The following is a 70,573-nucleotide window of genomic DNA, read 5'->3' on the forward strand; positions in this document are numbered from 1 at the left end:
CTGAAGAGACATCAGCTCACACACAGGACTTATCCCACCCCAAAGCAGATGTGCACAGCAAATGGAACGACTCCTCTTTCTGGAAACACTGATCCTGCCCTTGACCCATGGTGGCCTCTGAACTCCCCAGCTACCATAAGCTCACAGCAGGACCAGCCCTACCTGGTCACATCTGAATGGCTTGCTTCATCATGCGATCGGGTGTGAACCCACAGGATGCCCTGCCAGCACCTACAAGCACCTCCATCCTATGCCTAAAGCCCACATCCATGTCCACAGTATTCAGGGACAGACAGAGAGCAGGGAAAGGGCTTTTGTGGGGTGAATGGGCTCAAGCTGGGCATGTTGCTCTCATCAGTTGCATCTCCCGCTCTCACCAAGCACAGATCAGTCTTCCCTCAGCCACACGGAACCCTTGAAAACAGGGCTTGCAGAAGACAAATCTGTGCATTCCAACACCTGTGTGGACAGTGTATATGTCTCTCTTTGGTTGTCTTGAGTCTTCTGAACTAACTCTGAATGACTAGAGGTCTAGATTTCAGTGTGTGCACGTGAGTATGTTTGTGTGTCTGTGTGTGTTGTCTAAGCCAGCTGTTTAGTATACCTTGAGGGTCCTTCATTGGACTCCTCCAGGATGTGAGGTGAGTCTCATGCTGACGTGTTTTGCTCCAGAAATGTTTGGACCTCTCATCCTGTCATGCAAAAGATGCCTTCACTGGAGAATGTACTTCAAGCAGGAAATGAAAAGACAGCGATTCCGGAAACCAAAACGCATCCCATAGCATTAGGCAGGATGTTTTGCATTCAGGATGAGCTTGTCAGAAAATCACCACCTCTACAAGGGATGCCTCTGTCAGCCTGGGGCAGTAAAGGTCCAGGATAAAAGCCAGCCCAGCTCCTCACTCTCTCATCCACTTCTCTTGCCTCCTTCTCCTTGAGAACCAGGTGAGTCTGAGGCCCCTTCTCCTTCTCTGCTTTCTCACAGAAGAGGTCTCACTTCAGTGAACCTGTCAGCTGAGACTGGCTTTGTTCTATACTGGATCTTGGGGCTGCTCTACATGGGAGAGGGGAGTGGGGAGAGATTAAGCTTGGAGGGAGTCTAGGACAGTACTGAGGTGACTTCTGTACTCAGGTGTAGACAGCAGCCACATAGGAGCTGCTGGCTCTTTCTGGACTCTGGCAGGACGAATCCAAGAATCCCTCATACGTCTCTGCACAGCCTCATACTGCAGTGACAAGCTTTTCCTCATGCATCCCCATATTTTTCTTCCTTCCTGACTTCACTCCCAGGTACAACTCAAGACATGTCCTGCTGTGACCAGTGCCAGCCCTGCGAGCCCTGCTGCCGGCCCTGTGGCCCCACCCCGCTGGCCAACAGCTGCAATGAGCCCTGTGTCAGGCAGTGCCAGAACTCCACCATCGTCATCCAGCCCTCCCCCGTGGTGGTGACCCTGCCTGGCCCCATCCTCAGCTCCTTCCCACAGAACACCGTTGTGGGATCTTCCACCTCCGCTGCCGTTGGCAGCATCCTCAGCTGTGACGGAGTGCCCATCAACTCTGGGGGCTTTGACCTCTCCTGCATTACCAGCCGCTACTGCGGCAGAAGATGCCCCCCCTGCTAAACCCACTGATGACAGCCCAGACAACGACCCCAGGAACCCAGAAGCTCATGTTGGACTGAGGACAGAGCTCCTGGCCAGTGATTTCAGAGAGGCTGAGCGTCCTTCCAAGGGAGGGCAGCAGGGTCTCTCTGAAAACATGGCCAAAGTCTAACTCCTCTGCCTTCTACCCCCTCGCATCTCTTTCTTGTCTTCTGTTCTTTTGGCCTGTAAGACCCCCAGAGCCAAGCTGGGGGATCTGTCGGCCCCTCTCCCTCCGTGTTGATGGATCCCTTGTGGGATATCCACCGTGGCCGACGGGCACAGACATTTGGCAGCTGCTGGTGCTCTCCCTGCTCTGGCTGCCTCCTCTCAAAGTGAACTCATTTCCCTCTTCAGAGTCATTAAAGCTTTCTGCATCCCAGCCTCTGCCTCCACATAATCCTTTTACTGGTGGGCATTGCATCCAGTTGCTGAGGAAGAAAGGCATTGCCTTGACTAGTGGGCGATCGTGTGGGGGACCAGGCAGATATTTCATCATTCGGAGAGGAAGGGGAGGATGGGACACATGGCAGTGGGGCACTCTCAGGCACTTTTTCTTCGAGCTGAGGAAGACATCTCTGGCTCCTCCACAGCCAGTGGCCATAGGGCTCTGCCTTCTGGCATCTCTGCTCTGACACAAGCCCTTGGCCTCAGAGCATGACCTGCAGAAAAGAAACCTGACCACTGTTATCCCCTAGAGACGAGCCAAATGTTGCTGGAGGCTCTGAGAGGTCAGTAGCTCACAAGTTTGTGCAGAAGGGAGTTTTTCTTGCTTTAGTGCTGGGAAAAGAAGCTCAGTCAAAAGATGTCTGCAAAGGATGCAGGAGAAGGGGTGATGTGAGAAAAATCCTTTAAAACAGCCCCAGAAGTTCTCCTCCTCATCTTCCAACCTGTCCCCAGAATGAGGGGGTATGACCTGCACTCAAGTGCAAGGATAGCAATGACAGGTCACCTCTACATCCTCCATCCCCCAAAGAGTTCACTGCACAACCCAGCAGTTACACAGTTCAAAGGGCTAAGATGACCCTAAGGTAGATGAAATCAGCCTGTCCAGCCCTCACACCAGAGCCCTCCTGTCAATCACACACCCCCAGCTCCCACCAGACAGGGCACCCCAAGGACAGCAGCCAGTGCCCAAGCCCCCATGGTCCATCTGTGATGCCTGGCCATCCCCCAGGCATGAGGCAGCTGTCCCCAAGGCCGGGTCTTCTCCCGGCAGGCCCATGAGGTAGGGCACGAGAAGGGCTCCAAGGACCAGCAGAGTGCACTGGGGAGAGCAGGTCCTCTGGATCCCAGCACATGGCGACGCAGCAACAGGAGAGTCTACAAAGTGGTTCAGACTATTATCCACTATTCTAATAATCATGCAGTTCCAGGAAGGAGTGTCGCCCCATGACATGTTATTTATGTTTTCCATCGTACTTTGAACTCTGACCTCGGAGGGACAGGTAGGTATTCTAAGAGACAGGCCAGCAGGAAAACCTGAAGAAGCAATGTGCAGAAGGGAATAACAGAAACCAAAGAGCAGCAGCAAGGAAACATTGAAGAAACAGCCACAAGCTCCTGCGCTACCTGTCCCCTCACCAGACCCATTGGGCAGATGAGCCATGTGACCCATGGTGAGAACAAAAGGACCTGAGACTCTGTCACCACCTTCTCCTTCGTCTCAAACCACTGACACTCTCCCCTCCTGGAAGAAAATTTTGACCTGCAAATCCCTGGGTGCCCGGGGGAAGCAGAGCTGCCAGGGGAGAGCTGAGGGCCCCTTCCCCAAATTCAGCCTTGCACAGACACATCCCCTCCCTCCCCTGGCTTCTTGCCCAGCCAAGGAAGCTCCCTGCACCAGGGTGTCTTGCACAGCACAGAGGTACAAGGCACTGTCAGAGAGACCTCGACTTCCTCCAGCTACAGGACGCTGTATTTCCCTGTGGTGTTCAGCAACGTCATGAGACAGCCGCTCTGCTTGGGGCCAGCTGTTGCTTGATACGAGAGCAGCTGGGGAGCTTGACCTTTGCTCTGCTGGTACCAAAGCAAACCTCCAAAGTCAGAGATCTGTATGTGCAGTTGGTTTGGAATGTGTCTCTATGCCTCAATGTGCCTTGTCCTTCCTGCTGGGTGACTGTGGTCTGCCCCATGGTGCTTGGAAGAAAGGGAAGGTCAGCAGCACTGCAGGGAAGGGCTCTAGGAGGTAGACCAGGAATGGATGAAAAACCCTGAAAGATAAGGCTCCCTTGCCCTTGCCCTGCAGGAATATCATGAGGCCTGGGTACAGCATGGATAAGACTAGTTTTGGGCAGTGTGGACCTGGAGGAGAGCTGTGCTGTGTCCCTGCTCCTTCTGCCTGGTGTCTGACTTCTGAGAGGAGCACAGAACAGCCTGTTGTCCCTCATCTTTTTGTTCTCTGACCAGCATCCCTCCAGCAGGTTGAGGGGTCTGGGGACATATTGAAAAAGATTCATCCTACTTCCCCATCCCTGTCATTGCAGAGGTCTCCTAGCTCCCTGAGAACATGCAATGCTGAGCCCAATGTGGGAAAGAGGGAACCCTGGCTGTGATGTCAACCAGCAGGAAACTGGAGGCCATGGCAGGTATGTGCAAGCCAAGAGGCAGAATGGGACACCCTATTGATATCAGTGGGCTGAGGGCTTTAAAGTCCTGGTAGCAGCATTGACAGTTTCTGCTAATTAGTGGTGGAAGGGCAAAAATTTGGAGTTCATAGAGAGCTGAGAATGACAGCAGGTGGATCATAAGAGAGACACAGAGAGAGAAATATGGATTGAAGGAGAGACAAAAACAGAATAAGGGGTCTCATCTATCTCTTCTCTCTATTTTCTTCTTGTTTCAAAGAGTAAGAGCATCTGGAGCCAGCATTTCCTAATGTTTTCCTATTATGCCCACATTGTCCTGATAAGGCTGGTGATAGTTTCCACAGGGGAAGAAGAAGTATTTGTTGATAGAAAGCCAGGACTTACCCAGCACTTGCCCCAGGAAGGCCGTGAGGATGAGATATCTGAGGTGCATGTCGAGACCAACCCACCTGTTTGCTGAGTGAGAGAGAGTCAGAAAAGCACCTCCCAGCCCCAACATAACAAAGGTGTCAGAAACGACTCTGTTGAGGGAGCAAGGGAAGAAGTGGGGGAGAGAAACGATCTGTTCTTCCTGTGTCTGAAATGCTCCTTCTGGGTTTCTCCCTCCTCCAGCAGGAACACCTGTGGCTCCCTCAGCCAAGGGCATTCTCAGCATCTCCACAGTGAGGGGCCCTGGGGGATCTGGGTCCCCAATTATGGAAAGGTGCTACACCCAGTCAGTTGGCAGTGGAGTCCTCACCTCCCCAGCTAGATTCACCTGCTCTTCTGCACAGCCACTGCTGGGCCATCTGGGATGTCAGGGGTTTCTTCCCTACTGAGGTTTCACAACTTCCCCTGGGGTCCTCAGCTCTCCGGGGATGTTGCTATTTCTTCTGAGAACAGAACCCTCCTCCATTTCTGTCACTTCTCCTCTGTCCTACATCAGCTTCCTGGGAACATCTCTGCCTCAAATCCACAGAAATAGGAGATGAACCCTGCTGTGCAGCACCCAGGGGCTCTGCCTGTGTGTTGTTCTGGTGGAGCAAGCCATGGGGAGAGAGAGGAATCTGGCTCCAGAGAGGCTGGAGAATAGTTTCTCTGTAGGGGAAGGGATGAGGGGTCAGCAGGAAACAGGATGAGGGATCAATGTGTCACCCAGACACATACCCAGGGAGCACATGGGGCACCCACTGGAGCGCTGCAATGTGAGGGGTGGTGATGGGGCAGCCCTGCACCCCAGAGCTGAAAGGGCACGCAAAATGGTGGGGGATGGGCAGTGGAGACCCCTACTGCCACCCCCTTTCCAGATCAACTCCAGAGTGCTCACATGCACCAATCACAGCAGAGATAAAAAAGCCTGTTCATTTTGATTATGTCTTATATAGGCTTTGCTCCAAAAATCTCCACAGTGTGGTGGGTAAGGATCCAGGTAACGAAAATGGTAATAGTAGGAATAATCTCATGGAAGTTTTGCACCTCCTTCTGGTGTAAAAGGAGGATTCTAGAATTGTGGAGGGTTCCATGGCTGACAAAGCCTTTCCCAGGTGGAAGAGCAGGCTAAAGCTTAGCCTCCAAGGGGGTACAGAGATGGATCTGCCTTACCTAAGAGTCACAGCAGACATCTACACCAACATTAGGACTTCAGCATTTCAAATGAGAGCAGAAATTGAGCCATAGTCCTCAACCTGCAACCATTCTCACTGACCTCAGAGCCACATCCATGGAATTCTCTCCTTCCATCATGCCTGTTTCTTTTCTCTCACCGTCCCTTACACATTGTCTGGCTTGGCTGCACCTGGGTCCATCAGTGTCTGCCCTGAGGCTTCTCCCAGCACCATTCTAGGATGCAGGTCTCAGACACCTGAAGAATAACACTCTCAACATGGCAGACCCCGACTGTCCCTCTCAAAACCTCCATTTAGTGGGAAATTTCTCCCTCTGTTCAGAAAATACCCCATGAACCAGGGAATCCATTTCCATGTAACCAGTAGCCCATAGTAACCACAAGACAATTGTTCATGGAGACGTCAGGCACCTGCATTTCCAAATTTCTAGTAGGCATTTCCCCTGTTCCAGACTGTTTTCCCTGCTCCTTGCATTATCGATGTCCTCAAGTAGGGTTTGACTCCATCTGGCCTTGCATCCCCCAGTCAGGTGTTAGAAGCACCAAAAAACTCTATCTCAATCTTCTCTTTGGAAGGCTGAAGAAGGCCAGTTCTCTCAGCATCCCCTCATGTCTCATGTTACCAAAACACAGAATTGGTACATTTGGAAGGGACCTCTGGAGGTCAGCAGGTCCAAACCCCGCTTCAGGAAGAGTCACCTAGAGCTGGTTGCAAAGGTCCGTGTCCAGAGGGATTTGGAGGACCTCCAAGGATGGAGACTCCTCAACCTCTCTGGGCATCCTGTGCCAGTGCTCCCTCACCATCACAGTGAAAAAGGGTTTCCTGGTGTTCAGACAGAGCCTCCTGTGTTTCACTTTGTGCCCAATGTCCCTTGTCCTGTCACAGGGCACCACGCAGAAGAGCCTGGCTCTGCCTTCTTCACACCCTCCCTCCTGATATTTGTACACAGTGATGAGAGCTCCCCGGAGACTTCTCTCCTTTGTGCTGAACAGTCCCAGCTCTCTCAGCTGGGATCTCCACACGAGACATTCTCCAGGCTCTTCATCACGGAAGTAGCCCCTTGTTTGACTGTCTCCAGTATGACTGAGACACACAGTTCCCAGTGAAAATACACTCACTTACACCCTCTGGGGTCACAAGCACACTGCTTATACATCAGTCCCTCCAGGTGCTGACCCTTCTCCAGTGGCTGGCACCAAGGTCTAAAATCCCTGTAGACACTTGCTCTTCATCCAGTTCCTGGCACCCAGCTCTCCCTTTCACTCCAGTCTCTCCAGCTACTGGCGCTCAGACCTTGCAGCACTCACACATTGGAAAGGGAGTGAAGCTACAGAGAAGGGTGTTAAGAAAGGATTTAATAAGGAGGCAGGTGTGACTGTGGTGATCAGGCACAGGGCTCATGCTTAGGGGCAGACCTGCTTTTATCCTTCCTCCTCTCTACTGCCTTGTCACCAAACGGGATAAAAAGACTTATCGACACCGATGTGATGTAAATAAGCAGACACTCCTTTATTAATGGTCGGGTGCGTAGGGGAGTCTTCTCACAAACAACGCACACCTAACTCTTGTAGCATGCTCGTTATATAGGATACAGTAATACATAACAAACAAGTTCTCATACATACACATGAATATTCCCATAACTCATTTTCATATTCCCACGTCTTTCCGGTCATGCACACTTGAGTCCTGAAAGGAGACAGGGGGCTGCTTTTACAACCACCAGGGACTAATTACTCAAAAGAAAGACCCTCCAATGTCCTTGGCTCAAGGAAATTGGCTCACATTACAATTTTAACATACTTCAAGGCCCTTTCACAATGTATCTTTTAGAACACCTGGTGTATCCTCTTAGAACACCTGGTGTACAGGGCAATAAATCGTTCTTACTGAACAGCCTAACAATAGTACTTGGTCATGGATCTTATTCTTTAAGAGAAATCTGGTTAATGATTATTACTGGCCTAAGTGGCCTTAGTGTGGGACTTTACAAAGGACATTGTAGCAGCATAACTGGTTCTATGATTACTCTACATCATTCCTTATTTAAATCAAAATCACCAAAAATCACTAAAATCAGCTCAAATTAATATCAAATCAGTAACAGCCTCCCCTTACTCCTCCCCAGTCCCCTCTTCCCCACCACCTTTGACCCTTCCCTTAAGAATTCCTTCAGAACTGTTGCCTGGTCCTGCAGGGCCCCCTCAAACATCCCAAATCCTCAGGTTCCTCTTGTCACTTCTTGTCACTTACAAAGCTCAGCCTCAAACACTTCAAAGCTGCACCTGCAGTTCCCTGATGGCCCATCAGTTAGAGGCTGAAGAGCTCTGGTCTCCCTCCTTGTCTCCCTCATCACTTCCTGAGAGACTGCTGTCATTGTGTGCCTTGATTATCCCTTTCCCTTTTAGTTGTTCTTCCCTTTGAAAGGGAAGGGCACTTGCTCAGACAGCCTTAGCGAACCGGATGCTCTCACTTTCCACAGGCCTTTACAGGTGACCTCTAGTGAAGTTCCGCGGGGGAGTGAGTTCCTCAAGAAGCTGGAAGGCTCCTGTCCCCAGAGAAAACTGGGTCACTTGAGTCATGGCTCTGTGGGGAAACCCCAAGGTGAGCTCACTCTTTGAAGTGTGTCCCTGCAGCACCTGCAGCAGCACTAAGCCATGGCATTCACTTTCCAGGACACCCGAGATGTGGCAAACATGAAGGAAAAGGGAAAGACTGGCCAAATCATCCATCAGTCTCAGAGGTAAAGTGGTGTAAAAAAGTACTTAGGTCATGTGAAATGTCATTCTGGAATGACATTGTACCCCCATATTCCAACGTATTTATTGTTTGCTCTCCCAGATGTCTGTGTTTCCTACAAGAACATGAACCCTCTCTCACAGCTCTTTGGGAACATCCCAGCATGAGGACAGGCCTGAATTCAACCTCCAGGTGTGATCCAAATCTTATCCTTCTCAGCCCATCCAGGTGGAAAGGGGACTTCTCATATCTCTTGCAGGACCTCACAGAGACACTTTTCTCCAGGTGCCTCACTCGCTTTGCCTCCTTCTCTTTCCCTGTGGCCCATCTCTCCCTCAGACACATCAGACACCCACTGAAGAGCAGGTCTTTATCTTAAGGCAACTTCATCAGGCCACCTTCCTCTCTGGTGTCCCAGCCTCAGCATTTGCAGCTGCAGGGCATCTGGCTCACCCCAGACACAGCCCTTTGCTGCCATGGGAGCATGTCAGGGCAACACCTCTCCCTGTGCTCAACTGGAACTGGTCCCAGACCTCCACAGCCACCCCACGGCGATCACCAGGGATGGGCTGGATCTTGTCCGAGTCTGGGATTGTTTTGACTTGTAAAGCGGGGAAGCCCTGCAGCTGCAGCAATAGGGATGGTCTCTAGCACTTTTGAGAGTGAGTGTGTGCCAGTGTGTGTGTGAACAAGTGCCTGTCTGTGTGTGTCTGCGCATGGGTTTGTGTACCCGTGCGTTTTTGCAAGTGAGCAAGTAGGTGTGTGTGGTGTCAGTGTGCGTGTGTGTGTATGTGTGTGGGCATCTGTGTGTGCAGACGAGCACATATCTATCTCTGTACACGAGCTTGCACGTCTATCTACACACAAGTGTGAGTGTGCAAGGGCGTATGAGCACCTCTGAACACTGATGTGACGACAAGTCTCGGGGCTGAATCTTTGTGTGTGTGTGTGTGTGTGCATGTGCAGGGGTTCCTGTGCAACTGGCTGTGCATGCACATGTGTTTTCATGTGTGCTGGTACATCATGGCATCATGCAATGATAGAATATCTCGAGTTGGTAGGGGCCCATAAGGATCATCGAGCGCAACTCCCTGCTCCTTGCAGGACTGCCTAAAACTAAACCATATGGCTGAGAACATCGTCCAGATGCTCCTTGAGCTCTGACACATTTGGTGCTGTGACCACTTGCGTGGGGAGCCTGTTCCAGTGTCCAACCACCCTCTCAGTGAAGAACCTTTTCCTAATGTTCAGGCTGAACTTCCCTGATGCAGCTTCACTCCATTTCCTTGACCTTTTCCTTTCCATTCCATTTCCTATCACTGGTCACCAGAAAGAGATCAGCACCTCCCCTGCTGCTGCCCCCCTTGAGGAAGGTGTGGACTGTGATGAGGTCTCCCCTCAGCCTTCTCTTCTCCAAGCTGAGCAATCCAAGTGACCTCAGCCACTCCTCATAACTCTTGCCCTCAAGACCTTTCACCATCTTGGTCACCCTCCTCTAGACACGCTAATAGTTTGATGTCTGTCTTATTTCAAGGTGCCCAAACCTGCACACAGTACTTGAGGTGGGGCCGCACCACTGCAGAGGGGGACAATCACCTCCCTTGACCGGCTAGCTGTGCTCTGCTTGATGCACCCCAGGTCACTGTTGGCCCTTTAGGCTGCCAGGACACACTGTTGACTTACAGTCAACTTGCCATCAACCCAAAGCCCCACATGCCTTTCTGTGGGGCTGCTCTCCAGCCTCTCGTCCCCCAGTTTGTACATATAACCAGGATTACCTCACCCCAGGTGGAGAATCCGGCACTTGCTCTTTTTACATTTCATGAGGCTGGAGATTGCCCGGCTCTCTAGTCTATCCAGCTCTCTCTGCAAGGCCTCTCTACCCTCCAGGCAGTCCACAGCTCCTCCTAGTTCAGTATCATCATCAAACTTACTTAAAGTACATTTGATTCCTGCATCCAGATCATTTATAAAATCTTTGCAGAGAATTGGCCGTAAAAAGGAGCCCGGGGGAACCCTGGAACATGGACTGAATATTGCTGCAGAGCGACGAGTGGCATAATGGTGGGGAATTTCTGGTGTTATATTTGTGGTGAAGGGACAAGAGATGAAGTGTCTGTAAATTGTCTGCCTTTGATGGTGCTGTGAATGTGTTATTTTAATTTTGGTGTGAGGAATTCTTTTTGTTGATGTAAGTGAAGTTTGTGAATGCTGTAGATTGTGTGATGAATGTATATATTAATGATAATTCTAAAATATGTGACTCACAGAGCAGAGGGGTGGAATATATTGGGTATCTGGGGCAAAGTTTTGGTTGCAGGGGTGGCTTCTCTGAGCAGATGCCAGAAGCTGTCACCCCATGTCAGACAGAGCCATTCCCAGCTGTTTCTAGGACTGACCGGCCACTGACTAAAGCTGAGCCAATCAGTGATGCTAGTAGCACCTCTATGATATTGAAGGAAAGAAGGGAAAATACTGTTGTACAACAGATTCTGGAAGAGAGGAATGAGAAAATGAGAGAGAAACAACTCTGCAGACACCAAGGTCAGTGAAGAAGGAGGGGGAGGAAATTCTCCAGGTGCCAGAGCAGAGATTCCCCTTTGTGGTGAAGACCGTGGTGACACAGGTTGTCCCCGTGCAGCCCATGCAGGTCCATGGTGGAGCAGATATCCACCCTGCAGCCTGCGGAGACCCCACACCACAGCAGGTGGATGTGCCCTGAAGGAAGCTGTGACCACGTGAAAGGCCAAATTGGAGTAGGCTCCTGGCAGGGCCTGTAGCCCTGTGGAGAGGAGCCCACGCTGGAGCAGGTTTTCTGGCAGAACCTGTGGCTCTGCAGGGGACCCTCACTGGAGCAGTCTGTTCCTGAAGGACTGCACCCTGTGGAAAGGACCCGCGCTGGAGCATTTCATGAAGAACTGCAGCCCATGGGAGGACCTGTGTTGGAGAGGTCCCTGAAGGACTGTCTGCCATGGGGGTACCCCACGCTGGAGCAGGGGAAGAGTGTGAGGAGGAAGGAGCAGAAGCGAATGTGTGATGAACTTATGACAACTCACATTCCCTGTGCGTTTTTCACTGAGCACTTTGCATATGGAGACATAATGTTCGAAGCACGTGGCTGAGGGGATCAGGAATGTACCCAGGAAGAAGTGGGAAAATGAAAGCAGGAAACACAAATGGTAGTTCTGCTGACAAGGAATGTCTCCAGCTTCTAGGGGATAATGGTGGTGGCACAACAGATCTCCAGGTAGGAAAGCCTGCCAAGGGGGAAACACATCAGCAGACTCGGGGGCTGCTCACTCCCCACGGTGACAAGGATGACGCTATTCCCACTAAGATGAGCAGAAAAATGGAGAAGACAAAGACAAGCAGGGCCAGGTGCCCCCTGGGGAGGTCACCCCGCTTGACTGAGTTGGTGTTTCCTTTGGGGCAACATACTGCCCTGTTTGGAAGAGCTACCCAGGCAAGAGGGAGGAACCAAAGGTGTGTTCAGGTCAATCGCCTGTCTCTGTTGGTGTGAGAGGAATAAAATCAAGCACTGCTGCAAGGCAAGGTAAGCAGCTTACCCCAGATGAAGGTCTGGCCCTGCCAGGGTGGAGGAGCAGGTGGTAGACCACAGTAATTAAAAATTAGCAGAGCTCCGACAAACGTTTCTGATCTGTTGGAATGAGCCTTTGCCATGTAAGGGCTGACAGCAGTAGCAACATATTCTACAATTCGTACATCCTGGGTGCGTTGGTTGCTTAATTGCCCCGTTGCTAATTGGCTCTGTCGAACGTGCAGGGAGGCTGTTGGCGGTACTAACAGCCTTGGGGGAGCCCTTGGTGCATGTGCCCGGGAAGGGCAAAAGCTCTGGGACTCTGTCCCCTGGGCGAGGCATTTCTGAGGCAGAGCTGGCCGGCCGTTACAGACAGGCCCGAGGATGCCCCGTTAGGCAGCAGAGTCTGAGCCCGTCGGGAGGCAGCAAGAGAGCCTGGGGGAAAGCCCGCCCTGCCCTGCCTGCCTTGCCCAGCCCGTCTGCCTGTCCCTGGGCAGCGCTGCCCAAGCGCGGCTCTTTGGTGGCCTCGGGAGCACAGACCCGCAGCGGCCGTCAATGAGAAGAGGTGCTGAGGCCAGGCCTTGACTGCTGGGGGGGCCTGGTGGTGCCGGTGTTGGTGGCGGGGCCGGGTGGGCGGGGGAAGCGGCCCGGGGCCCGGGGCCGGGCGGGGCCGGGCGGGGCGAGGTGGCCCCGGCGGGCGGAGCGGCAGCGCCCCCTGGCGGGCCCGCCCGGGACTGTCCCCCCGCCCCCACCGGCCCCGCCCGGCCCCGCCCGCTGCGGTTCGTGCCCGGCCGCAGCCCCGGCTCCTCTCCCCGTGTCTCCCAGCGCGCAGTAATACACCGCCGCGTCCCCGCGCCGGGGCCGGGCGAGCCACAGGGCGCTGGACCGGCGGTCTGCCGCCACCGACAGCCGCCCCGGCGGGGCCTGCAGCTCTCTGGAGCCCTGAAAAGAGCTCACGAGGAATGCGGGGCCTCGGCCCGGGAGCTGACGGTACCACTGGATGAGGTTCCCGGTCTGAATGTTGGGGTGGGAGCAGTTGATGGTGACGCCGGTGCCCTCGTTGGTCTCTGCCGACGGCTCCTGCTGCACCTGGGCTCTGCCCGCAGCCACTGCCGAGGAGAAAAGAAGAATCCCTTTGCTTCAGCTGAACATGTCGTGCAGCGGGAGAGGGGAGACGGGGACACTTCACAGATGATGGGGGTGTGATCTGAGAACACAGGATGGACAGACAGTTCCTCTGAGAGTGGTTCTTTGGGGACAGGAATGTTTGGAAGGACAGTCCGAGTCAGGAAGAGGAGAAGGGACTGAGGAAAAGAGATTGGCTGGGATGGATGGATGGATGGATGCGGAAGTGGAGTAAGAGAATAGAGAAGAAAGCTTAGAGGGAAGAGCTCGTTGGGGACAGAAGGGAGGACAGAGAAGAGAATAAGGTTCAAGAGGAGCAGGAGGGTCACAGGCGAGCCCCGGCCCAGCCCCGGCCCCCGCAGCCCCTGTCCCAGCCGCCGCCGGCAGCCCCGCGCACCCAGGAGCACCGCGGCCAGCCCCGCCAGCCCTGCGCCCCGGCCCTGCCGCATCCCGCCGCTCCGCCGCCCGCGCCTCGCTGCCCCCCGCCAGCCCCGGCTCTCTGCTCTGGCCGCGGCGCCTCCTCTCCGCCGCCTCCGCTCCTCTCGGCCGCCGCCAGCTCCGCCCCGGGGCTGAGCCCTGCCCCCGGGGCGAGGAACGCGGCGCTGCCGAGCCCGGGTCCCCCCGCAGTGGCCGGCGCAGACGGGGACGGGACGAGCCTCCGCGGGGGCACCCGGCGCTGCCGCAGCTCCTGAAACCCGGTGCAGGGCGCTGCTGCTGCGCGGGGACAAGGCACCCCAGAAGCACTCCGAGCCCGCCCCGGGGGCCCCTCGGGCTGCTGCTGCCCTCGGAGCCGCTGTCGTCGGCCGAGGGGCCCGTGAAAGGCCGGCAGCGGCCCCGGGAACAGCGGCTGGGAGCGCGCAGCGAGCAGGAGGCGGCGCCGCGGCAGAGACCGGCCGGAGCGGAGCTGCCCGCAGCGGCACGGGCTGTGCGGGAGTGCGGGCAGAGGCGGCACCGGCACCGCCACCTCGGCCGCGGGGACGCCGCTTCCCTGGGAGGAGCCCAAGGGGACGGGGAACGGCACGGCAACAGGGCGTGGCGGGAAGCTTTGGGTGTTCGAATTGGAAAACCGGGCACTTAAGAGTAGATGTGGGAGGAAAGGGCACGCGGTTCTGCTGCTGGATGCTCTCCTCCATCAGGACAAAAGGCAAAGGCAGATTTCAGGTGAAGTCTCCAGGCCGCGCCACGCACGTGTCGACTGCCAGGCAAAATGCAGGAAGAACCAAGTGCTGACGGGCACTTCTCGGGGCAAGGAGGGCAGGCAGGGGGAGGTTGTGCAAGCGGGGGAGGTGGAACAAGTACAGGGGGAGAAGCTGAACGCATAAGAGGAGAAATCAGTGCTGCTGGCAGGGATGTGGTCTGGGAGAGAAACAGCACCTTTCTGGAGCCAGATGGATTCTTCCTCCCTGCAAACACAAGGACAAACCCAGCCCTCCTCTCCAGCACTTCTCAGGCAGCTTCTCTCCCCAGCTGACACCGTGACTCACAAGCCCTTGATCCTCCCTCCTCTTCCTCAGTCCAAAGGTGTCTCACATGGAGGGAAAATACCTACGGACTGTGGCCCAGCCCCCTCCCACCACACAACCTGGTGAAGTCAGCTTTCATGTCCTGATTGCTCAGGGTGAGCATCAGAGGATTCAGCAGGGACATCTCTGTGGTACAGAAGTCAGCAGCCACGCTGTGCGCAGGGTTCTGGGATTCCGTCCTCAGGTGCTTGAGACCGCGGGCACTTAAGAGCTGCCACTGCACTGAGGCAGGTGGTCATAAAGGAAGTGCAGGGTTGTGTCGAAGGTCTTGCTGACTTCTAGGTACTCCCTCCCCCTGCCCTCCCCTTGTTCCACAGTGCCTGTTAGCTCCTCAGAAAGCAATGAGGGTGGCCCTCAGCTACACTAGAGCCTCAGCTCAAAAGTGGCTCCACGGAGAGGGGAATCAGCCCTGGCTGAGCTCTCCCAGCAGAGCTCCCTGGCACTGATCTCCCCGAGGTCACTCAAGGGAAGGGGGGAAGCCTTGGCTGCACTGTGTCCAAGCTGGGCCTGAGCACAGGCAGACAAATATTCAGGAGGGGAGATGGGCTTAGAACATTTACCCACTGTACACAGCCGTTGTTGGAAAGAGAGTCTCTTCTGGACAGCCCTGTGGGGCAGCAGCAGGCTTTGGGGGATGTGGTGTTGAACTTAATGCCCCTTCCCTGCCCGGGGCAGTTGCTGGGCACTCAGAATAAGATTCCAATGTGGGACAGGAAGGTCCCTGTGGGCTGAAGTCAAAAGCCGTCATCATTTCTTTGGCTTTCCTTGTGATACCCACAGGGTCTGTCCTTCCCCTCACAGCACAGCGATATCAGGCTTCATGCTCCTTTCATTCAGTACCTGTTTCATCCAAGATCTCAATCCCTCCCTGATACAGCACCAGGTTGATGGGATGCACAAATATATTTATCATGTGCAGGGACCTGAGAGAGGGCCATGTCTCAGCCCAGACACCACTGACACTGCACGGGAAGCAGATGCACTCAGGGATGGCCAGCACATGGTCAGCAGGATTCCTCAGCCTTTCTCCTTGCCCAGAAAGCAATCCCTGTCCTTCTGAACTCTCTAGAGCTGGGGAGAGCAGCCGTGTCCTGGCCTGGAGAGGCAGGGAGGGGGCACTGCCAGCCGTGCTGAGGCACTTCCAATATTCTTACGCTGAATTAAACTAAGGAGCCAAACTGGAGTGAAACCATCCTTGTAGTTGCAGTGGAGCGTGAGCTTTGGAGGGGCAGGAAAAGGAGGTCTCAGGAGCCAGGGGCTGCACTTCAGAGCGTCTTCCCTGGACACATCTCTAGCAGGCTGGTGCCATCACTGTTCAGCTGCACTCAGGCTCCTTCTGACCCTGGGAACCTGCTGCTCTGTGGTGCTCATGGACAGAGCAGAGGGGAATGTCCCTGCCATGAGCAGCACATTCCCTTGAGATGAAGGACACACAAGAATACACAAACAGATGCTCCTGCACACTACTATGGAAGTATAGACAAATTTGAACTTGCACATGCATTCAAAAATACCCATCTGCTTACAAGGAAACACAAGAAAGAACACACATGGGAACACAATGGTCCATGGACTCTGCTGAGGATCCCGGGTGACTGGACAGTGTTAAGCAGGATGGGGTCAAACCCCAACAGCACAACACCTACACCTGGGGAGGCAACAACAACTGACCACTAAGGTGAGCTGAAGAAGGAAGCAGGAAAAGACAAGGGCATAGCACAAACTCATACATGGAATCCCACTGCATCCAGCTGTGAACGGCTGGAGTTTCCTCCTGGAACAACACTTCAAAGATCCCCACCAGAGTGATTGAGACTGACATCATTTCCCTGCTCTGGAAACATCCAACAGTTGAGCTGAGTCTTCTGCCAGCACTGCTGCATTCCTGCCCTAGAAATCCTGGGGCCTTTCATCCCAGTGCTCAGAACAAGCCTTCACTGGGGAATGGGCATGGCACAAACCTGGAAATGAAAAGGAGCAGTGCAGGAAATGAAAGCACAGCCCATATCATTAGCTGTGATGGTTTGCATTCAAGATGAGCTTGTCAGAAAATTGTTACCTCTGCAAAGGTGCCTCTGGTCCTGCGGCAGTGAAGGCAGGTATAAAAGGCAGCCCAAGTCCCTGCTCTCTCATGCACTTCTCTTGGCTCCTTCTGCTTGGGAACCAGGTGAGTCTGAAGCCCCTTCCCCTCCACCTGAGAGACATCCCAGCTGATATTGCTCTGTCCTGTCCTGGGGTGTGGATCTTCTTATCATGACATAGGGAAGCGGAGACCAAGTGTGCTTAGCGAGAGAAGCTGGCATGTGGCTGAGGGGGCTTTTGGTTTAGAAATTCAGAGACATCCTCCCTGGGTCAGGCTTCTGTTTGTGGGGGAATGAATACCATGTGGCTCTTGGCAGAGCTTCCAGCTCCCCACTCAGTATTGGCTTTGGATTCTTGGTGACAGGATAACCAGGCAGCTCCTCACCCACCCTTGGGCTCTGCTTCCTCCCTGACCTCTCTCCCAGGTGCACCTTCACCCTCAGAGACATGTCCTGCTATGACCAGTGCCTGCCATGCCGGCCCTGCGGCCCGACCCCGCTGGCCAACAGCTGCAATGAGCCCTGTGTCAGGCAGTGCCAGGACTCCACTGTTGTCATCCAGCCCTCCCCCGTGGTGGTGACCCTGCCCGGACCCATCCTCAGCTCCTTCCCACAGAACACTGTTGTGGGCTCCTCCACCTCCGCTGCCGTTGGCAGCATCCTCAGCTGTGACGGAGTGCCCATCAACTCTGGGGGCTTTGACCTCTCCTGCATTACCAGCCGCTACTGTGGCAGAAGATGTCCCCCCTGCTAAACCCACTGGTGACAGCCCAGACAAGGACCCAAGAACTCAGAAGCTCATGCTGGACTGAGGACAGAGCTCCTGGCCAGTGACTTCAGAGAGGCTGAGCATCCTTCCAAGGGAGGGCTGCAGGGTCTCTCTGAAAACATGGCCAAAGTCTAACTTCCTCTGCCTTCTACCCCCTCGCATCTCTTTCTTGTCTTCTGTTTTTCTGGCCTGTAAGACCCACAAAGCCAAGCTGGGGGATCTGCTGGCCCCTCTCCCTCCATGTTGATCCATCCCTTGTGGGATCTCCACCGTGGCCGATGGGCACAGACATTTAGCAGCTGCTGGTGCTCTCCCTGCTCTGGCCGTCTCCTCCTAAATTGGACTAATTTCCATCTTCAGGGTCATTAAAGCTTTCTGCATCCCAGCCTCTGCCTCCACATAATTCTTTTGTTGGTGGACATTGTATCGAGTTGCTGAGGAAGAAAGGCATTGTCTTGACTGGTGGGGGATTGGGTGGAGACTTTTCATCATTCGGAGAGGAAGGGGAGGATGGGACACATGGCAGTGGGGCACCTTCTGACATTGTCACTTGGAGATGAAGGAGACATCCCTGGCCACTGACACTTGGGGCCTCCTGTTGAAGCATCTTGACCTGCAAATCCCTGGGTGCATGGGGGAAAGAGAGCTGCCAGGGGAGAGCTGATGGCAATTGTCCCAGGAAGGCCATGAGCTTGAGATATCTGAGGTGCATGTCGAGACCAACCGACCTGTTTGCTGAGTGAGAGAGAGTCAGAAAAGCACCTCCCAGCCCCAACATAACAAAGGTGTCAGAAATGACTCTGTTGAGGGAGCAAGGGAAGAAGTGGGGGAGAGAAACGATCTGTTCTTCCTGTGTCTGAAATGCTCCTTCTGGGTTTCTCCCTCCTCCAGCAGCAACACCTGTGGCTCCCTCAGCCAAGGGCATTCTCAGCATCTCCACAGTGAGAGGCCCTGGGGGGTCTGGGTCCCCAATTATGGAAAGGTGCTACACCCAGTCAGCTGGCAGTGGAGTCCTCACCTCCCCAGCTAGATTCACCTGCTCTTCTGCACAGCCACTGCTGGGCCATGTGGGAGGTCAGGGGTTTCTTCCCTGCTGAGGTTTTGCATCTTCCCCTGGTCCTCAGCTCTCTGGGGACACTGCTATTTGTTCTAGGAAGAGAAGTCTCTTCTGTTTCTCTCACGTCTCCCCTTTCTTTCCTCAACAAAGCTTCTCCCCCACGTCCCCAGAAATAGGAGATGAGCCCTGCTGTGCAGCAGCCCAGGGGCTTTGCCTGTGTCCTGCTCTGGTGGTATAAACTACAGACTGAGAGGAACTTGCCTTCAGCGAGGCAGCTGAATGCCACAAAACCAGAGGCAATAAAGAGAACAAATTCCATAGGGAAAGGGGTGATGGGTCAACAGGGAACAGGATGAGGGATCAGTGGGTCACCCCCCTACACACACAGGGAGCCCATGGGGCACCCACTGGAGCACTGCACTGTGAGGGGTGGGGTATAGGGCAGCGCTGCACCCCAGAGCTGAAAGGGCATGCAAAGGGATGGGGGGTGGGCAGGTGGAGACCCCTACTGCCACCCCCTTTCCAGATCAACTCCAGAGTGATCCCATCCACCAGTCACAACAAAGATAACTTCCTGTTCATTTTGGTTTTGTCATATGGGTTTTGCTCCAGAAAACCTCCACAATGAGGTGAATAACGATCTAGGTAATAATAATGGCAACAATAAGCACATTCTCATGGAAGTGCTGCACCTCTTCATGCTGTAAAAGAAGATTTCTAGAGAAGTGGAGGGTCGTAAGTTCAACACAGTCTTTCCCAGGTGGAAAAGCAGGCTGAAGCTTACGCTCCAACGGGCTGCTGAGATGGATCTGCCTTCTTAGGCTTTGCAGCAGATGTAAGACCTGTACAGGAAGAAGAGGATTTCTGCATTTTTACTGAGAGGAGAAAAAGAGTCATAATCCTCAACCTGCAACTATCCTTGCTGACCCCAGGGCCACATCACTGGGATCTCTCCATTCTTGATGCTTGTGACTCCTCTTTCAACATCCTTTATACTTTGTCCAGTTTTCTGCACCTGGCTCCATCATAGTGTCTGCCCCACATCTCCTTCAGCACACCTCTAGGATGTAGCTCTCCGACACCTGAAGAATGACACTCCAAGCCCTGCAGACCCTGACTGTCCCTTTTAAATCCTCCAGGCAGTATCAGCTTTCTCCTCTATCCAAACTAAAGTACCTCAGGAACCAGTGTATCTCCCTGCCTGCCTGTAGTGGCCCACAGTAACCAGAAGATGATTGTTCCTGGAGGAGTTAGGGATCCGCATGGCAGCTGACCTGAGTAGGCATGGACACGTGCTGTGCTGTGCTCTATATATCACTTGGCACTCGGCAATGATGCCACAAACACATCCTTGTCTTTAGGAGTGAATGAAACACCGTGTTTTCATAATAACGTTATTTTGCTCAGCAGTAGAAATGACGAACAGACTTGCCTATTTGTAAGAAAATCCCATGAAAACTCCAAAGATGAGATTGTCAGTGAATCTCAGAATGGGCACGATTTGCAGCACGTGACAAACCCCAACTCAAGGTCCTTTTCATGATCCATAATTGGGATTTGCCAGAATCTGAAGGGACATAACATTACCTGTGCCATCCCCCTTTTCCTTCTTGTCTCATCTCAGTTAATGGTATTTTAATCAACACCTTATGGAGCTGCAGTGCCATTCTTACTGGGATCCATCTACACCCATGCTCCAACCACGTGGGTAAAACCAAAACACATTCCTAATTTCCGCTATAAATTTCCCCTGTTCCAGACTGTGTCCATTGCCTTTCTTTCCATCACTATGCTCAAGGAGAGTTTTGCTCCCTCTGGCTTCCTCCAATCATCCTCCAGGTTTGGCTCCTCTCTCCATCCTCCAGTCAAGTGTTAGAAGATTAAAAACCTCTCCCTTCAGCGTCTCATTTGAAGGCTGAAACACGTCATTTCTCTCAGCCTCTCCTCATGTCTCACATTATGGAATCACAGAATTGTTAAATTTCAAACGGACATGTGAAGGTCACCTGCTCCAATCCCCTGCTGAGGAAGGTTCACCTAGAGCTGGTTGTCAGGACCATGTTCAAGATGTTTTTTGAATGCCACCAAGGATGGAGACTCCACAACCTCTCTGGGCATCCTCCGCCAGTGCTTCCTCATCCTGACAGTCAAACATTGTTTCCTGATGTTCAGACGGAGCCTCCTGTGTTTCACTTTGTGCCCAATGCCTCTTGTCCTGTCACAGCGCACCATGGAGAAGAGCCTTCTTCACAGACTCGCTTCTGATATTTGTACATGTTGATGAGATCTTCCCTGAGACTTCTCTGTGCTGAACAGTCCCAGCTCTCTTAGCTGGGATCTCCATACGAGACATGCCCCAGGCTCTTCATCCCCTAAATAGCCTGTGGCTTGACTGTCTCCAGTACGGTTGTGACATACAGTTCTCAGTGAAAACACACATGCCTACTGTACTGGGTCTGGCTGAGCCGGAACTGGTTTTCCCCTATAGCAGCCCTCATGGTGCTGTGTTTTATGTTGGGAACTGGAAGGGTTTTGATAACACATTGGTGTTGTGGCTGCTGCTGAGTAGTGCTTACACAGCACCAAGGCTCTTTCCGACATTCCCCCACCCCACCCCCACCCCCACCAAGTGGGACGGGGTGGGCAAGATCTTGGGAGGGGACACAACCAGGACAGCTGACCCGAACTGACCAAAGGGATATTCCAGACCATATGACATCTGCTCGAGTATAAAGCTGGGAAAAAGGAGGAGGGGGGGGGGGGGGGGGGGGGGGGGTGTACGTGTGTGTGTCACCCTTGCTCGTCTGAGGCAATAACTATGTGTATCGGAGCCCTGCTTCCTGAGAAGGCCCGACATCACCTGTTAATGGGAAGTAGAGGATAAATCTGTTTTCTTTTTGCTTCCACACCCAGACCTTTGCTTTGCTTTGCTTACATTAAAACTGCTTTTGTTTTACCCACAAGGGTTGGTTTTTTTCCTATCTTATTTTCTTTCCCCTTTTTGATCTGTTGGGAAAAAATGGGGAGGAGACGGAAGTGATTGCAAAAGGAACAAGCTTTAGAAAACTCTTTTCTCTTAGGATATTATTAATAACAGGAATAATTAATAAATAGATATTGGTTTATAGGCTTAATTAATAGAGCACAGGTGCTCTAGGAACAATACTGACAGTTTAAGCAACTTAGAAAGGCTAGGTAATGAAAAGCTAGACATAGATTAAGTATATATTAAATAGAACATTTTGAGTCTTTTCTCAGAAGTCTAAAAGTGAATTATGATGAAGATTGTTCAGAAGATAAGTAACCATGATGACCAAAGTCAATGGTCATCAATGAGCAGTGGTATCCGAAGAGGAATTGGAACAGAATGATAAGAACCAGTCGAAACTGTGGAATATGATGGACTTTTGAAATTGATGATGAATTGAGAGCTGAAAGTTCCTGGAAAATCACCAAAGACTCTTTTTGTTGTATGTTATATCATATATATAGGGGGTGATTTTTGTGAGCTGTTGCCACTCACTGAGGTGCTGGCCCATCTCTGAATTGTTAATAAAGCAACCCTAGAGATACCCACAGTCTGGTGAAATCCCTTAGAGGTGATAGAGCAACTTAGTGGGTACCTGGCTAAATGCCAAGGTCAAACCACCACACCTACACCCTCTGATTTCACTCAACACTCACATTTGTTCATCCCCCAAATACCATCATGGGCCCTCAGCCCGTCTAATAGCCGTGCCTGGAGCCTGGGCCCTCTCACCCAGCACCTGGGGTTCCTCCTTCTCTCTGGCTAGACCAGCCTGATGTTCACTGGCAAAAAGATTTGTGAAATCTCCCATTCCTCTCACCATCATCCCCACACTCTTGGATCCCCCAAACATTACCATGGCTTGGTAATATCAGCCTGTCTAGCAGCCATGAGTGGGCCCTGGGCTCCCTTACCCACCTCTGTCTCAGACTTCAGATACAGCTTCTCTGCCCACTCCCTGAAATATGCTGCCAATTCCACGTACACACCCATGACCATCGGGTTCATTTCACAAAGAAAAATGAGAAACACACTGAGGTCCCTCCAGTCACTGGTTCTTAGACCTGTCACAGATACACGTGCAATGTGGTCCCTGCAGTTGCTGACAGCAAGATGTATGACCCTTCTGTCATGTCCTTCCTTCTCCAGTTGATGGCACCCAGACCTTGCTTACACTCCAGTCCCTCCAGCTGCTGGTGCAGAGGGGAATAGGCTCTTTGACGAGTGACCCTTCTCCAGTTGCTGGCACTTAGATCTTACAGCGCACAGCCTGGTAATTCAGCTACTGGCCCCAAGGCCTACAATCCCTATGGGCATTGAATGGTTGTCCAGTTCCTGGCACCCAGCTCTCTCTTTCACACCAGTCTCTCCAGTTACTGGCACACAGACCTTGCAGCACTCACACACGGGAAAGGGAGTGAAGTTACTCAGTAGGATGGTTAGAAAAGCATTTCACAAGACAAGGGGGACAGTAGTGATCAGGCACAGGCATCATCCTGACATGTGCCCTGACTGAACCCTGCTTCTGTGCCACTGGCTCCTTTTTTCCTTCCTCCTCTCTAGCGCCTCCCCTTGCTCCTCCCCAGTCCCCTCTTCCCCACCACCTTTGACCCTTCCCTTAAGAATTCCTTCATAACTGTTGCCTGGTCCTGCAGGACCCCCTCAAACATCCCAAATCCTCAGGTTCCTCTTGTCACTTCTTGTCACTTACAAAGCTCAGCCTCAAACACTTCAAAGCTGCACCTGCAGTTCCCTGATGGCCCATCAGTTAGAGGCTGAAGAGCTCTGGTCTCCCTCCTTGTCTCCCTCATCACTTCCTGAGAGACTGCTGTCATTGTGTGCCTTGTTTATCACTTTCCCTTTGACTTGTTCTTCCCTTTGAAAGGGAAGGGGAACTTGATCAGACAGCCTCAGTAAACTGGGTGCTCTCAGCTTTCAAATGGCCTAACAGGATCCTCGGGTGAAGTTCCTCAGGTGTGCAACTTCCTCAAGAAGCTGAAAGGCTCCTGTCCCCTGAAACAATTGGGTCTCTTGAGTCAAGGCTTTGGGGTGAAACCTCATGGCAATTCTGGGGAGTCCCTAGAGCTGAAAGAGACCTGAAAAGCAGGGGGACAGCTCAAGGGGTTGAACAGAAAATCTTGTCCAGTACCTGGTTGATGGGCCTTTGACACATGTTGAGGCTTTCACTGATCCCCAGATGTAGAGCTAGAAGAACATCTTCCCTCTTTTGTTTTTTTTTTTTCCCAGGAGATTAAATCACAGGAGCAGACATGTGTTTTGCCACGAGCCTCCTCCTCCAACAGTGGTTATTGGTGGATGCCAAGGAAGAGTAACATTGGGACAAGCAGCTGGGATACTTCTCCTGAATACTCACAGATGTGTCCCACTCACTTTCAGCAGCTCAGGATTGTTCCTGAATCTGCAGTGGCAATGGACCCTCGTGGCAAGGAAGGCCAACAGCAGCCTGGGCTGCAGTAGGAAGAACATCACCAGCAGGACAAGGGGCCTGATCTTTCCTCTCTACTCAGCACTGGTGAGGCCACCTCTGGAGTGCTGGGTCCAGTTCTGGCTCCCCAGTACAAGAAAGATAGCTGAATGAGCCCAGCAAAATGGTGCAGGGACTGGAGCAGCTTTCCTATGAGGACAGGCTGAGCGGGCTGGCAGTGTTCAGCCTGGGGAAGAGAAGGCTCGAGGGGGATCTTGGCAGTGTCTGTAAATACCTGATGGGAGGGAATGAAGAAGAGAGACTTCTCAGTAGTGTACACTGACAGGAGCAGAGGTAGTGGACACCAGTTTAAAAAAAAGAACTTATGGTCCTGGGCAACCTGCTCTATCTGACCCAGCTTGAACAGGGGCTGCATGATCTCAGAAGGTGCCTTCCAACCCATCCGGTTCTGTGATTCATTGCAATATGCCCAGATTTCCTCCCTGCTGCACAGGCTGGGCAGGCAGAGACCCAGCCTCACCCCAGCACCAGTGTGCACTTCCTGGGCAGGCTGAGCTCAGAGCTACACCCAAGCAGTGGTGGGGAGGGAGTCGCTCCCCAGCACACACCCTCCCCTTCCTGCGCAGTGCTGCACACTGAGGGCACAGATGTGGAATCGGCACACAGAGGCAGAGAGCGCTGTCCTGGAGCTCGGCATTCCCAACACACAGAAGCACCTGGGAGTCCTCTGCAGACACTCCCTGAATCCACATGAGCTTTGTACTCACTCACCCCCAGCAGCATTGGAGGGGACTCATTTGGGAGCTGCTGGTAACAGTAGATGTAGGGATTGGAATAGCTGGTGGAGAAATTGAAGCAGAGAGTTGTGTTGTGTTGTGTTGTGTTGTGTTGTGTTGTGTTGTGTTGTGTTGTGTTGTGTCCTGCCTGGATGGTCCTTTCTGGAGGGGATTGGAGCACAGAGTCATTCTGCACGTGACCTGTAAAGGCAAGAAGGAATTTCAACACTCCTTGCATTGACCCAGCCTTCTCCTGACAATTTTGGCCATTCCTACACAGGCTGAAAGCATTTTGTCAAACATGTCTGTGAGAGGAGTTTCCATTTCTAGTGTTGGACTCTACCCTAGCAGCTCTCTCTTTCACCTGTGCAAAACAACCCCTAGAGAGGTACTTGTGAACACTGACAGGGATGTGCAGAGTCTTACTTCTCCCTCCATTCCCCTCACAGCTGACATCTCTGTGATGATTCTCCATTCCCACCTGCAGTCCCTGCTCTGCCTACAGAATCAGTCCCAGTTCCCTGCAGAGTCACAGCTCAAATTTCCCTTTCCAAGGGGAAAGGAAGGAGTGTCTGTGATGAACTTCTCCTGTCATCCATTGCCCAGTCAGACACAGGGGCCTGCAACCACTTCTTTCAGGGTTGGAGACAGGCACCTTTGCAGTCCTCCTTGTCTCTCGGTAGTGTCTGAAGGGAGGCAGAACCAGGAACAGCCAAAAGCACCTGGAAGCAGGAGCCTAACTCCCTGTTCCCACAGGGATTTTCTGTCCCTTCTCCCCACACCACAGACAAGGCCCTTCAAGGGAAATGGCCCTGGGAACAGCAGATGCTGTAAACATCCCAGCCAGAGTCAGAGACATGACCTCTCTGTCACAGGAGAACATCCAGCACAACCCTCTGCTTCACAGACATCTACCCCTCATCTCTCCAGGTATCACAGTCAACTCTGTCTGGAGATGACAACTCTGAGAAGAGTGAGAAGAGAGGATCATCTTAGGAACTCAGGGGTGTTTCTGCCTACAGGGGGATTGGACTCCTTACGGGATGCAGTGGAAAGGCATTTGGGGACTGTGCAAGGGGTTGTGCATGGGTTGTTTAGGGGAAGCAGCAGAGACACAGAAATGGAAGGACCAAGGCAGTTTGGCCTGGAGCAGGCATGGGAGGAGAGCTGGAAACAGGGACAAGAGGGGCTGATCCCATGTGACCATGGGGCTGATCCATGTGTTGGCCTGGACATACTTGTTGTTCTGCTTTGTTTGTCTCCCTGCCAGTAGTTCCCTGGAAACAGAGTTCCAAAGTCCAGCTGGAACATGCAGCAGGGTTGATCCTTCACTCTGTGCCTCGGAAGCCTCTGACCATGGGCTTTGAAGAGCTCTCTTGGCTACTTGAGTCACACAGGGTTCCCTGGGGACTGCCTGGAGTCTCTTTCCAGAGGCGTCCTTCCAGGTCTTACTAAGCTCAGACCTTCAGCCCTTTAGGGCAAAAGGAAATGACCATCAGGGTGAGCTAAGGAGGAAAGGAAAGAGATGGACCAGACGTGGCACATCCTCATACATAGGAACCCATAGCATCAAACTGAGAATGGCTGGAACTTCTTCCTGGGAATGACACTTCAAACAGCCCCACCAGAGTGATCCAGACTGACATCACTTGCCTGCTCTGGAAACATCCAACAATTCAGTTGAGTCTTCTGCCAGCACTGCTGCATTCCTGCCCTAGAAATCCTGGGGCCTTTCATCCCAGTGCTCAGAACAAGCCTTCACTGGGGAATGGGCATGGCACAAACCTGGAAATGAAAAGGAGCAGTGCAGGAAATGAAAGCACAGCCCATATCATTAGCTGCGATGGTTTGCATTCAAGGTGAGCTTGTCAGAAAATTGTTACCTCTGCAAAGGTGCCTCTGGTCCTGCGGCAGCGAAGGGCAGGTATAAAAGGCAGCCCAAGTCCCTGCTCTCTCATGCACTTCTCTTGGCTCCTTCTGCTTGGGAACCAGGTGAGACTGAAGCCCCTTCTCCTGCTCTTCCAAAGGGAGATCTGCACTTGATAAACATCCCAGCTGATATTGCTCTGTCCTGTCCTGGGGTTTGGATCTTCTTGTCATAACAGAGGGAAGTAGGGACCAGGCCTCCTTAGAGAGAAGGTGGGATGTGGCTGAGGGGGTTTTGGTTTATGAATTAGGAGAGAGCCTCCATGGACCATGCTGCGCTTCATAGGGTGATGAAGACCATGTGGCCCTTGGCTCTACTTCCCCACTCAGTGGCAGCCTTGGCTCCTTTGTGACAGGGTAACCAGGCAGCTCCTCACCCAAGCTTATGTTTTGATTCTTCCCAGGTGCACCTCCACCCTCAGAGACATGTCCTGCTATGACCAGTGCCTGCCATGCCGGCCCTGTGGCCCCACCCCACTGGCCAACAGCTGCAATGAGCCCTGTGTCAGGCAGTGCCAGAGCTCCACCGTTGCCATCCAGCCCTCCCCCGTGGTGGTGACCCTGCCCGGACCCATCCTCAGCTCCTTCCCACAGAACACCGTTGTGGGCTCCTCCACCTCCGCTGCCGTTGGCAGCATCCTCAGCTGTGACGGAGTGCCCATCAACTCTGGGGGCTTTGACCTCTCCTGCATTACCAGCCGCTACTGTGGCAGAAGGTGCCCCCCCTGCTAAAGGTGCTGGCAAATCCCAGGGGAGACACCTTGACATGCAGGCCACAGGATCGCTCTTTCTGATGTTGTTTTCAGGATAGCTGAAGGGTTTTGACTTCCTCTCCCTTTGCTTTGCTTCAGTTCCTGTTGGCAGCAACATGTCTCCAAGGCCAGCCTGGTGGGGACCATCTATCTCCTCTCCCTCTACGGGACAGGCAGATGGACATCATGCAGGAACTTCTCTACAGCCAAGAACCATAGACTCTTGGCTGCCCCCAGGGTTCCCTGCACTGTTGTCCTCTACTTGGTGTGACTTTGTTTCCCTCTTTTGACTCATTAAAGTTCTGCTACATTCAAGCCTGGCCTCCATGTGGTCTTTCCCTTTCTGGACACTTTCCAGGCTGCCAAAGGAGAAGGGTGTTGCTCTGCGGTTGAAGGGGGTGAGGGCACAAGGACACCCTTCTCCATTCACAGTGAATGGGAGGCTGGGACACCCTGCAGTGGCTCCTCTTTTGGGCACCATTCCTTGGAGCTGAGGAAGACACCCCTGGCTGCTCTGCTGCCACTGACCATCAGGCCTTACCTTGCTGTGTCTGTGCCCACAAATGCCCAGAAAGGCAGGAGACCCTGAGGGCTCAGCAGCCCCAAGACCTCTTGAGGAAGAGCGTTCCTCTTGGTATGGTTCAAGCTGCAGTGGGATGGCAGGGGATGGTCTGGGGGTCCAGGAGATGGTTTACTTTGCAGAATGTCAGGAGTAGTAATGCCGGGAACAGCCCTTGAGATGCCCATAACTGCTACTCCACATTCCTCCCCTTCCAACACCCAAATTAGGGGCCGTGGCCAGCACGCACGGACAGGAAATAATCACCCATGTTGCCGAGTGCATTGAGTCTGGATATTGGAGCTATGCATGGGGGAGCTGAGGCCACAGAAACTGAAACACTGCAATGTTGTATTTCTGAGGTTGATCAAATTCCTCTCATGCTGAGCTTGTAGGGGAATGTGAAAATTAACAAGGATGAGGGTACTGGGTGCAGGAGAGTATAGATCTCTTGACCGTTTCTTTGCTCCCCCCAGACAAATTGTGCCCAGGAATTGGCTGACATTCTGTGGGAATGAGGATTTTTTCACATGTTAACCTCATCCTTCTCTTGGCAGCCACTAGAGTCTCAGGTCCTATTTCCTGCCATGAAAATGCATATACTTGGCGAAAGTGTACAAGGAGAAGGATGGAACTACCCCTCCCAATGTCTTCCACTGAGAGGGAATGAAGTCTAAGGAAGCATATCTGGGAACGACTGAAGGCCAAAAGCTTCAGTCTCTCTTACCCAGTGACTTCCTTCCAAAGATGCTGGAGGGCTTCCTCAGACCAGGGGACATACCCCTCTCATTCCACAGCTGCATGGCCCAGCTGTCCTCCTCCCAGCTCCTGGGCAGGGACCAATGTTTCCTCCACCTTCTCATGGCCTATGGCCACTGCTTGGTTACCTGCACCCCACTGTGCCATGGGGCCATCACACATCAGGATGTGTGTGCCCGGCAGGTGGCAGGGACATGGCTGGCTGGTTCCCTGCCTCCTGCTCTGCACACAATACTCACCTCCCACTTGGTTTACTGTGGGCCCAGGCACATCCACCACTTCTCTGGTGTTCCACCAGCCTTCCTGGACACAGCTTGTGCTGGCCCATCTGACAACAAGGCTGGGATCACATTCCGTATTGGTGATGTGACCCTAAGCTGCTTCCTCTTCATCCTCACTTCTTACAGGTGCAGAGCGAGAACCATCCTGCGGCTCTGCTATGCACAAGCCAGGCACTGGCCTGTCTTAATCTTTGCTTCCCATTTCAGTGCTGTGGCCTGTTTCTATGGCCTGTGTGTCTTCACCTCCATGGGAACTGACCTCAAAAGGCTCACTAGACAGAGCAGTGGCTGTTCTTTACATCGCTCTTACTCCCCTGATGAACTCCTTGATTTACACCCCAAGAAGCAAACATGTGAAAGCTGCTCATAGTTGTTCACATCCAGTAAACAACTGGCAGGGTTGTAGTGTTTGACTGTAGAAATGATGAATAGAGCTGTTTCCTTTGAAGAAAATGCTGTAAAGCTAGACTGACAAAATCGAGTAACCTTTTCTGTGGATGGGATCAGTAGAGTGTCCTGTGCCCTGGAGTAGGGACAACAATAATTCCCGGTGCTGTGGGAGTGACCAAGCACTGGCATAGGTATTCCAGGGACTCTGCTGACTCTTCCTGATTAGAGAGAGAGAGAAAAAAACTTCAACACAGTTCTGGGCAACTGGCTTGAGGTGGCCCTACTTGAGCAGTGGAGTCGGACCTGATGACATCCAGAGGTCCCTTCCAACCTCAACTGTTCTGTGATTCTCTCATTCTGGGAGAGCAGCTGATGTAGAGCAGCTCAGGGTTCCCAGCATTTCAAGGGATGTAAGGTTATCTATACTATCCTTTCTTTCTCTCTACCCTTAGTGGTATTAAGTGGTATTTTAAGCCATGATTTGAAAAAGCTGAGTGACCATCTTGATCAGTCAGTATCATTTCTGGTGCCCCAACCTCAGTGTCTGAAGTCTGAGGAGAGTCTGGCTTGTCCCAGGGACACCACGCTCTGCTGCTATGTGAATACAGCACCGAGGCACCATTTTCTTTACAGAGCAGGGACCGGTGCCCCAGCCCCACATCTCCCTTCAGGAGATCACTAAGCACAGCTGGGAGCATCTAAGGCTCTAAGAATTTTCTCACTTGTAATGTGGGGATTTTTTGTGGCTGCAGCAATATGGATGTTCTCTGGCTTTTACATTATCCTCCACACACAGATCTGGGACATGGAGAGGCTCAGTGTCTGCAAAGGTCATGACAGCTTGGTCTCTGCTGTGGCTTGTCTCTTTCTGAAAGTGAGAAAACAGCTGACTGAAACACTGCCAAATACTTGAGCTCACTAAAGTTTATGGCAGTGGCCAATGACTGATTCGATGCCTTAACTGTGGGGTCTGAAGGACATGTCTAGAGTCATCTAGAGGGGTTGAGAGCTCGTGTTGGGAGTCCTGGTTCTCAGTGGTGTGTGTGCCTGATCGTGCTCACGGATGTGTTCATCTGCCCGTGCTCATGTGTGCATTTGCACATACATGTGTGTGACCATGGCAATACACATGCAAACATGGCTGTACACAAATGTTCTTTCTTTGTGTGTGTTTGGGCAAGTGTGTCCCCGACTGTGCATGTGTTTTAGCACAGACATGTGCCTTCATGCAGGAGAGCATAAATGTGTGTGATTGGTTGGAATATATGTAATTGCGTGGGCACAGGTGATGTAGATGCATGCTTTTATGTGTGTACATCTGTGTAGAGGAGCATGCATGTATATCTGTATGCAAATGCATGCATGTAGCAACACACATGTGTAAGCATGTGTTTGATTATCTGTGCATGCATGTTGGCATGCGGGGTGGCTGTGCATGTTGGTATGGACATGGGCTCCTTTGGAAATATGTGTGCACACCCCTCTTTCTAAGGGGACATGTATGAGTTTCTCTGTGGGTGTGTGTAAGCTCACGTGTGTGGTTGTGCCCGGGTGTATGAATTTGTGTGTGCACTGTAGGGGAAATTCAAATTGTAACTGCTCAGCAGTGGTGATCTGTGACCAAGGAATGATCTGGCATGGAGGGCAAGAAGGCCCAAATGCAGAAGGAGTGAAAGTGGCTGGCAGCAGGGATGCCAGAGACAGAAGGACTCCCTGCAAGGGAGTGCAGTTTCCCTTGGTGAGGACAGAAGAAACAGCTGGAATGTGAATGCTCAGTGGCCACCTTTGGGCAGCAGAGATGGTGCTGGAGGACAGACCCAATGTCAGGCTGAGGTGCCTCTTGCCAGTGCTCTCAGGATTTGTTCTGGTGGCAGTGCACATAAGGAATTGGCTCCTGATGCATCTTTGCAGACGCCTTGTGGAACTGTTTGTGGTGGTAGCACTCTGTCCAATACACTGAGCATCTGGTGTGGGACACACTGCAGTGAGTTCTCTTTCAGGCACTGCCTCTTGAAAGTGAGGAAGAGTGAAGGGAGGAACTGTGGGTGTGTGGGAGGCCTCGGGGAGGTCAGCAGTGCCACAATCTCTTGGGGAAGAGTGCTCCTCTTGATTTGGCTAGAGCTGAGCTGAGCAAGGAGACTCAGAGAATGACATTCACAAGGCTGGCAGGAATTGAGAGTGGGTAAATAGCCCTGGAGATGGCCCACAGGCACTTATCTACCTGCTTGTCCCCTCCAGCATCCCATCTAGGAGCCACGGTCAGCATGCCTGGGCATGGGCAGCAGGGACTTCTTCCCCGTGCAGCCCTATCACCATTCAGCACAGCATTTGGCATGGCCACCTGTTGCCAACATATGTAGGGCTGAGATGTTCACAAGTTAGTACTGCTATCAGCTACAGCAGGTCACATGTTGGAGTCCCCTGTCCCTGTGAACCCACAGTTCTTCTCTGGAGGACAGCATTTGTCAGGATTCCTGTTCATATGATATGCTCCTGGTCCAAGAGGTTATTTCTGAGCAGAGATGCAGCAAGGCAAGGACTGATGGCCATTGGCAGTGGAGTTACTAGGGATGTCTTCCTCAGTGGATGAAAAGCTGGACATGAGACAGTAATGTGTGCTTGCAGCCCAGAAAGTCAACCGTTTCCTAGGCCGCATCGTAAGAGTGGCTAGCAGAGAGAGGGAGGTGATTCTGCCCATCTACTCTGCACTGGTGAGACTGCACCTGGAGTACCAGATCCAGCTCTGGAGTCCTCAGCACAGGAAAGACATAGTCGTGTTGGAACAGGTCCAGAGGAGGGACACAAAAATGATCAGAGGGATGGAACACCTCTCCTATGAAGAAAGGCTGAGAGCGTTGGCATTGTTCATCCTGGAGAAAAGAAGACTCCAGGGACACCTTACTGCAGCCTTTCAGTGCTTAAAGGAGGGCTATAAGAAAGGTGGGGACAAACTTTTTAGCTGGACCTATTGCAATAGGACAAGGGCTAATGGTTTTAAACTAAAAGAGAGTAGACTTAGACTAGATATAAGGAAGAAATTTTTTACAATGAGGGTGGTGAAACACTGGAACAGGTTGCCCAGAGAGCTGTTAGATGCCCCAAACCTGGAAACATTCAAGGTCAGGTTAGACGAGGCTCTGAGCAGCCTGATCTGGTTGAAGGTGTCCCTGCCTATTGCAGGGGGTTTGAACTAGATGACCTTTCGTGTTGGGTTTGTGTGTGTGTGGCAGAGGGATTTGGTAGTGGGGGAGGGTGCTACAGTAGTGGGGGAGGGGGCTACAGAGGTGGTCCCCATGAGAAGTTTCTTGAAGCTCCCCTGTCTCCAGGTTGGACCCCCCTCTGTCCAAGGCCAAGCCAATTAGAGACAGTGACTGCGCCTCTGTGATAACATAATTAAGAAGGGGAACCTAAGAGGAGGAGTGGGAGTTGTGAGGAGGAGTTGCGAGGAGGACACCTCTGCAAACACAGGGGTCAGTGTGGTCAGAAAGGAGGAGGAGGAGGGGGAAAGGTGTATGAGAACTGAGACTCCCCTGGAGCCTGTGGTGAGAGGGCAGGCTGTCCCCCTGCACCCATGGATGTCCACAGTGCAGCAGACACACACCTGCAGCCCGAGGAGGACCCCACGCAGGAGCAGGTGGCTGCGCTCAAAGAAGACTGGGACTCTGAGGGAAGCCCACGCTGGAGCAATTCATCACTGGGAGGTCTACAACGCATGGAAGGGACCCATGCTGGAGCAGTTTGGGAAGAGCTGCAGCCCGTGGGAAGGATTCATGTTGGAGAAAGTTCTTGGAGGACTGTCTCCTATGAGAGGGACCCCATGCTGGAGCAGGGGAAGAGTGTGAGGAGTCCTGCCCCTGAGGAAGAAGAAGCGGCAGAAACAACACATGACAGACCGACTGTAACCCCACATCCTCTGCCCCCTGCACCACTGCAGGGAAGAAGGTAGAGAATCAGGAGCAAAGTTGAAAAGAGGAAGAAGGGAGGGGTGGGGGAAAAATGTTTTTAAGGTCTGGTTATACTTGTCACTGTCCTACTCTGTTTGTTAAATTAAGTGGTGGTGGTGCTTGAATTAAATTGATGCTCTTTTTCTTCCCCTATCAAGTCTGTCTTTTGTCTATGACCATATTGGGTAAGTCATCCCTCTCTGTCCTTGTCTCTATTCCCAAGCCCTTTGTTGTATTTTCTTCTCCCCATCCCTGAGGGGTAAGAAATGAGCAAGTGGCTGTCTGGTGCTCAGTTTCCTCTGGGCTCAAACCACAACATGTTTAAAGTTCCCTTCCAAACCAAACTATTCTATGATTTGATGATTAATTACATTCAAGAGGCAGTGCCTGAGAAAGAACTCACTGCAATGTGTCCCACTCTCCAATGCCTCTAGGAGTGATGAAGGGTCCCCCTGTGTCCCCACCTAATTCCATTCCAAAGCAATGGTTATCTTCATCAGCAGTCAGTATGTGGATGGAAGACCACCTAAGGGACACAGGCAGGGTTACAGCAAGTTTTTAATGAGTCTAAAAAGGGAAATGAGGTCACTACAAGTGGAGGTCCCAGTGCAGGAAGGAGCAGGAGCAGTCAACAATCTGTTCCCTTTTTCTTCTGGCAGAGTTCCCACAGGGCATCTGTTGACCTGCCTGGTAAAGGGAGACAGGCTGGCAGGTCCCTCCAGGCTTGTTTCTGGAATCCTCACAGCAGGCTTTGAGGGCGACACAAGACAACAGAGAAAAGAGAGAAAAAGGGTAAGTGGAAGACAGGAAAGCCAGACATTGGCCACGTTTTCAGAGAGCCCAGGTTGGTCCCTTCAGGTCTGTCCTTGCAGGGCAAGCCAGAGATGGTCAGCTGCTCTTAAAACAATGGCATGAAGTTTAATCCTCTGTGCAGTATTATTCTGTCAGTTCCTGGGAAGCCTTATTCCAGGCTGTTACAAGCACCTTTAGCAGGGGGGGCACCTTCTGCCACAGTAGCGGCTGGTAATGCAGGAGAGGTCAAAGCCCCCAGAGTTGATGGGCACTCCGTCACAGCTGAGGATGCTGCCAACAGCAGCGGAGGTAGAGGAGCCCACAACGGTGTTCTGTGGGAAGGAGCTGAGGATGGGTCCGGGCAGGGTCACCACCACGGGGGAGGGCTGGATGGCAACGGTGGAGCTCTGGCACTGCCTGACACAGGGCTCATTGCAGCTGTTGGCCAGAGGGGTCGGGCCGCAGGGCCGGCAGCAGGGCTCACAGGGCTGGCACGGGTCGCAGCAGGACATGTCTTGGGACCCAAGGTGCACCTGGGAGACAGGTCAGGGAGGAAGGAAAACATGGAGATACATGAGGAGCAGCTTGTCACTGCAGTATGAGGAAGCCAAAAACATGCTCTGTCGGGAGGTGGAGGCTGTGCAAAAATGTATGAGGGCTTTTTGGTCTTGTCCTGAAGGGTGCAAAAAGAGCCACCAGCTCCTATGTGGCTACTGTCTACCCCTGAGTCCAGATGTCTCCTCAGCACAGTCTTAGCTTCCCTCCATGCCTAACCTCCCCACTTCCCTCTCCCATGACAAACAGCCCCATGATCTGGCATAGAACAAAGCCGGCCTCAGCTAAGAGATCCATTGAGGTGAGATGTCCTTTGCGAGAAAGCAGAGAAGGAGAAGGGACCTCAGACTCACCTGGTTCTCAAGGAGAAGGAGGCAAGAGAAGTGGATGAGAGAGCGAGGAGCTGGGCTGGCTTTTATCCTGGACCTTTACTGCCCCAGGCTGACAGAGGCATCCCTTGTAGAGGTGGTTATTATCTGACAAGCTCATCCTGAATGCAAAACATCCCACCTAATGCTATGGGCTGTGTTTTGCCTTCCAGAATTGTTGTCTTTTCATTTCCTGCTTGATGCCAGGTACATTCCCCAGTGAAGGCACCATTTGTGTGACATCATGAGAGGCCCAAACATTTCTGGAGCAAAACACATCAGTGTGGGCAGAGGAATCGCCTTGCATTCTGGAGGAGTCCAGTTAAGGCAAGTTTTATCAGTCTGGGTCACTCCTTTAGGGGTCTTTGTAGCCCTGTTGCCAAGAAGTGGCTTGGCTCCTGGGTTTGAACATATCCCACCTAACAGTGCTCCCAGGGAAATTCTGCTCACTGGTTTTGCCTGCTCCTGTTCTACACCAGGGAGGGGGTATGGGGGAAGATGTTGTGCAGGGTCTTTTTTAGATCTCAGAAAGAAAAGTTGGACAGCAAATGACATAATAAAATGCCTGTTTTAATAGGATAGGATAAAAAGAGGAATATAGATAGAGAGTAAACCTTACATCCCTTCCGATGCTGGGAACTCTGCATTTGTGCAGCATCAGATGGACCCAGGCAGATTTTTCCAAGGCACACTGCACAGATCCTGTCCAAGGAGAGCTTCTGCTTCCCTCCCATGCCATGGTGCCTTTTATTTTCTGTTTCAAAAAACCCAAAAAGTACATCTTCTCGAACACTGGAAGGTTATTTCTGTCATCACACCCACCAACGTGCAGCAGGCACTCCAGCAGATTCCCTTGCAGCAGCTACTCATGCTATTACACAGGTCTCTCAAGCCTTTAGTGCAAGGCCCAACAGAGCAGACACGTCTTGCCCAAGATCACTGACTCCTTGAATACAGTATTTTCTTCAAAGCTCCCCTCTGTGCAGTCCCCCAGACAACAACATTAGCACATTTAGGTCCTTGTCCTTCCCCAGAATGCTCCCCAGAATCCCTGCTGGGGTTATCCCCAGGGTGTCCCCGGTTGAGTGCAAAGTTGGTCATGCTTATGCACGTGTTCTCTGGTCTGCAACTGTCTGCATGCTGGATTTGTGCAAGTGTTTTTGGCTGCAGAATTTTGCATGATTCCATGACAGTGCACATGAGCATGTGTGTGCTTGTGTGTGCCTCATTACAAGGGAATGTGCTGCTCACAGCAGGGGCACTCTCCACTTCTCTGTCCATAAGCTCCACAAAGCAGCTAATCCGGGCATGTTAAGGATGAAAAAGTCATCAGGAGTAGCCAGTATGGCTTCACTAAGGGGAAGTCATGCCTCATCAACCTGATCAGCTTCTGCAATGAAGTGACTGGTTTGGGAGATGAGGGGAGAGCAGTGGATCTTGTCTAGCTTGACTTTAGTAAGGCCTTTGATGGTGTTGCCCGTAAGATCCTCATAAAGAAACTATTGATATAAGTGCTAGATGAACAGACAGTAAGTTGGATTGAAAACTGTCTGAATGGCCAGGCCCAGAGGGTGGTGATCAGCGGTGTAAAGCTGAGATGGAGGCCAGTGACTAGTGGTGTACTCCATGGATCGATACCGGGTCCTGTTTAATATCGTGGACACATATTATCATGCACTTCCTGAACAACAGGAGTCTCCAGGGGCTTTTCCACCTCTGTCTTGTTTCTTCTGGAAAAGCAGGAGTTATTTTCCCCCTTTTCTGATTGCTTTGTTTCTTGTGGGAGAAGTACTTTTGATGAGTGCCCATACATCCCTTAGCTTTCTTATAGGCCACCAAACCTGGTTTCTGGAGAATGTCCCTCATTTCAGCAACCAAAGAGTGGACAATATCAGCCCTCATGTCTTCCCTGGGTAATGGCAGCACCTGTAGCTGCTTGAGCTAATTTGCAGGGACCAGATAAGTTTTTTCCACATAGTCCGTCCCTGCCTTACCAAACACCTCATGCTGAGCAAAGGATCGTGCTGCCATTCAGAGGGACCCCAACACACTGGAGAAATGGACTGACAGGAACCTCCTGCAGTTCAACAAGGGGAAGGGACAAGTCCTGCACCTGAGAAGGAAGAACCCCATGCATCAGCATGTGCTGGGAACCACTCAGCTGTAAAACAGCTTTGCAGAGAAAGACCTGGCTTGTCCTGCTGGACACCAAGTTGACAATGAACCAACAATGTGCCTTTGCCTCAAAGAAGGCACAGCTCTGTTCTGAGCTGCACTGGGAGGAGTGTTGCCAGAAGGCCAAGGAAGATGATTGTTCCACTCTATTCAGCACTAGTGAGACCGCTCCTGGAGTACCGGTTCCAGTTCTAGACTCCCCAGTACAAAGGAGCTACGGAAGCACTGGAGAGAATCCAATGAAGAAGCATGAAAGTGATGAATGAACTGGAATGCTTCTCTATGAGGAGAGGCTGAGAGAGCTGAGACTGCTCAGCACAGAGAAGAGAGGGTTTGGCAGGGATTTTATGAACATATATAAATACCTGAAGGCAGGGTGTGGTGGGTTGACCCTGCTGGATGCCAGGTGCCCACCAAAGCCACTCTATCACTCCCCCTCCTCAGCTGGACAGCAGAGAGAAAATATAATGAAAGGCTTGTGGGTTGAGATAAGGACATGGAGAGATCACTGACCAATTACTGTCACAGGCAAAACAGACCCACTTGGGGAAATTAGTTTAATTTCTTACCAATCAAATCAGAGTTGGATGATGAGAAATAAAACCAAAACATCTTCCCCCCACCCCTCCCTTCTTCCTGGGCTCAACTTCACTCCCCTGATGAGCAGTGCAGGCACATGGGGAATGGGGGCTGCTGTCAGTTCATCACACATTGTCTCTCCCACTCTTTCCTCCTCACTCTCTTCCCCTGTTCCAGCATGGGGTCCCACACACAGGAGACAGTCCTTCTCCAATGTGAGCACTTCCCATGGGCTGCAGTTCTTCATAAACTGCTCCAGCGTGTATCCTTTCCACAGGGTGCAGTCCTTCAGGAACAGACTGCTCCAGCATGGGTCCCCCATGGGGTGACAAGCCCTGACAGCAAACCTGCTTCAATATGGGCTCCTCTTTACAGGGTCACAGGTCCTGCCAAGGGCCTGCTCCAGCGAGGGCTTCCCATGAGGTCCCAGCCTCCTTCGGGCGCATCCACCTGCTCCAGTTCAGGGTCTTCCACAGGTGCAGGTGAATACCTGCTCCACTGTTAATTGCCATGGGCTGCAGGGGGACACCCTGACTCACCATGGTCTTCACCACAGGAATCTCTGCTCTGGCACCTGCAGCACCTCCTCCCCCTCCTTCTTCACTGACCCTGGTGTCTGCAGAGTAGTTTCACTCATATTCTCACTTCTCTCCCCCAGATGCTGTTCCACAGCAGTTTTTTTCTCCCTTCTTAAATATGTTATCTCAGAGGTGCTACCCCCATCACTGATTGGCTCAGCCTTGGCCAGCCACAGGTCTGTCTTGGAGCCAGCTGACATTGGCTCTATCAGACATGGGGGAAAACTCTAGCAGCTACTCACAGAAGACACCCTAGTAACCCCCCAGTACCAAAACCTTGCCACGCAAACCCAATACAGATGGTGCAGAGAAAACAGAGCCAGGCTCTTCTCAGAGGTGCCTAGTGACAGGACCACAGATAGGCTGAAACACAGAAACTCTGTCTGAAACATCAGGAAACATTTTTTTACTGGTGAGGGTGACTGAGCACTGGCACATGTTGCACAGAGAGGTTGTGGATTCTCCCTTCTTGAAGATATTCAAAAGACATATGGACAGCTATGCGGAAGAGTATGAAACCCAGCAGTGCAGCCCACCTGCCTGGGAAGCTGACCAGAAGTGAACACTGGAGCAAGTTACAAAGGCGGGAGGGAGGGAGGGAGGGGGGAGGGGGGGGGGGCGGCGGAGGGAGGGAAAGAGAAAGACATGGCACATCCTTACCCAGGAAAGCCCCTGAGTGACCAGTCAAGGGTTATAGGGCTGAGAGCATCTGGGCCCCTTCCTGTCAATGCGGCCATAGGCAACCCCAGCAGGTTGGACTCATGGCAGACTGCTCCTCATATGTGCCTGTGCTCTGCTTCCTGCCTGCCCTCTCTTCCTGGCGCACCTCCACCCTCAGAGACATGTCCTGCTACGACCAGTGCCTGCCATGCCGGCCCTGTGGCCCCACCCCACTGGCCAACAGCTGCAATGAGCCCTGTGTCAGGCAGTGCCAGAGCTCCACCATTGCCATCCAGCCCTCCCCCATGGTGGTGACCCTGCCCGGACCCATCCTCAGCTCCTTCCCACAGAACACTGTTGTGGACTCCTCCACCTCCGCTGCCGTTGGCAGCATCCTCAGCTGTGACGGAGTGCCCATCAACTCTGGGGGCTTTGACCTCTCCTGCATTACCAGCCGCTACTGTGGCAGAAGGTGCCCCCCCTGCTAAAGTCACTGTTGACAACCAAGACAAGGATCCCAGGAACCCCAAAGCTGATGCTGGACTGAGGACAGAGCCATCGATTTCATGAAGGCAGACCATCCAATGCTGTCCTTCCAAAGGAGGGCAGCCAGCAATCTCTGAAAACATGGCCAAAGTCTAACTTTCTTGCCTTCCACTCTCCCCATGTCTTTCTTGTTTTCCTTTCTTCTGGGCTGTAAGATTATCAAAGTCAGCCTGGGGGACCTGCTGACCCACCTCCCTCTGTGGGACAGGCAGATGGATGCCCTGTGGGTGACGGACACAGACTTTTGGCAGCCACCAGTGATCTCCCACCACCAGCAGCCTCCTCTAGAAGTGATCTTGTTTCCCACTGCAGAGTCATTAAACCTTTCTGCATCACAGTTTCTGCCTCCACGTAATCCTTTCTTGGTGTCATTGACTTGAGTTGCTGAGGAAGAATGGAATTGCCTTGGGTGGTGGGGGATAAGGTGGGGACACAAGCGGACCTTTCATCATTCCCAGAGGAAGGGGAGGATGGGACACACGGCAGTGTCTCTTGGAGCTGAGGAAGACATCCCTGGCTCTTCCACAGCCAGCAGTGATCAGGCTCTGCCTTCTGGCATCTGCTCAGACACAGGCCTTTGACCTCAGAGCATGTCCTGCAGGTGGGGAGCCCAACCACTGCTATCCCTCAGTGAGAAGCCCAGTGCTGCTGGAGGCTCTGAGAGCTTAGATGGTCACAAGACTGTGAAGAAGGGAATTCCTCATGGTTTGGATAGCACTGTGTTGGGAAAAGTAACTCCGAAAATGGCCCCAAAAGATGCAGGAGTGGGGACAGACTGAGAAAAAGCATTTACAACAGCCCCAGACCTTCTCCTCATCTTCCCACCTCCCCCCAGAATGAGAGAGTGTGGCCTGCACCCAAGGGCAAGGATAACAAGGGCAGGTCACCTATACATCCTCTACCCCCAAACATTCCCTGCACAGCCCAGCAGTTACACAGATGTGGTGATCTATAAAGCCAGGAAGGTATTTCAACTTTGCCCAAGTCCATATTCATCTATCACTTCAGCAGCTTTCTCCCTGCACTCATTCTCCACCCTACTTTCTGCAAGCTACCAAATGCTGATCCATGTGTCTGAACAGTCTGATATTGCAGGCTCAAGGTTCAGCCACTTCCTAGATGCAAGGCAAGAAAGGGATTTTCCCTTCTTGGGCTAATTTGGCCAAGAAATAAATCACAGAAGCAATCATGTCTCCTGTCAAGAGCTGTTTTCTCCAACAACAGCCACTGCTGGATGCTGAGGCAAGCCTAGGAGCAAGAGAAGCAGGTAGGATACTTCTGCTGAGTATCCATTCCTGTGTCTCAAGTCCCTAGGCCTGAACTTGGCTGAAGAAGTTACACTTACACATGTCCTGACAGCTTTCCTCCCTGGCACACAGGCTGGGGAGCTACAGATGGTGGGAAAGATGACCTTGCCCTCTGCTTTACAGACAGGCTCCATCCACCTCTTCAGGTGTCCACATGGAGAATCCCTGGCTGCTTGTGTTGTCCTGGGCTCCAAGACACCACCACTGAGGCAAGCATGCAATCTGGCCAGTTGGAAGTCCATCCAAGGAATGCCTGGAGAAAGGACCCTTTCACAGGTCAAGACAGGGGCCTCTGCCATTGTATAAACCATGTTTCCTCTCTGCTTCTGAAGCCCAAGAATGTGGACTTTGAACAGTTGAGTGAGCTACAAGAGCCATACAGGCTTCCCTGCTGTTTTGCTGATCAGGGATATCAATTAAACTCAGACACCAGAGTGAAAAGAGTAGGTGTATTTTACTAGAGATAACTAAATAATATAACAGAATAATACAGAAAACATACAGTAAGAAAAGACAGAACAGTGCACTTAAATAGGAAAATCCAGGGTAATGCATCAAATCATTACTACTTGAGAGAAAGAGAGAATAGTGATTAAGAAAGATACATCACCACTTGCATACTTTACCATCATCCAGATCCGCAGTCGCTGGGGACCCCGGTTACAGCGAGGATTTGGAGAACCTTTCCCTGCAAGTGGGAAATCCTACGCGGTGCGTCCACCCGTAGGTCAGGCTTCCAAAGTCGCTGTGAGCGGGCCCAGCCTTATATACCTAAAAATCAGTAAGCCAGAATAGCTGGCACCTTTGTTTTAAGAGGAAATATCTGGTTTTCATCTCACGTTAGGTTCCCCTCAGAGCCTGGCCAGGGCTTAAGGAAGAAGCTAAGGGAGTTTCCCTGTTTATCTAGTTAATTTATGAGCAAGGTCACAAGGCCAGACACCTGTTTCTGTGGCCTTGTTATCTTGCTCACACATAAAGAAATATAAGGATACATTCAAGATAGACATGTTTTATGATGTTTAAGCTACATCTTCTATGCATATTTCACTAATGACTACATACAGAGTCAGCAGTTTCAGTTCAGGGCCTGTTGCTCAGGCTTCAGTATTCCCACCTTTTACATCAGAATAGTTGGTTTGCTATAACTTAATATAATACCTATTAGCACAATGGTTATCAGTTATAAAATGTACAGGATTCATCTATAGGTCAACTCTGGCTTGGGCTTATTGTCCAAGCCTTAGCACTTCACCTGGGGATCAGTTGAACAGAGGACTCTCCTCTCAGAGCCCGAAATGTATCTTTATAAAGGAGGTCCAAGCTTTCATCCTGTCTCTGGGATGTCACCTGCACACCAAAATGTTCTGCATTTGGTGTGGAGGGAAAGCCTCTACAGAGCTTCATGGTCGGAAAGTATGGAGAAAGCCTGAAGGTTTTGGTCACCTCTACAACATTTTCTTATGTCTGTGTTGACCTCAAAATCCTGACTCTGTGGGATGGTCTCCAAGCACTAGAAGAGACGCCCCAGGTGGAAATGATGGAGGAGCTTGGGAGAAGCCCGATGCTGATTCCGATGTCAAGGCTGGTGCTTAGCTGTTGCCAATGCTGATGTTAATGCTAGTGACAGGCAGTGGGGGAAGCACCCTGGGGTCCATGGTCAGGTGGGGCTGGGCAGGGCAAGGAGGCTGTAGGAGGCCTGGCCAAGGCTGTCATAGAATCATGGAAGCACTGAATCACAGAAGCATAGAATCATAAAATGGTTTAGTTTGGAAAGGACCTTGAAGGGTCAACTAGCACAATCCCCATGCCATGGGCACGGCCATCTCTCACCAGATCAACTTGCTCAAAGCCCTGTCCAACCTGACCTTGAAGAATTCCAATGATGGGGCATCCACAACTCTTTTGGATAACCTGTTCCAGTGTCGCACACACCTTATTGAAAAAAATTTCTTCCTTACGTTCAAGCTAAATCTACCCTCTTTCAGTTTAAAATCATTACCCTTTTCCTGTCACTAGAGGCCTTGTTAAAATATCTCTCCATCTTTCTTTCAAGTCCCCTTTAAGTAACATTTCTTTGTCTGTTGAAGAGTTGGTATTTATCTTAAGGCAACTTCATCAGGACAGCTTCCTCTCTGGTGTCCCAGCCTCAGCATTTGCAGCTGCAGGGCATCTGGCTCACCCCAGACACAGCCCTTTGCTGCCATGGGAGCATGTCAGGGCAGCACCTCTCCCTGTGCTCAACTGGAACTGGTCCCAGACCTCCACAGCCACCCTACGGTGATCACCAGGGATGGGCTGGATCTTGTCCGACTCTGGGATTGTTTTGACTTGTAAAGCGGGGAAGCCCTGCAGCTGCAGCAATAGGGATGGTCTCTAGATTTGACTTTGTCTCTCACGAGCAGACTTTGCCTGTAATGAGAACACAATCGATTGAACTGCTTCTGCTCAACCCACAAAAGCCCAAAAGCTCTCTGCTGTCATTAAATCCACCAGCGATGGCCGGTGTCTGATTTGCCTTCTGAGCACTGGGCTTCCAAGGACTTGCCTGGAGTTGTCAGGGGCACAGAGGCAGAGAGCTGCCTGGTGGAGTCCTGGTTCTCAGAGTGTGGGGAGAGGCTGTGCTTCCTCATGTGCATATGCACCTGCCTGTGCCTGAGGGGGCATTTGTGCCTGTGTGTTTGCCCTTGGGTGTGCATTTGCAAATGCACATGTGAGAGTGGGAGGACCCCAGCCACAGCAGCTGGATGTGCCCTGAAGGAAGCTGTGACCAGATGAGAGCCTGCACTGGACCAGGCTCCTGGCAGGGCCTGTGGCCCTGTGGAGAGAAGCCCACGCTGGAGCAGGATTTCTGGGAGAACCTGTGGCTCCACAGGGGACCCTCACTGGAGCAGTCTGTTCCTGAACGACTGCACCCTGTGGAAGCCACCCACACTGGAGCAGTTCATGAAGAACTGCAGCCCATGGGAGGACCTGTGTTGGAGAGGTCCCTGAAGGACTGTCTGCCATGGGGGGGACCCCACGCTGGAGGTGGGGAAGAGTGTGAGGAGGAAGGAGCAGCAGGGACAATGTGCTATGAACTGACCACACCCCCCATTCCCTGTTCCTCTGTGCTACTTGGGGGGAGGAAGAGGGGAAACTGGGAGTGAGGTTGAGCCTGAGAAGAAGGGCGGAGTGGGGGGAAGGTGGTTTTAGATTTGTTCCTATTGCTCATTATCCTATTATGATTTGATTGGCAACAAATTAAATTAATTTACCTAACTCGAGTCCATTTTGCCTGTGATGGTAATGGCTGAGTGATCTCCGTGTCCTTATCTCAACCCACGAGCATTTTGTTTTATTTTCCCCCCCATGTCAGCTTGGTGGGCACCTGACCACCAGCCAAGGTCAGGCCAACCCCAACAGGCCAGGATGGTGCTGGCCCAGGATCACAGTAGAAATGGCCAACAACCTCCTTGGTGCAGAAAGGCTGATGCAGGAGCAGAGTCACCTGGGGGGAGTTGAGCACAAAGCCCACTGCCCACGCTGCCAGCGCTGGCAGGAAGTAGACTTTCTTCATCATGATGGTGTTTTTCACCAAGCACTTTGCATATGGTGACATAATGATAGAAGGACGTGGCTGAGGGGATCAGGAATGTACCCAGGAAGAAGTGGGAAAATGAAAGCAGGAAACACAAATGCTAATTCTGGTGACAAGGAATGTCTTCAGCATCTACGGGACAATGGTGGTGGCACAGCAGTTCTCCAAGTAGGAAAGCCTGACAAGGAAGAAACACATCAGCAGACTCGAGGGCTGCTCACTCCCCACAGGGACAAGGATGGGGCTATTCCCACTAAGATGAAGAGGAAAATGGAGAAGACAAAGACAAGCAGGGCCAGGTGCCCCCTGGAGAGGTCACCCTGCTTGATTGTGTTGGTGTTTCCTTTGCGGCAACATACTGCCCTGTTTGGAAGAGCTACCCAGGCAAGAGGGAGGAACAAAAGGTGTGTTCAGGTCAATCCTTTGTCTCTGTTGGTGTGAGAGGAACAAAATCAACCACTTCTGCAAGGCAAGGTAACCAGTTTACCCCAGATGAAGTTCTGGCCCTGCCAGGGTGGAGAAGCAGGTGGTAGACCACAGTAAAGAGAACTTGGCAGAGCTCGGACGAACGTTTCTGGTTTGTTGGAATGAGCCGTTGCCATGTACTGTTGGCGGTACTAACAGCCTTGGGGGAGCCCTTGGTGCATGTGCCCGGGAAGGGCAAAAGCTCTGGGACTCTGTCCCCTGGGCGAGGCATTTCTGAGGCAGAGCTGGCCGGCCGTTACAGACAGGCCCGAGGATGCCCCGTTAGGCAGCAGAGTCTGAGCCCGTCGGGAGGCAGCAAGAGAGCCTGGGGGAAAGCCCGCCCTGCCCTGCCTGCCTTGCCCAGCCCGTCTGCCTGTCCCTGGGCAGCGCTGCCCAAGCGCGGCTCTTTGGTGGCCTCGGGAGCACAGACCCGCAGCGGCCGTCAATGAGAAGAGGTGCTGAGGCCAGGCCTTGACTGCTGGGGGGGCCTGGTGGTGCCGGTGTTGGTGGCGGGGCCGGGTGGGCGGGGGAAGCGGCCCGGGGCCCGGGGCCGGGCGGGGCCGGGCGGGGCGAGGTGGCCCCGGCGGGCGGAGCGGCAGCGCCCCCTGGCGGGCCCGCCCGGGACTGTCCCCCCGCCCCCACCGGCCCCGCCCGGCCCCGCCCGCTGCGGTTCGTGCCCGGCCGCAGCCCCGGCTCCTCTCCCCGTGTCTCCCAGCGCGCAGTAATACACCGCCGCGTCCCCGCGCCGGGGCCGGGCGAGCCACAGGGCGCTGGACCGGCGGTCTGCCGCCACCGACAGCCGCCCCGGCGGGGCCTGCAGCTCTCTGGAGCCCTGAAAAGAGCTCACGAGGAATGCGGGGCCTCGGCCCGGGAGCTGACGGTACCACTGGATGAGGTTCCCGGTCTGAATGTTGGGGTGGGAGCAGTTGATGGTGACGCCGCTGCCCTCGTTGGTCTCTGCCGACGGCTCCTGCTGCACTTGGGCTCTGCCCGCAGCCACTGCCGAGGAGAAAAGAAGAATCCCTTTGCTTCAGCTGAACATGTCGTGCAGCGGGAGAGGGGAGAAGAGGACACTTCACAGATGATGGGGGTGTGATCTGAGAACACAGGATGGAGAGACAGTTCCTCTGAGAGTGGTTCTTTGGGGACAGGAATGTATGAGGGATGTTTGGAAGGACAGTCCGAGTGAGGAAGAGGAGAAGGGACTGAGGAAAAGAGATTGGCTGGGATGGATGGATGGATGGATGGATGGATGGATGGATGGATGGATGCAGAAGTGGAGTAACAGAATAGAGAAGCAAGCTGGGAGGGAACGACCTCGTTGGGGACAGAAGGGAGGACAGAGAAGAGAATAAGGTTCAAGAGGAGCAGGAGGGTCACAGGCGAGCCCCGGCCCAGCCCCGGCCCCCGCAGCCCCTGGCCCAGCCGCCGCCGCCAGCCCCGCGCACCCAGGAGCACCGCGGCCAGCCCCGCCAGCCCTGCGCCCCGGCCCCGCCGCATCCCGCCGCTCCGCCGCCCGCGCCTCGCTGCCCCCCGCCAGCCCCGGCTCTCTGCTCCGGCCGCGGCGCCTCCTCTCCGCCGCCTCCGCTCCTCTCGGCCGCCGCCAGCTCCGCCCCGGGGCTGAGCCCTGCGCCGGCGCCGCTCGGGGGCTCGCCCGGGCTCAGAGTGCTCAGCGGCTCTGCACCGCCACCACTTGGGCTCCCGGCAATCCCACTCTCTCCCTCCTCCAGCAAGGGCTCCCCAGCAACAAGAAGCCTGCCCAGCGCCAGCTGCAGCCTGGGGCAGCAGCAGGGCCTTGGCCCAGCACATGCAGCAGCTTCCCAGAGCTGTCCCCGAGCTCAGCGCCTGCAAACAGCAGCCACTCACCTCCTGCCCATGGCACGGAGGAGGCTGAGAGCCTCCCTTCAGCTGCCCCTCTGCAGGCCGAGCACAATGCCTCCGAGCTGCTCTCTAGCAGAGGGGATGGGAGGCCAAGGGTGACCTGGGCGTGCAGGGTTCAGGGAGGGCAGGGGACAGGGGGAATCACACAGTCACAGTGTAGCTGAGCAGGGACCTGCAGAGGTTGTCTGGGTCAATCCCCACTTGGAATATTTCCCATTAGATCAGGCTGCTCCAGGATGGAGATTGCAGAATCTCCCAGGGAAATCCATTCCAGTTCTCATTCTTTCTTTTTGCCTCTTGCTTAACTAGAAATCTCCCTCTTCCAGAAGCCTCGACTCATGTCACAGAGGACCTCCACAGTCCAGTCTATCTTCTCTCTTTCCTTTGAACTCTTATTTCCTGGACCCGCTGGGAACAATTTGGCTGACAGAGATCAGTGTCTGCCTGTTCCCTGTGGTTGGGTGTCATCCCCAAACTTGCAGAAAATTCTCACCTTCCCACTACTTGTGGTGTTCGTGAAAGCATTGGAGTATTGATCTTCCTGCTGATCCCTGAGAAAGCCCAACAGTAAGTGGCTGCTAGCTGGGCTTTGCACCACTCATCACAACTGTTTGAGCCTGGTAGTCCAGCCAATATCCCACCCACATTATCATCCTCTCACTGAACACATTTCTCACAAATTTCATCATAAAGGCAGTGCGAGAGAGGCTGTCACATTCTTGCTAAACTCTAGGTACACACATCCCCTGCTCTTTCCTTGTTCCACTGTGCCTTTTAGCTCCTGAGAAAGCAGTGAGGGTGGTCCTCAGCTACACTGAGGGGAATCAGCCCTGGCTGAGCTCTCCCAGCAGAGCTCCCTGGCACTGATCTCCCCGAGGTCACTCAAGGGAAGGGGGGAAGCCTTGGCTGCACTGTGTCCAAGCTGGGCCTGAGCACAGGCAGACAAATATTCAGGAGGGGAGATGGGCTTAGAACATTTACCCACTGTACACAGCCGTTGTTGGAAAGAGAGTCTCTTCTGGGCAGCCCTGTGGGACAGCAGCAGGCTTTGGGCGATGCAGTCTTGAATTCAGCATCCCTTCCCTCCCTGGGGCAGTTGCTGGGCACTCAGAATAAGATTCCAATGTAGGGCAGGAAGGTCCCTGTGGGCTGAAATCAAAAGCCGTCATCATTTCTTTGGCTTTCCTTGTGATACCCACAGGGTCTGTCCTTCCCCTCACAGCACAGCGATATCAGGCTTCATGCTCCTTTCACTCAGTACCTGTTTCATCCAAGATCTCAGTTCCTCCCTGATACAGCACCAGGTTCATGGGATGCACAAGTACATTTGTCAAGTGCAGGGACCTGAGAGAGGGCCATGTCCCAGCCCAGACACCACCGACACTGCACGGGAAGCAGATGCACTCAGGGATGGCCAGCACATGGTCAGCAGGATTCCTCAGCCTTTCTCCTTGCCCAGAAAGCAATCCCTGTCCTTCTGAACTCTCTAGAGCTGGGGAGAGCAGCCGTGTCCTGGCCTGGAGAGGCAGGGAGGGGGCACTGCCAGCCGTGCTGAGGCACTCCCACTGTTGTTACACTGAATTAAACTAAGGAGCCAAGCTGGAGTGAAACCATCCTTGTAGTGGCCTGACATTGGCAGCAGCGGAGCGTGAGCTTTGGAGGGGCAGGAAAAGGAGGTCTCAGGATCCAGGGGCTGCACTTCAGAGCCTCTTCCCTGGACACATCTCTAGCAGGCTGGTGCCATCACCGTTCAGCTGCACTCAGGCTCCTTCTGACCCTGGGAACCTGCTGCTCTGTGGTGCTCATGGACAGAGCAGAGGGGAATGTCCCTGCCATGAGCAGCACATTCCCTCATGATGAAGGACACACACAAAGACTCGTGCACACTGGCATATAATTATATGCAAATTTGAGCTCCCACATACATCCACACAAACCCGTCTCCTTATAAGGAAACACAAGAAAAGAATACACATGGGAACACAACGGTCCATTGACTCTGCTGAGGATCCCTGTGGACTAGGCAGTGTTAGGCAGGATGAGGTGCCCTGGCAAGGGGACAACACATTGTACTGTGCTGTGGGAGCCACTGACAACTGCTGTGGTGTGCCCAGGGATATCACTGATCTTCCCTCTTTAGAGATACTCAAACAACACCTCGACACAGTCCTGGGCAACTGGCTTGAGGTGGCCCTGCTTGAGCAGGGGGGTTGGACCAGATGACATCCAGAGGTCCCTTCCAACCTCAACTGTTCTGCGATTCTCTCATTCTGGGAGAGCAGCTGATGTAGAGCAGCTCAGGTTTCCCAGCATCTGAAGGCATGTAAAGTTATCTATACTATCCTCTCTTTCTCTTTCTAGTTTGTGGGGAGTCTGGCTTGTCCCAGGGACACCACACTCTGCTGCTGTGTGAATACACCACTGAGGCAACATTTCCTTTACAGAGCAGGGGTTGGTCCCCCACCCACCACATTTCCCTTTAGATCACTAAGCACAGCTGGGACCATCTAACTCTGTAAGCATTTTCTCACTTGTAATGAGTGGATTGGTTGTGACTGCAGCAATATGGGTGTTCTCTAGTTTATATTTTATGCCTGACACACAGACCTGGGACACGGAGATGCTTAATGCCTGGAAAGGCCATGGCAGCTTTGGCTCTGCTGTGTTTCCTCTCTATTTACCAGTGACAAAACATCTGACTGAACCACTGTCAACCTCTTGAGCTCACTGAAGCCGATGGTGTCTACTTCATAGCCGTCGCTGTACGGTCTGAAGACTTGGCTAGAGTCATCCCGAGAGGCTGAGAGCTGGCACTGGCCTTCCTGGTTCTCAGTGGTGTGTGTGCATGGTCATGCTTGTATGCATGTTTTTCTGACTGTGCTCATGTGTGCATTTGCACATTCATGTGTCTGTGTGTGTCTGGGACAATGCACAGGCAAGCAGGAGTGTGCACAAATATTGGCTGCGGGTGTGTTTGTGCACATCTGTTGATGAGGGTGTATGTGTTTTATCACATGCACATGTCTTCATGCAGGTGAGCATGGACAGGTGTGACATTGGTCTGCAGATATGTAAGTGTGTGGGCACAGATGTGTGTGGGTATGTGCTTTTATGTGTGCACATCGCTGTACATGAGCGTGCAAGTAAATTTGTTTGCACATCCATGGGTGCAGGAGGATGCATATATGTCAGCATGTGTGTTGAATGTGTACATGATGGTTTGTGGGGTGGCTGTGCCTGTGTCTGCTCATAGGGTCCTATGGAAACCTGTGTGCACACACCTCTTTGCAAGTGCACAGATATGACACATGTCTGTGTGTTCATGCCTCTGTGTGTGCGTACCTCGGTGTGGGTATAGGTGTGCATGTGTGTGCACCCATGAGGGTATGTCAAAGGTCTTGCTAAAATCCAGATACAGCCCAGCCAGTGCCCCTCCCCTTCCCCACAGTGCCAGTCACCTCCTCACAGAAAGCAATGAGGTTAGTCAGGTGTGATTTGCCCTCAGTCAACTCATGTCAGCTGCTCCCAAACTCCTTCTTTCTTTTCATGAGTTTAGGAACGGCTTTTGAGAGTATGTGCTCCATCTTCCTTCCAGGGACTGAGTAGAGACTGTCCTGTCAGCTCCTCAAACACCCTTGGATACATCACAAGTGATCCGATTGACTTGTGTATGTCCAGATGAGAGTAAGCACTCCTTAGTTCTTTCTTCTTCTACTGTGGGTGCTGCTTCATTCCCAGAGAGTCTGTGGGAAGGTTCCGGGGTGTGGTGGGACTGAGATTAGCCCTATCAGTAAAAACTGAGAAGAAATGGGCATCGAGTACCCCAGCTTTTTCCCTCTCATTTGTCACCAAGTCCCCTTCCTCACCGAGCAATACGTAGCCTTCCTTTTACTGCCAATCAGCTCAGAGATAACTTTCTTGATTGCCTTCACCTCCATTATAAGTGTCCACTCCTGTTGTGTTTTTGCTTTTCCTGACTCACCATTCTGCACATTGCAGGGACCATCCTTGTGCTCTGAGGAGGCTGTCATGAAGGTTAGCCCCCTCTCCTGGGACCCTCTGTGTTCCAGGGCAGTTTCCCATGGTATCCTGCCAAGCAGGAAAGTCCCTGATGAGACTAAGTCATGCTCTTCTGAAGTCAGGGGCAGTAATCCTCCTGCTTGTCTTAGTCAGTCCTCTGAGGATCCTGAGCTCCACAGTCTTCTGGTCTGCCCTTGGAGTTTACATCATCCAACAGTTCTTCCTCATTTGTGAGTAGCAGGTCTAAGAGATCCTCTGCATTGTCTTTTCATGGATGTCCTGCATCAAATATTTGTCTTCCATACACACCAGAGATGTTCTGCTTTGGTTGTGCCCAGCCATTTTCCTCCTGCAGTAGATACTGAGGTGGTCAAAGTCACCCATGTGTGCCAGGGCCTCTGACTGTGAGGATTTCCCCAACTGCCTGACAAAGGTGTCATCTGCCTCCTCTTCTTGAGAAGGAACTGTGTAGCAGCCACCTAAGTACACCACCATCTGCACCACAGGGGAAGTGTGAGAGCCTCCCCTGGCATGCTGTTCCCCCCGTGCATACCTCTTCTACCCTTGTGACATCCCTGCTCTTCAGTCTGTGGGAGACCTCCCCCTCCATACCTAGTTTACACTCCTCCTTCACAGTTTAGCAGCAATTTGGAAAGACACTCTTACCTCACCTTACTAGGCACATTCCACCCCTGACCAGTAGTCTTCACTCTTCCAAGAAGGTCCTCTGGGGACAGAAGCCAAAGCTGTGCAGTGCTGCTGCAGCCTCCTGTTGTCATGCACGCTGCCCAGATGAGCTCTTCCACATGAGGGAAGGAGTCTCTTCTGACTTCTCTGCCATGCTTCGCATCTCACTCGTACTAAATACGCATCTCACTCTTAGAAAATATAGGTTATTAAGGTATTATAGGTAAAAAAGAACAAGATCCCTTCAGGAAATATGTCCTTCCAGCCCTGTGGGACCAACTCAGATTCCAGATATATTCCTGTGTAGAAACTCTTTCAACCCAGTCTCACTCACCAGCATAATTCATAGACTCGCAGAATCATAGAAGAGATTGTGTTGGAAGGGACCTTAAAAGACCATCTAGTCCAAGCCTCCTGCCATGTGCAGGGACAACTCCCACTAGGTCAGGTTGCTCAGAGCCCCATCTAATCTGACCTTAAACACTTCCAATGATGGGACATTCTCAACTTCTCGAGTCAATCTCTTCCAGTGTCTCAAAACCCTCATCGGAAAAAATTTTATCCTTATGACCAATCTAAAACTAGTTTCTTTCAGTTTAAAGCCATTGCTGCTTTGTCACTACAGGCCCTTTGATAACATCTTTCTCTGTCTTTCTTATAAACTCCCCATTAAGTATTGCAGTGTTGCAAGAAGGTATCCCCAGAGCTGTCTCCTCTCCAGACTGAACAACCCCACCTCTCTCAGCCTTTACTCATAGGAGAGGTGTTTCATCCCTCTCATCATTTTCGTGGCCTCTTCTGGACCTGCTCTAAGAGACTCTGCAGACTCTTCCCACAGTCACTGAAGAGACATCAGCTCCTACATGGGACTTATCCCACCCCAAAGCAGATGTGCACAGCAAATGGAATGAATTCTCTTTCTGGAAACACTGACCCTGCCCTTGACCCATGGTGGCCTCTGAACTCCCCAGCTACCATAAGCTCACAGCAGGGCCGGACTACCTAGTTATAACTCCATTGCTTGCTTCATCATGTGATCAGGAGTGAACCCACAGGCTGTCCTACCAGCACCTACAAGCACCTCCATCCCATGCCTAAAGCCCACATCCATGTCCACAGTATTCAGGGACAGACAGAGAGCAGGGAAAGGGCTTTTGTGGGGTGAATGGGCTCAAGCTGGGCATGTTGCTCTCATCAGTTGCATCTCCCTCTCTCACCAAGAACAGACCAGTCTTCCCTCAGCCACACGGAACCCTTAGAAACAGGACTTGGAGAAGATGACTCTGTCCAGTCCAAGACATGTGTCAACAGTGTAGATGTCTCTCTTTTGGCACCTTGAGTCTTCTTAACTAACTCTGAATGACTAGAGGTCTAGATTTGTGTGTGTGTGGGTCTGTGTGCACGTCCACATGGTTGGGTGTCTGTGTGTGTTGTCTAAGCCAGCTGTTTAGTCTACCTTGAGTGTCCTTTAATGGACTCCTCCAGGATGTGAGGTGAGTCCTCTGCTCATGCTGATGTGTTTTGCTCCAGAAATGCTTGGACCTCTCATCCTGTCACACAAAAGATGCCTTTGCTGGGGAATGTACATGGCATAAAGCAGGAAATGAAAAGACAGCAATTCTGGAAGCCAAAACACAGCCCATAGCATTAGGTGGGATGTTTTACATTCAGGATGAGCTTGTCAGATAATAACCACCTCTACAAGGGATGCCTCTGTCAGCCTGGGGCAGTAAAGGTCCAGGATAAAAGCCAGCCCAGCTCCTCGCTCTCTCATTCCTTCTCTTGCCTCCTTCTCCTTGAGCACCAGGTGAGTCTGAGGTCCCTTCTCCTTCTCTTCTTTCTCGCAAAGCAGGTCTCAGTTCAGTGAACCTGTCGGCTGAGACCAGCTTTGTTCTAAACCATATCATTGCGCTGCTTGTCATGGGAGATGGGAGCGGGTAGAGTTTCAGCTTGGAGGGAGTCTGGAATAGTACTGAGGAGACTTCTGGACTCAGGGGTAGACAGTAGCCACATAGGAGCTGGTGGCTTCTTTTCAACTCTGGCAGGACGAGATCAAGAAGCCCTTCATACATCTCTGCACACTGTCCTACTACAGTGACAAGCTGCTCATCATGCATCCCTGTATTGTTCTTCCTCCCTGACCTCTACCACAGGTGCAAATTGGGTCCCAAGACATGTCCTGCTGCAGCCCTTGCGTGCCCTGCGAGCCCTGCTGCCGGCCCTGTGGCCCAACCCCACTGGCCAACAGCTGCAATGAGCCCTGTGTCAGGCAGTGCCAGAGCTCCACTGTCGTCATCGAGCCCTCCCCCGTGGTGGTGACCCTGCCCGGACCCATCCTCAGCTCCTTCCCACAGAACACCGTTGTGGGCTCCTCCACCTCCGCTGCTGTTGGCAGCATCCTCAGCTGTGACGGAGTGCCCATCAACTCTGGGGGCTTTGACCTCTCCTGCATTACCAGCCGCTACTGTGGCAGAAGGTGCCCCCCCTGCTAAAGCCACTGGTGACAGCCCAGACAAGGACCACCACAAATCCAGAAGTTCATGCTGGACTGAAGACAGAGCTCCTGGCCAGTGATTTCAGAGAGTCTGAGCATCCTTCCAAGGGAGGGCAGCTGGATGTCTCTGAAAACATGGCCAAAGTCTAACTTCCTCTGCCTTCTAATCCCTCCCATGTCTTTCTTCTCTTCTGTTCTTCTGGGCTGTAAGACCCCCAGAGCAAGCTGGGGGATCTGCTGGCCCCTCTCCCTTTGTGATGATGGATCACTTCTGGGATCTCCACCATGGCCGATGGGCACAGACATTTGGTAGTTGCTGGTTCTGTCCCTGCTCTGGCCGCCTCCTCTCAAAGTGAACTCATTTACCTCTTCAGAGTCATTAAAGCTTTCTGCATCCCAGCCTCTGCCTCCACATAATCCTTTCGTTGGTGAACATTGTATTGAGTTGCTGAGGAAGAAAGGCATTGCCTTGACTAGTGGGCGATCGTGTGGGGGACCAGGCAGATATTTCATCATTCGGAGAGGAAGGGGAGGATGGGACACATGGCAGTGGGGCACTCTCAGGCACTGTTTCTTGGACCTGAGGAAGACATCCCTGACTCCTCCACAGTCAGTGGCAATAGGGCTCTGCCTTCTGGCAGCTCTGCTCAGACACAAGCCCTTGGCCTCAGAGCATGACCTGCAGAAAGGAAACCTGACCACTGCGATCCCCTAGAGAGGAGCCAAATGTTGCTGGAGGCTCTGAGAGGTCAGTAGACCACAAGTTTGTGCAGAAGGGAGTTTTTCTTGCTTTAGTGCTGAGAAAAGAAGCTCAGTCAAAAGTTGTCTGCAAAGGATGCAGGAGAAGGGGTGATGTGAGAAAAATCCTTTAAAACAGCCCCAGAAGTTCTCCTCATCTTCCAACCTGTCCCCAGAATGAGGGGGTATGACCTACACTCAAGTGCAAGGATAGCAATGACAGGTCACCTCTACATCCTCCATCCCCAAAAGAGTTCACTGCACAGCCCAGCAGTTACACAGTTCAAAGGGCTAAGATGACCCTAAGGTAGATGAAATCAGCCTGTCCAGCCCTCACACCAGAGCCTTCCTGTCACTCACAGTCCCCCATCTCCCACCAGACAGGGCACCCCAAGGACAGCAGCCAGTGCCCAAGCCTCCATGGTCCATCTGTGCTGCCTGGCCATCCCCAGGCATGAGGCAGCTGTCTCCAAGGCTGGGTCTTCTCCTGGTAGGCCCATGAGGTAGGGCACGAGAAGGGCTCCAAGGACCAGCAGAGTGCACTGGGGAGAGCAGGTCCTCTGGATCCCAGCACATGACCACGTAACAACAGGAGAGTCCACAAGGTGGTTCAGACTATTATCCAGTATTGTAATAATAACGCAATTCCAGGAAGGAGCGTTGCCCCATGACATGCTATTTACGTTTTCCATCGTACTTTGAACTCTGACCTCTGAGGGACACATCCCAGAGCAGGTACTCTAAGAGACAGGCCTGCAGGAAAACCTGAAGAAACAATGTGCAGCAGGGAATAACAGAAAGCAAAGAGCAGCAGCAAGGAACAGGTGAACAAACAGCCACAAGCTCCTGCCTTCCCTGCCCCCTCACCAGAGTTAATGGGCAGAAGAACCATGTAATCCATGGTGAAAACAAGAGGACCTGAGACTCTGCCACCACATTCTCCTTCCTCTCAAACCACTGACACTCTCCCCTCCTGGAAGAAATTTTGAATTGCAAATCTATGATTGCCCAGGGGAAGCAGAGCTGCCAGGAGAGAGCTGAGAGCCCCTTCCCCCAAGCTCAGCCTTGCACAGACACATCCCCTCCCTCCCCTGGCTTCTTGCTCACCCAAGGAAGCTCCCTGCAGCAGGGTGTTTTGCACAGCACAGAGGTACATGGCACTGTCAGAGACCTTGACTTCCTCCAGCTACAGGACACTCTATTTCCCTGTGGTGTTCAGCAACATGGTGAGACAGCTGCTCTGCCTGGAGCCAGCTGCTGCTTGATACGAGAGACACTGGGGAGCTTGGCCTTTCCTCTGCTGGTACCAGAGCAAACCTCCAATGTCAGAGACCTGGTATGTGCAGTTGGTCTGGAAGGTGTCTCTATGCCTCACTGTGACTTGTCCTTCCTGCTGGGTGACTGTTGTCTGCCCCATGGTGCCTAGAAGAAAGGGAAGATCAGCAGCTTTGCTAGGAAAAGCTCTGGGAAGAAAACAAGGAATGAATGCAAAACCCTGGAGGAGAAGGTTCCATGTCCCTTGCCCTACAGGAATATCATGAGGCCTGGACACAGCAAGGTGGAGACTAATTATGGGCTGGAGCTCAGAGCTCTCATACTAGTATGGACCCTGAAGAGAGCTGTGCTGTGTCCCTGCTCCTTCTCCCTGGTGTCTGACTTAAGAGAGGAGCAGAGAACAGCTTGTTGTGCCTCATCTTTATGTTCTCTGACCAGCAACCCTCCAGCAGGTTGAGGGGTCCAGGGAGATATCGAAGAAAATTCATCCTGCTTCCCTGTCATCTCAGAGGCCTCCTAGCTCCCTGAGTACATGCAATGCTGAGCCCAATGTTGGAAAGAAGGAACCCTGGTTGTGTTGCGGACCAGCAGGAAACTGGAGGCCATGGCAGGTATGTGCCAGCCAAGAGGCAGAATGGGACACCTTATTGATGTCAGTGGGTTGAGGGCTTTAAAGTCCTGGCAGCAGCATTGAGAGTTTCTGCTAATTAGTGGTGGAAGGGTGAAATTTTGGAGTTCATAGAGAGCTGAGAATGACAGCAGGTGGATCATAAGAGAGACACAGAGAGAGAGAAATGGACAAAATACAGAATACAGGGTCTCATCTATCTCCTCTCTCTATTCTCTTCTTGTTTCAAACAGTAAGAACATCCTGAGCAAACATTTCCTAATGTTTTCCTATTGTGCAAGAGTAGTTCCCCACATCATCTTGATGAGGCTGGTGATGGTTTCCACAGGGAAAGAAGTATTTTTTTATAGAAATCCAGGACTTACTCAGCAGTTTCCCCAGGAAGGATGTGAGGATGACATATCTGAGGTGCATGTCGAGACCAACCCACCTGTTTGCTGAGTGAGAGAGAGTCAGAAAAGCACCTCCCAGCCCCGAGATAACAGAGCTGCAGGAAACGACTCTGTTGGGGGAACAAAGGAAGAAGTGGGGGAGGGAAATGATCTGTTCTTCCTGTGCCTGAAATGCTCCTTCTGGGTTTCTCCCTCCTCCAGCAGGAACACCTGTGGCTCCCTCAGCCAGGGGCATTCTCAGCATCTCCACAGTGAGAGGCCCTGGGGGCTCTGGGGGTCCCAGTTGTGGGAAGAAGCTCTTCCCGGTGAGCTCACAGTGGAGTCCTCACCTCCCCAGCTAGATTCACCTGCTCTTCTGCACAGCCACTGCTGGGCCATGTGGGAGGTCAGGGGTTTCTTCCCTGCTGAGGTTTCACATCTTCCCTTGGGCTCCTCAGCTCTCTGGGGATGTTGCTATTTCTTCTGGGAACAGAACCCTCCTTCATTTCTGTCACTTGTCCCCTGTCCTTCATCAGCTTCCTGGGAGCAACATCATTTCCCTAAACCCATGGCAATAGGAGATGAACCGTGCTGTGCAGCACCGAGGGGCTCTGCCTGTGTCTTGTTCTGGTGGGGTAACCTACAGGGAAGAGAGGAAATTGGGTTCAGCAAGGCTGCTGGATGCCACAAACCCAGAGGTGACAAGACAACCTATTCTGTAGGGGAAGGAGTGAAGGGTCATCTGGAAACAGGATGAGGGATCAGTGCGTCTCCCAGACACATACCCAGGGAGCACATTGGGCACCCACTGGAGTGCTGCACTGTGAGGGGTGGGGATGGGGCAGCCCTGCACCCCAGAGCTGAAAGGGCATGCAAAGGGATGGGGGGTGGGCAGGTGGAGACCCCTACTGCCACCCCCTTTCCAGATCAACTCCAGAGTGATCCCATCCACCAGTCACAACAAAGATAACTTCCTGTTCATTTTGGTTTTGTCATATGGGTTTTGCTCCAGAAAACCTCCACAATGAGGTGAATAATGATCCAGGTAATGATAATGGTAACAATAAGCACATTCTCATGGAAGTGCTGCACCTCTTCATGCTGTAAAAGGAGGCTTCTAGAGAAGTGGAGGGTCGTAAGTTCAACACAGTCTTTCCCAGGTGGAAAAGCAGGCTGAAGCTTACGCTCCAACGGGCTGCTGAAATGGATCTGCCTTCTTAGGCTTTGCAGCAGATGTAAGACCTGTACAGGAAGATGAAGATTTCTGCATTTCTGCTGAGAGGAGAAGAGTCATAATCCTCAACCTGCAACTATCCTTGCTGATCCCAGGGCCACATCACTGGGAGTCTCTCCTTTCTTTATGTTTGTGACTCCTCTCTCAACATCCTTAATACTCTCTTTTTCTGACTTTCTGCACTTGGGTCCATCATAGTGCCTGCCCTTACACCTCCCTAGCACAACTCTAGGATGCAGCTCTCCGACACCTGAAGAATGACACTTCAAGCCCTGCAGATCCCGACTGTCCCTTTTAAATCCTCCAGGCAGTATCAGCTTTCTCCCTCTACCCAAACTAAAGTACCTCAGGAACCAGTGTATCTCCCTGCCTGCCTGTAGTGGCCCACCGTAACCAGAAGATGATTGTTCCTGGAGGAGTTAGGGATCCGCATGGCAGCTGACCTGAGTAGGCACGGACGCGTGCTGTGCTGTGCTCTATATATCACTTGGCACTCGGCAATAATGCCATGATCACATCCTCGTCTTTATCTAGGAGTGAAACACCATGTTTTCATGCAAAACTTACTTTGCTCAACAGTAGAAATGATGAACAGACTTGCCTATTTGTAAGAAAATCCCATGAAAATTCCAAAGATGACAATGTCATTGAATCAGAACTGGGAGGATTTCCACCATGTGACAAACCCCAACTCAAGGTCTGTTTCATGATCCATAACTGAGATTTGCCAGAATCTGAAGGGATATAATGTTACTGGTGTTATCCCCCTTTTCCTTTTTGTCTTATATCCAGCTAATGGTATTTTTATCAACACTTTATGGAGCTGCAGTTTCATCCTTACTGGGATCCATCTATATCCATGATCCAACCACGTGGGTAAAACCAAAACACATTCCTAATTTCCGCTATAAATTTCCCCTGTTTCAGACTGTGTCCATTGCCTTTCTATAACTATACTCAAGCAGAGTTTTGCTCCCTCTGGCTTCCTCCAATCATCCTCCAAGTTTGACTCCTCTCTTCATCCTCTAGTCAAGATTAGAAGATGAAAAATCTCTCCCTTTAGAATCTCATTTGAAGGCTGAAGAAGGCAATTTCTCTCAGCCTCTCCTCATGTCTCACATTATGGAATCACAGAATTGTTATATTTGGAAGGTACATGTGAAGGTCACCTGCTCCAATCCCCTGCTCAGGAAGGTTCACCTAGAGCTGGGTTGTCAGGACCATGTTCAAGATGTTTTTTGAATGCCTCCAAGGATGGAGACTCCACAACCTCTCTGGGCATCCTCTGCCAGTGCTTCCTCATCCTCACAGTCAAACATTGTTTCCTGATGTTCAGACGGAGCCTCCTGTGTTTCACTTTGTGCCCAATGCCTCTTGTCCAGTCACAGCGCACCATGGAGAAGAGCCTTCTTCACAGACTCACTTCTGATATTTGTACATGTTGATGAGATCTTCCCTGAGACTCCTCTGTGCTGAACAGTCCCAGCTCTCTTAGCTGGGATCTCCATACGAGACATGCTCCAGGCTCTTCATCACCTAAGTAGCCTGTGGCTTGACTGTCTCCAGTACAGCTGTGACATACAGTTCTCAGTGAAAACACACATGCTTACACCCTCTGATTTAACTCAACACTCACATTTGTTCATCCCCCAAATACCAGCACTGGCCCTCAGCCCACCTAATAGCCCTGCCTGAAGCCTGGGCCCTCTCACCCAGCACCTGGGGTTCCTCCTTCTCTCTGGCTAGGCCAGCCTGATGTTCACTGGCAAAAAGATTTGTGAAATCTCCCACTCCTCTCACCATCATCCCCACACTCTTGGATCCCCCAAACATTACCATGGCTTGGTAATATCAGCCTGTCTAGCAGCCATGAGTGGGCCCTGGGCTCCCTTACCCACCTCTGTCTCAGACTTCAGATACAGCTTTTCTGCCCACTCCCTGAAATATGCTGCCAATTCCACGTACACACCCATGACCATCGGGTTCATTTCACAAAGAAAAATGAGAAACACACTGAGGTCCCTCCAGTCACTGGTTCTTAGACCTGCCACATGTACACGTGCAGTGTGGTCCCTGCAGTTGCTGACAGCAAGATGTATGACCCCTCTGTCATGTCCTTCCTTCTCCAGTTGATGGCACCCAGACCTTACACTCCAGTCCCTCCAGCTGCTGGTGCAGAGGGGAATAGGCTCTTTGACGAGTGACCCTTCTCCAGTTGCTGGCACTTCGATCTTACAGCACACAGCCTGGTGATTCAGCTACTGGCCCCAAGGCCTACAATCCCTGTGGGCATTGGTTGGTTGTCCAGTTACTGGCACCCAGCTCTCTCTTTCACACCAGTCTCTGCAGTTACTGCACTCAGAACTTTCAGCACTCACACACAGAAAATGGAGTGAAACTACACATAAGTGTGGTCAAGAAAGGATTTAATAAGACAAGGGGGATGGTTGTGATCAGGAACAGGGAACATCCCAACATGTGCTCTGACTGAACCCTGCTTCTGTGCCACTGGCTCCTTTTTTCCTTCCTCCCCTCTATTGCCTCCCCTTGCTCCTCCCCAGTCCCCTCTTCCCCACCAACTTTGACCCTTCCCCTAAGCATTCTTTCATAACTCCTGCCTAGTCTGGCATCCCAAATCTTCAGGTTCCTCTTGTCACTTCTTGTCACTTACAAAGCTCAGCCTCAAACACTTCAAAGCTGCACCTGCAGTTCCCTGATGGCCCATCAGTTAGAGGCTGAAGAGCTCTGGTCTCGCTCCTTGTCTCCCTCATCACTTCCTGAGAGACTGCTGTCATTGTGTGCCTTGTTTATCACTTTCCCTTTGACTTGTTCTTCCCTTTGAAAGGGAAGGGGAACTTGATCAGACAGCCTTAGTGAACCAGGTGGTCTCAACTTCCAAATGTTCTAACAGGATCCTCTGATGAAGTTCGTCAGGTGTGCGACTTCCTCAAGAAACTGAAAGGCTCCTGTCCCCTGAGACAATTGGGTGTCTTGTGTCAAGGCTTTGGGGTGAAACCCCATGGCAATTCTGGGGAGGCATTAGAGCTGAAAGAGACCTGAAAAGCGAACAAGGAATTGAACAGAGAATCTGGTCCAATGCCTAACCGATGAGTCTTGCTCACATGTTGAGGCTTTCACTGATCCCCAGATGTAGAGCTAGGAGGACATCTTCCCTCCTTTGCCTCCTTTGGCTGGGACTTTAAACCAGAGGAGCAGTTATGTGTCTTCCCATGAGCCTCCTCCTCCAGCAGTGGTTATTGGTGGATGCTGAGGAAGAGTAACATTGGGACAAGCAGCTGGGATACTTCTCCTGAATACTCACAGCTGTGTCTCACTCACTTTCAGCAGCTCAAGGGTGTTCCCAAATCTGCTGTGGCAAAGCACCCTCTTGGCAAGGAAGGCCAACAGCAGCCTGGGCTCCAGTAGGAAGAGCATCACCAGCAGGACAAGGGGCTTGGTCCTTCCTCTCTACTCAGCACTGGTGAGGCCACCTCTGGAGTGCTGGGTCCAGTTCTGGCTCCCCAGTACAAGAAAGATAGCTGAATGAGCCCAGCAAAATGGTGCAGGGACTGGAGCATCTTTCCTATGAGGACAGGCTGGGCGGACTGGCAGTGTTCAGCCTGGGGAAGAGAAGGCTCGAGGGGGATCTTGGCAGTGTCTGTAAATACCTGATGGGAGGGAATGAAGAAGAGAGACTTCCCAGTAGTGCACACTGACAGGAGCAGAGGTAGTGGACACCAGTTTAAAAACCCAACCTAACATGATCCTGGGCAACCTGCTCTATCTGACCCAGCTTGAACAGGGGCTGCATGATCTCAGAAGGTGCCTTCCAACCCATCCAGTTCTGTGATTCATTGCAATATGCCCAGATTTCCTCCCTGCTGCACAGGCTGGGCAGGCAGAGACCCAGCCTCACCCCAGCACCAGTGTGCACTTCCTGGGCAGGCTGAGCTCAGAGCTACACCCAAGCAGTGGTGGGGAGGGAGTCGCTCCCCAGCACACACCCTCCCCTTCCTGCGCAGTGCTGCACACTGAGGGCACAGATGTGGAATCGGCACACAGAGGCAGAGAGCGCTGTCCTGGAGCTCAGCATCCCACACACACAGAAGCACCTGGGAGTCCTCTGCAGACAACACAGAGGAGAACTTCCCTGAATCCACACGAGCTTTGTACTCGCTCAACCCCAGCAGCATTGGAGGGGACTGGTTTGGGAGCTGCTGGTAACAGTAGATGTCGGGGTTGGAATAGTTGGTGGAGAAATCAAAGTAGAGTGTTGTGTTGTGTCCTGCCTGGATGGTCCTTTCTGGAGGGGATTGGAGCATGGAGTCCTTCTGCACTTGACCTGTAAAGCCAGAAAGGAATTTCAACACTCCTTGCATTGACCCAGCCTTCTCCTGATGATTTTGGCCATTCCTACACAGGCTGAAAGCATTTTGTCAAACCTTTCTGTGAGAGGAGTTTCCATTTCTGGTGTTGGACTCTACCCTAGCAGCTCTGTCTTTCTCGAAACACCTGTGCAAAAACAACCCCTAGAAAGGTACTTGTGAACACTGACAGGGATGTGCAGAGTCTTACTCCTCCCTCCATTCCCTCACAGTTGACATGTCCCTGATGATTCTCCATTCCCACATGCAGTCCCTGCTCTGCCTACAGAATCAGTCCCGGTTCCCTGCAGAGTCACAGCTCAAATTTCCCCTTTCAAGGGGAAAGGAAGGAGTGTCTGTGATGAACTTCTCCTGCCATCCATTGCCCAGCCAGGTCACAGGGACCTGCACCCACTTCTTTCAGGGTTGGAGACAGGCACCTTTGCAGTCCTTATTGTCACTTCATAGTGTCTGAAAGGAGGCAGAAGCAGGAACAGCCAAAAGCACCTGGAAGCAGGAGTCTAACTCTCTGTCTCCACAGGGGTTTTCTCTCCCTTCTTCCCAGACCACAGATGAGGCCCTTCAAGGGAAATGTCTGTGGAAACAGCATGTGCTACAAATATCCTACCCAGTCAGACACGTCACCTCTCTTGTGCAGGACATCCAGCACAACCTTCTGTTTCACTCCCCATCCCCCTTTGTCAGGGGCTGTCTGCCCCCAGAAGGGTGAGAAGAGAGGATCATCTTATAAATATATTTCTGCATAGAAGGGGATCAGACTTCTTATGGGATGCAGTGGAAAGAAATTTGGGGAATTGTGCAAGACATGGGATGCTTAGGGGAAGGAGCAGAGACAAGCAGAGGGAAGGATCAAGGCAGTTTGTCCTGGAGCAGGCATGGGAGGAGAGCTGGAAACAGGGACAAGAGGGGCCAATCCCATGTGAACGTGGGGCTGATCCATGTGCTGGCCTGGCCATGCCTGTTGCTCTGCCTTGTTTGTCCCCCTGCCAGTAGTTCCCTTAAAAGAGTTACAAAGTCCAGCTGGGACAGACAGCAGGGCTGATCCTTCACTCTGTGCCTTGGAAGCCTCTGACCATGGGCTTTGAAGAGCTGTGTCAGCTACTTGAGTCACACAGGGTTCCCCAGGGACTGCCTGGAGTCTCTTTCCAGAGGTGTCCTTCCAGGTCTTAATAAGCTCAGACCTTCAGCCCCCTAGAGTAACTCAGAAAATCTCTTTCTGACTCGCTTATCAAGTAGGAGCCTGGCATCCCTTGAGGCTGCGGTCAGTGTGTCCAGTCCAAATTTTTACCGTGTCTACTGGGCTTCAAGTCCAAAGATTCTGAATCTTGTCAAACAGGCTCATGGTCTCAACACAGAGCCACTGTGGGGAGTGATTGAAGGTGCCTCTGACCTTGACATCCCCTTCTCCTTTCGCTGTGGAGCTTGAACTCCTGATTCTATAACGCAAGCCAGGAACATTTTGAAAGCTCCATGACAGCCTATAGCTGGAGGATGTTGTTTTTCATTGTATATCGGAGCTTTTACAAAGTAACAAAATGTGAAACCCCTTCTGGCTGTTCTTTTCTAAGAAATGTTTTGCATTAGCAACTCAGCCCTGGAGTCCCTGTGGGGATGGGGCAGAGGAAAGTACCTGCTCGGGGTTCCCTTGGCTGTCCTAGAGGGGAAACTCCGAAGGCTGAACAGGGGTCTTGTATGTTCCGTGTCAGCAGAGGCCAGTCCCTGTGGCAGGGCCGAGGGCTGCCCAGCTGCCCGTGGACAGAAGGAGCTTTGCTGCCCAATGCCCTGGGCAGAGCAGAAAGGTGCTGCTCCTTGCCAGAAGCCAGTGGGGCCAATGGCTGCAATTGCTCCTGCCCGGGCACCGCTAGGTAGGAATACAACCAACCACGGAGTCTTCTGGGGACAAAAGCAGCAGGGCTAGAGCATTCAGGTGAAAGACAAGACCCCAGGCATGTCCAATTGTTTGTGTGCGTGCAGACTGCACAGAAAGGGGATAAGTCTGAACAGGCCAGAATTATTTCCTGAGGGCATGTACTGGGTCTGGCTGAGCCGGAATTGGTTTTCCCCTATAGCAGACCTCATGGTGCTGTGTTTTATGTTGGGAGCTGGCAGGGTGTTGATAGCACACTGGTGTTGTCGCTACTGCTGAGTAGTGCTTACACAGAACCAAGGCTCTTTCCGACATTTTCCCCCCGCCCCGTGGGACAGGATGGGCAAGATCTTGGGGGGGGACACAACCAGGACAGCTGACCCGAACTGACCAAAGGGATATTCCAGACCATATGACGTCTCCACAAGTATAAAGCTGGGAAAAAGGAGGAAGGGGGTGGGGTCACCTTGGTCCTCCGAGGCAACCACTATGGGTTGTGGAGCCCTGCTTCCTGAGAAGGCCCGGCATCGCCTGTTAATGGGAAGTAGAGAATGAATCTGTTTTCTCTTTTTGCTTCCGCACGCAGAACTTTGCTTCGCTTTGCTTATATTAAAACTGCTTTTGTTTTCCCACAAGGGTTGTTTTATTTCTATCTTATTTTCTTTCCCCTCTTTGCCCTGTTGAGAAAAAAAGGGGGAAGGGGGGGAAGTGATAGAGCGACTTGGTGGGTACCTGGCATTTACCCAAGGTCAAACCACCACAGGGCAGTTTAGGCAGGCTGGGGTAAAAATGTAGCAGCACAACACAAACAGCGGGGGAGGCAACAAGAAGTGACCATCAGTATGAGCTGAGGAGGGAAGGAAAGAGATGAACCAGATGTGGCACATCCCAAGGCCATTGCATCCAACTGAGAATGGCTGGAACTTCTTCCTGGGAATGACACTTCAAACAGCCCCACCAGAGTGACCCATTCGCTTGCTCTGGAATCATCCAGCACTTGAGCTGACTCTTGTGCCTGCACTGCTGCATTCCTGACTAAAAAAAACCAGAGGCCTTTCATCGCCATGCTCAGAAAAAGACTTCACTGGGGAATGGACATGGCACAAACCTGGAAATGAAAAGGAGCAGTGCAGGAAATGAAAGCACAGCCCATATCATTAGCTGCGATGGTTTGCATTCAGGATGAGCTTGTCAGAAAATTGTTACCTCTACAAAGGTGCCTCTGGTCCTGCGGCAGTGAAGGGCAGGTATAAAAGGCAGCCCAAGTCCCTGCTCTCTCATGCCCTTCTCTTGGCTCCTTCTGCTTGGGAACCAGGTGAGTCTGAAGCCCCTTCTCCTCCTCTTCCAAAGGGAGAGCTGCACTTGAGAGACATCCCAGCTGACATTGCTCTGTCCTGTCCTGGGATTTTCTTGTCATGACAGAGGGAAGAGGGGAGAAGGTCTGTTTAGAGAAAGGCTGGGATGTGGCTGAGGTGGTTTTGGTTTCTGAATAAAGAGAGGGCTTCCCCAGACAAGGCTACTCTTTGTGGGGCAATGAAGACCACGTGTCTCCTGGCAGAGCTTCTATCCCCCACTCAGCAGTGGCCTTGACTCCTTGGTGACAGAGTAACCAGGCAGCTCCTCACCCACCCTTGTGCTCTGCTTCCTCCTTGACCTCTCTCCCAGGTGTACATCCCCACTGAAGACATGTCCTGCTACAACCCATGCCTGCCGTGCCTGCCATGCCGGCCCTGTGGCCCGACCCCGCTGGCCAACAGCTGCAATGAGCCCTGTGTCAGGCAGTGCCAGAGCTCCACTGTCGCCATCCAGCCCTCCCCCGTGGTGGTGACCCTGCCCGGACCCATCCTCAGCTCCTTCCCACAGAACACCGTTGTGGGCTCCTCCACCTCTGCTGCCGTTGGCAGCATCCTCAGCTGTGACGGAGTGCCCATCAACTCTGGGGGCTTTGACCTCTCCTGCATTACCAGCCGCTACTGTGGCAGAAGGTGCCCCCCCTGCTAAAGGTGCTGGCAAATCCCAAGGGAGACACCTGGAGGTGCAGGGCACAGGATCTGTCTTTTCGATGTTGTTTTCAGGATACCTGAATGGCTTTGATTTCTCTCCCTTTGGTTTGTTTATATTCCCATTGACAGCAACATATCTCCAAGGCCAGCCTGGTGGGGACCATCTATCTTCTCTCCCTCTATGGGGCATGCAGATGGACATCATGCAGGAACTTCTCCTTAACCAAGAACCACAGACTCTTGCCTTCCCCTGGGGCTCCCTGCACTGCTGTCCTCCCCTCGGAGTGACTCTGTTTCTCTCTTTTGGCTCATTAAAGTTCTGCTGCATTCAAGCCTGGCCTCCATGTCGTCCTTCCCCATGTAGACACTCCCCAAGCTTCCAAAGGGGAAGGGTCTTACTCTGGTGGAAAAGGGGGTGAGGGAAAAAGGAGACCCTTCTCCATTCACAGCAAATGGGAGGCTGGGACACCCTGCAGCAGCTCCTCTTGTGGGTACCATCTCTTGGAGCTGAGGAAGTCACCCCTGGCTGCTCTGCTGCCACTGACCATCAGGCCTTACCTTGCTGTGTCTGTGCCCACAAATGCCCAGAAAGGCAGGAGACCCTGAGGGCTCAGCAGCCCCAAGACCTCTTGAGGAAGAGCGTTCCTCTTGGTATGGTTGAAGCTGCAGTGGGATGGCAGGGGGTGGCTCTGGGGATCCAGGAGATGGTTTACTTTGCAGAATGGCAGGAGTGGTAATGCCGGGAACAGCCCTTGAGATGCCCATAGCTGCTACTCCACATGCCTCCCCTTCCAACACCCAGACTAGGGGCCACGGCCAGCATGCATGGGCAGGAAAAAACATCACCCATGCTGCTGACTTTGTTTAGTCTGGAAATTGGAGCTACACATGTGGGAGCTGAGGGCAATCAGCACAGAAATGGAAACACTGCAATGGTGTATTTCTGAGGTAGATCAAATTCCTGTCATGCAGAGCGTGTAGGGGAATGTGAAGATTAGCAAGGATGAGGGTTCTGGGTACAATTCCCAAGAGAGCTGCAGGAGGGTACAGAGCTCTTGACTGCTTCATTGGTGCCCCCAGAGAAATTGTGCTCAGGAATTGGCTGACATTGTGGGGGGATGAGGATTTTTTCACGTATAAATCTATCCTTCGCTTGGCAGCCTCTGTAGTCTCAGATACTATTTCCTGCCATCAAAATCCATATACTTGACAAAAGTGTAGAAGCAGAAGCAGCATACCCCTCTCCTTCCACAGCTGAATGGCCCAGCTGTCCTCCTCCTAGCTCCTGGGCAGGGACCAATGCTTCCTCCACCTCCTCATGGCCTATGGCCACTGCTTGGTTACCTGCACCCCACTGTGCCATGGGGCCATCACGCATCAGGCTGTGTGCGCCTGGCTGGTGACAGGGACATGGCTGGCCAGTTCCCTGCCTCCTGCTCTGTGGGAGTGTCAGTTCTGTGCAGCTGTGGGAGATTCAATATGTTAAGAGTCAAATCATGTGTTATGATTAAGATGATTAGGAGGCAAGTCGGCATTGGCCTGTTAGCCCTGCACAGCTGTGGGAGATTCAATACTTAAGAGCCAAATTGACATCATGTGGTCAGTTTTTGGGGATCTCAGTTGAGGGGAGCTGAGTGAGAGAGCTCAGCCAGAGAGCGCAGCTCAGTCAGAGAGCTCAGAGAGAGAGCTCAGTGAAGGTGGAGACCTCTGCTCAGGGAAGATCTGCGTAGGCCCGGAGAGGGCTGGAGAAGCAGCAAGGCTTGGAGGAGAAGCAGGCCTTGGAAGAGAGATACTAAGCTGTGCTAGAGTGAAGAAGATGGCAGTACCGAGACTGCCTGTGTGGTATGGAAGTGTTTGTGGGATAAGAGTATTGATGACTGTCCAGTTGCTGATTTGCTTATTATGAAGTAAGATCTTGGATGAGAGCAAAGTATGTATTATTGTATGAGTATGTATTAATGTAAGAAGAGAAAAAGAGATATTAAAGAAAATAAACAGCCCTGCCTTGCAGAAAGAAAGAAGAACATTGTGATGTGTGAATTATTTTGGCCACTGCAACTTAATTGCAACTTAATTGCAACTTAATTGCAACTTAATTGCAACTTAATTGCAACTTAATTGCAACTTAATTGCAACTTAATTGCAACTTAATTGCAACTTAATTGCAACTTAATTGCAACTTAATTGCAACTTAATTGCAACTTAATTGCAACTTAATTGCAACTTAATTGCAACTTAATTGCAACTTAGTACAATTGTAAGCAATTAATTAAATATAATACACTGCTCTGCACACAATACTCACCTCCCACTTGGTTTACGGTCGGCCCAGGCACATTCACCACTTCTCTGGTGTTCCACCAGCCTTCCTGGACATGGCTTGTGCTGCTCCATCAGACAACAAGGCTGGGATCACGTTCCGTATTGGTGATGTGACCCTCGGCTACTTCCTCTTCATCCTCACCTCTTACAGGTTCAGAGTGAGAATCATCATGCGGGATGCATGCAAAGCTGATGGCAGTGACCAGCAACTCATTTGCTACTTTAACTGTAGGGCCTGAAGAACTTGCCTAGAGTCGTCTAGAGGGGCTGAGAGCTCGTGTTGGGAGTCCTGGTTCTCAGTGGTGTGTGTGATCTTCCATGATTGTGATCATGTACATCTTCATCTGCCTGTGCTCATGTGTGCATTTGCACATACACGTGTGTGACCGTGAAAATGCACGTGCAAACATGGGTGTGCACAAATGTTCTGTGTGTGAATGTTTAGGCAAGTGTGTCCACAAGTGTGTGTATTTTAGCACAGACATGTGCCTTCATGCAGGAGACCATGAATGTGTGTGACTTGTCGGCATATATGTAATTCATGGGCACAGGGGCGTGTAGATGTGTGCTTTTGTGTGTGTACATCTGTGTAGAGGAGCATGCATGTATATCTGTATGCAAATGCATGCATGTAGCAACACACATGTGTAAGCATGTGTTTGATTATCTGTGCATGCATGTTGGCATGCGGGGTGGCTGTGCATGTTGGTATGGACATGGGCTCCTTTGGAAATATGTGTGCACACCCCTCTTTCTAAGCGGACATTTATGAGTTTCTCTGTGGGTGCGTGTAAGCTCACGTGTGTGGTTGTGCCACTGTGTGTGAATTTGTGTGTGCACTGAAGGGAAATTCAAATTGTAACTGTTCATCAGTGGTGATCTGTGACCAAGGAATGATCTGGCATGGAGGGCAAGAAGGCCCAGATGCAGAAGGGGTGAAAGTGGCTGGCAGCAGGGATGCCAGAGACAGAAGGACTCCCTGCAAGGGAGTGCAGTTTCCCTTGGTGAGGACAGAAGAAACAGCTGCAGCGTTGTCTTGTAGCAGTGCTGGAATGTGAACGCTCAGTGGCCACCTTTGGGCAGCAGAGCTGGTGCTGGGGGGTAGACCCAATGGCAGGCTGAGGTGCTCCATGCCAGCGCTCTCAGGATTGGTGCTGGGGCCAGTGCACATGAGGAACCAGCTGCTGACACGTCTTTGCCGACTCCTTGTAGGACTGCTTGTGATGGTAGCACTCTGTCCAATACGCTGAGCATCTGGTGTGGTGTTTTTCATATCTAAGCAAAAGTGTGTGTTTAATTTGCCTCAAAGAGTACAACAAAATTTCCCCAACAGCACACAGATTTGTGTGTGAGCATGCCTGTGCGTGTGCACACCTTGGTGTGGGTATAAGTGTGCATGTGTGTGCACTCATGAGGGTATGTCATGGCTTTAGGAACGGCTTCTGAGTGTATTTGCTCCATCTTCCTTCCAGGGAGTGAGTAGAGACTGTCCAGCCAGATCCTTGAACTGAGTAAAAACTGAGGAGGAATAGGCATTGAGT

The 70,573-nt window shown here is 52.1% G+C and overlaps 2 protein-coding genes, 2 pseudogenes and 1 gene segment (V, D, J or C); 3 read left to right on the forward strand and 2 right to left on the reverse strand.

The window, feature by feature from the left end:
• The first annotated feature begins 16,792 nt into the window (after window positions 1-16,792).
• Window positions 16,793-54,207, forward strand: LOC141934030 (feather keratin Cos1-1/Cos1-3/Cos2-1-like). The gene is made up of 2 exons (XM_074849184.1): window positions 16,793-16,924; window positions 53,869-54,207. Exons 1-2 carry the CDS (start codon window positions 16,793-16,795, stop codon window positions 54,205-54,207), a joined length of 471 nt encoding a protein of 156 aa, XP_074705285.1.
• LOC141934031 (feather keratin Cos1-1/Cos1-3/Cos2-1-like) lies at window positions 17,287-17,592 on the forward strand. Its single transcript, XM_074849185.1, has one exon. It carries the CDS (start codon window positions 17,287-17,289, stop codon window positions 17,590-17,592), a length of 306 nt encoding a protein of 101 aa, XP_074705286.1.
• On the reverse strand, window positions 34,512-35,361 carry LOC141934029 (feather keratin Cos1-2-like; annotated as a pseudogene).
• On the reverse strand, window positions 45,146-46,627 carry LOC141933958 (T cell receptor alpha variable 4-like). The segment is given in 3 exon segments: window positions 45,146-45,267; window positions 45,770-46,126; window positions 46,576-46,627. Coding segments are annotated over 3 exon segments (531 nt in total).
• An 11,682-nt stretch (window positions 54,208-65,889) lies between the features above and the next one.
• On the forward strand, window positions 65,890-66,708 carry LOC141934323 (feather keratin Cos1-2-like; annotated as a pseudogene).
• Window positions 66,709-70,573: the final 3,865 nt, after the last annotated feature.

The sequence above is a fragment of the Strix aluco genome, chromosome 24, assembly GCF_031877795.1.
Source record: "Strix aluco isolate bStrAlu1 chromosome 24, bStrAlu1.hap1, whole genome shotgun sequence".
In the NCBI taxonomy this organism is placed as follows: Eukaryota; Metazoa; Chordata; class Aves; order Strigiformes; family Strigidae; genus Strix; species Strix aluco.

Coding starts and splice junctions, on each gene's coding strand:
- LOC141934030 (XM_074849184.1), top strand. CDS start 16,793: ATGAGCTTGTCAGAAAATTGTTACCTCTGCAAAGGTGCCTCTGGTCCT. Junction 16,925..53,868: donor TCCTTCTGCTTGGGAACCAG/GTGAGTCTGAAG, acceptor CCTCTACCACAG/GTGCAAATTGGGTCCCAAGA.
- LOC141934031 (XM_074849185.1), top strand. CDS start 17,287: ATGTCCTGCTATGACCAGTGCCTGCCATGCCGGCCCTGCGGCCCGACC.